The 71,879-nt window shown below is 42.6% G+C and overlaps 4 protein-coding genes and 1 long non-coding RNA gene across 7 annotated transcripts; 3 read left to right on the top strand and 2 right to left on the bottom strand.

The window, feature by feature from the left end:
* The first annotated feature begins 19,617 nt into the window (after positions 1–19,617).
* LOC115565411 (uncharacterized) lies at positions 19,618–20,002 on the top strand. The gene has a single exon (XM_030390566.2). It carries the CDS (start codon positions 19,714–19,716, stop codon positions 19,933–19,935), a length of 222 nt encoding a protein of 73 aa, XP_030246426.1. The 5' UTR covers positions 19,618–19,713; the 3' UTR covers positions 19,936–20,002.
* Positions 20,003–24,520: 4,518 nt separating this feature from the next.
* Positions 24,521–28,007, bottom strand: rumpel (solute carrier family member rumpel). Its single transcript, XM_030390222.2, has 5 exons — positions 27,539–28,007; positions 26,234–26,393; positions 26,097–26,162; positions 24,951–26,041; positions 24,521–24,891 (listed from the first exon to the last, which is right to left on the bottom strand). The coding sequence occupies exons 1-5, from the start codon at positions 27,775–27,777 to the stop codon at positions 24,630–24,632; spliced, it is 1,818 nt and encodes a 605-aa protein (XP_030246082.1). The 5' UTR covers positions 27,778–28,007; the 3' UTR covers positions 24,521–24,629.
* A 3,728-nt stretch (positions 28,008–31,735) lies between these two features.
* On the bottom strand, positions 31,736–32,363 carry LOC149090661 (uncharacterized). Its single transcript, XR_016197447.1, has 4 exons — positions 32,345–32,363; positions 32,176–32,300; positions 32,027–32,116; positions 31,736–31,955 (listed from the first exon to the last, which is right to left on the bottom strand). It is a non-coding gene; the product is annotated as an uncharacterized LOC149090661 (long non-coding RNA).
* Positions 32,364–35,838: 3,475 nt separating this feature from the next.
* LOC115565194 (uncharacterized) lies at positions 35,839–36,410 on the top strand. 2 transcript variants are annotated; one of them, XM_089263994.1, is made up of 3 exons: positions 35,839–35,896; positions 35,958–36,059; positions 36,124–36,410. In XM_089263994.1, exons 2-3 carry the CDS (start codon positions 35,982–35,984, stop codon positions 36,337–36,339), a joined length of 294 nt encoding a protein of 97 aa, XP_089120120.1. In that variant the 5' UTR covers positions 35,839–35,896; positions 35,958–35,981; the 3' UTR covers positions 36,340–36,410. The 2 variants fall into 2 exon arrangements, with proteins under 2 accessions (XP_089120120.1, XP_089120121.1); XM_089263995.1 differs by having other exon boundaries at positions 35,852–35,893.
* Positions 36,411–48,185: 11,775 nt separating this feature from the next.
* LOC115565009 (protein phosphatase PTC7 homolog) lies at positions 48,186–49,817 on the top strand. Of its 2 annotated transcripts, XM_089264395.1 has the most exons (2): positions 48,186–48,414; positions 48,533–49,817. In XM_089264395.1, the coding sequence occupies exons 1-2, from the start codon at positions 48,291–48,293 to the stop codon at positions 49,561–49,563; spliced, it is 1,155 nt and encodes a 384-aa protein (XP_089120521.1). In that variant the 5' UTR covers positions 48,186–48,290; the 3' UTR covers positions 49,564–49,817. The 2 variants fall into 2 exon arrangements, with proteins under 2 accessions (XP_089120521.1, XP_089120522.1); XM_089264396.1 differs by having other exon boundaries at positions 48,187–49,817.
* The last annotated feature ends 22,062 nt before the right edge of the window (positions 49,818–71,879 follow it).

Consider the following 71,879-nt stretch of genomic DNA (forward strand, 5'->3'; position numbering starts at 1 on the left):
TGCTGCTTGGCTTTGCCTTGTTGTCCTGTCGTCCTGTTGTTTAGCTCGCCCGTTGTCCTGTTGTTCTATTGTACCTGCTCTTCCGCTTCTTCTGCTTGTCCTGCCATCTGTCGTTCTGCTTTGCTCACGCACTTTTTGGCATCCTGGCGCTGCGGCAATTAATGCACCAACTGAGACGCGCTCCACTCGAGTGTGTTTGCGAGTCATTGAAAACAAATTAGTGTCGATGAAGTCAAAAGGTTCAACTCACCGACTGGCCACTGCCAGTGCGTGCCAAAGGAGTGAAGGCTCGGCAAGCCCAAAGTCAAAGTCTATTAAGTTCTCTTGCACGGATTCTTTGATCTTTTTCTAGAGTTTGCTTAAGAAACGGGGAGAGTGGTGGCGTGGGAGGGTGAGGGAGAAAGAGAGAGAGAGAGTTGAGCATTGCATATTTGCCTTTCTTTTCTTACAACCATTGAACATGGGATGTATTCCCTGAGATCTTTGCCTTTCTTCTATAACTCATCTGTAGATCAACAGCAGCTTAACATACTCTTAACAGAGTGAGCAACATTTTGTTGCTAGCTTCGTTCCGCTTTGCTTCTGTTCCATGCCTCACTCTATCTGTGTCTCTCCCTCTCTCTCTCTCTCTCCCTTGCGCTGTCTAACTGTGACTTGAGCGCTGAACGGTGAACAGAAACGTCAACCAATTTCAAGTCACAATGACACCGAGAGGCGACATTGGCGCTGGACCCTGCAAATGGCAAGAAATCAACGTCAGCTCAGCAGCAGCAACAGCAACAGCAACAGCAGAGCGAAGCAGAAGCCATATAATCTGAGCTGATGGACTTGCAGATACGCTAGGAATCATCAAGAAGTTGAGCTTATATATGTATATGCATTCAATTGAAGCCTGCAACATTTTTCCTGGAGGAGACTATTGAAATATTGACTTTAGATTGAAAAATTGTTCAGAAATAAAAAAAATGTATAAAAAAAATAAAAATAAAATAAAATACAAAACAAATACAAAATAAATATATATAAAAAATATATGTGTAAACAAATTTTAAAAATATATTTAAATATGTAAAGCAAAAATATGTATAAGTTAAACATTAAAAAAAAAGCTTTAAATATATATTTTTTTAATCAAAATTTCTTTATTAGCCATACATCTATCCGCCTTAATTTTTATTTTATTTCATTTTTTTTTAACAAAAATAACTTAGATATAAAAGCTGCTTTTTAAATCTCTCAAAATGCAAAAAAAAAAAAAAAATAAAATAAAATTATTAAAATAAAATAATTGGGCTTACATTTCTCATATATAATATTTGCGATCAATTCCTTCGCTTCTTATGAAGATGTCAAACAATTAAGAAAGTTTTTGAATATATTGGCTTAAGCACGCTTAGGCCAGGGCCTATGCTAGTCTCTCGCTCAGCTCCACTTTTTACAGGGTATTCAAATAGAATGAAGCCAAACGAAACGCAGCTGGAAAAAGAATTAAATCAAGAACTCATTAAGGCGCCGGATGCAATCACACTTTGCGCCATTCAACTAGCCACTCGCTCTCCGCCTCTCTCCCGCTCGCACGCACACACGCTGCTTCGGTATCATCCTCCTCCGCCCTCTCACTCTCTCTCTCTCTCTCTCACACACACACACACACAGAGGCAATATCGCGCGGCTGTATATAAAAATGGCGTCAACACACAGTGGGAATGTCGCCGTTGCAGTTGCTCTCTGCATCGCTGTCGCCGTTTGCGTCGCTGTCGCTGTCGCCGTCTGCGTCGCTGTCGCCGTCGCCGTTTGCCGCAAAAGTGCGCACAATTATTCATTAACTTTGCACCGGAAAAGCAGAGAAATTAAAAACTGCCAACGCCAGGATAAATAGGGACAAAGTGCAGAAATTAAAAATATGAGAAATAGTACAGGGCAAAAAAAAAAAGAAATACTACTACAACAACAAGAAGAACAACACACAAAACAAATGGGGAAAAAACGCGGCGAAAAGAGGAAGAGAGAGAGAGAGCGAAAAAAACACAAGTAAAGTAATGCAGAAGAGGAAGAGCGCGAGCGCGGAGACTCTGGCCGAGCTGAAAGCTGAGAGTAGCCATGGCAAATGCTTAAATAACGGCACCCAGCAGAGGGCGGAGGGCGGCCGGTGGAGGGCGAGTGTGGGGCTCACAACTAATAAAACAAAAGTCAAAAGTCCTTAAGCGCAATGAAGAAGCTAAAAATGCAACGCTGCAGCAGCAGCAGCAGGAACAGGAGCAGGAGGAGGCGGAGGCGGCGGCAGCAGCAGCAGGAGCAGGAGCAGCGGCGACAGCTTAAACTACAAAAAGAGCGCGACACTAAGTGAGCAGGGCCCGGTCTGGGGGCTGGGGCTCGGAGAGGCGTGGCTGTGCTGCTAGGATGTTGGGCACGGAAAAAGGGTTAAGGCTGATGAGCTGATGCTGATGCTGATGCTGCTGACGCTGTCGACCCGCAGTCGGCGTAATGAGCGCGCCCGCCGCTGCGGGCAACCATAAAAATCTCATACAAACCCCGAAACCCCTGCTCCAGCCGCCGCTGCTGCTGCCGCCTCCTCCTACTCCCCCTCCTGTCACAGCTAGCTGGGCACGCCATTTGACTGCCCCGGCCAGCATTTGGCGCAGTGCAGCCATCGCGCGACGCCTGAAAGCATGCAGCACTTATTGTTTTATTCGCCAACGAGCAAGGCGATGCAGGAGACGTGCAGCAGGAGGCGGCAGATGGGTGGCGGCAAGCTGCAGGCAGGCGGAGAAGCTGGTGACGACGGCAGCATATCCGCTCCACGTCACTTGTGATAATTGCGTGCAGCCGGTAGCGGGTAGTAGCCGGAGCCCATCTACCTAACCCCCGGCCTAGCCTAACCAGCCACGGCAGCAATTCTAAGAAACGCAAAATCTGGCGACGCCAACGCCAACGCCAACGCCGACGCCGACGCCTAGCCCAGCCAAGCCAAGCCAAGCCAAGTGACACATGCAAAAAGGCGCAACCCGAAGCCCTTAGACGGCCTCCTCAACCAACTGTGAAGCCTTTGTGCATATCGCGAACCGGATCAGCGCCAGCGACAACTACCAAACGAGGCTAAAACAAAAAGGCCAAAATAAAAGAAGAGCTGGCGGGCCCAAAGGGCGCACACAACACAAAATTTTTTTATTTTTATACATATATTTATAGAAAAAGAGAAAGAGAGAGAGAGAGAGAGAGAAATTCTGCAGCAGAGAAATGCGAAATAAAAATTCATAATTACGTTTACGCCGGTAATTAAAAATTATTGTAATACACGCAATGGGCAGCGGGGTCACGCCCACGCTCACGCCCACACCGCCCCCTCATGTGGCTGGGCCATGCACAATCGAGAACGGCTCCAAGTCCGGGGCAGCTGCCACAGCGGTCGGCTGCACAAATCACGGAAGCCGCCACAGAAAAAGTTCCAAAAGCCAAAATAAAAAAAAAAAATTAAATAAAATACATATATATATGTATAGAAAAAAATGAAATAAGGGATGTGAGAATGCAAGGATGCGTCTGGTAGACGACAGCAGCGGTAATTACATGATAAAAACTATTTAAGTGGTTGCCAGATACGGCAAAGCCGAGAGCGGACCACAGGCCGAATCAGCGACTGGACGAGCGCCATTCGAGATGCAAATGCAGGCGACAACGGAAGACGCTGCCCCCAGCTGACAGAGCAGTCCAGCCGATGTGTGAAGATGGATAGCGAGAGAGAGAGAGTGGAGAATTTGATATTCAAAAAGAGGCGCATGTAAGCGAAACTCTAGCTGTAATTAACAGGCGTCGCATGGCCAAAGCTTGCGCTATTTAAGTATCATTGGAAGACTCCAAGGCAGAGCCAAAGGGGGGCAGCCCTTGAGTCTTCCACGCTACGGCTTGGCAGTTGGACTTCTGTTGGAGCTGGTTGTCCAGCAAGAAGATGAAAATGTCTCAGCTGTGGTAGACATGTAGATCCTTTGCGATAAGCCTGCGCCTCAACAAATGAGTTCTTGAACATGTTTGCTAATGCTGATCTGCAGAGAAGAGTAGAGAATATATACATGAATATCAGAAAGAAAGAACTTCTTTGACACTCAACGCTCAGATTAACCTGTTAGATATCGTAAAAGATTCAGCTTCAGATACATAAAGACTTCACTGCTTCAGCCATACGAGAATGAATAAATAAATAATTCATTCTTTTGAGTGCAGACAGCAGAAAATTCGTGAGTTCTCGGAAAGTGAACTATACTGGGTTGTCTATATTCGACATACCCATCGGGCAAGCCTAGATCTCTTGACAGAGACGTGCACAATACGCCGTATAGGCTTAAGGCGATCATTCGAGAGAAGTCATATTCTGTATGTATGGAATTTATGTACATATATAGATTGCATATGATATATAAGATAACATATAATTTTATATGTATTTAACTATAATATAATTAATTCTTTATTTTACATTTTATCAAATAAAAATATGTGAAAAATAAATCAATTAGAAATAGACAACAGAGTTAAGAGGAAGTTTTGATATATAGCATACGTATTGCGTAACTTCCAAATATATTTCCCAACTTGAGTTTGAGTTTGGCTTAAAAGCAGCTCAAAGAGATTAATTTACACTCGTAATGTTTTCATATATATTATATGTTATCATATACAATCTATATGGCAAGAGTTGACTCTGTCAATAATTTTGTATTTCAATCTGAGAGGCTTGCTCTACATAACGATTGCTATAATATAACTATTATAGCTGACTGAGCTATGATTATTTCATATACACTCAGCTATACCTTATTAACATTGATCTATCTTCCTAGACGAAGATGCTTCTCTTACGTATGCCTGCATCATTATACATATAGCTGTACTTTCACATTATCTACCCATTACTCGTGTCATTCCACACTCCACCCCACACCACCCCACGCCTTGCACCTTCCTGCGCGCGCTTAATCTGCGCTTTTATCAATACAATTAAAATTTTTAATCAAAATAATTAAATCATATTCCATTGATGGCACAGGCGATTACACAAAAGCGATGGCGCCGACAATGACGTCGCGTCGGTGTTGTCGTGCGTCAACTCATCAAAGTGAAAATTCAAAGGCCACGCCCCCATCGACATAGGCATCGGCATTGGCATCGGCATCGGCGGGCACTTAAATTACGCACACATCGTTAAACGCGCGTTTGCAAATTGAACAATATTTGAAAAATTACAACAAAAAACACAGCCAAGCCACACTGAAGCCACCCACCCACCACAGCACAGCCACCCATATGGAGTGCAGAAGAAGAAGAAAAAAATTGCGAAATTTTTTATTAATGTTGCCGACGGCCAAAAGCCGCGCAGCTCGTTAGCAACTTAAGCTGAGACGACGACGACGACGGCGACGACGGCGACGGCGAACAAAAGGCAAACGTCAATGCGCCGTCGAATTGGCAACATATTTGCGAACAGCACGACGCGCGAATGCCACCCGCTGCCCCACCGAGCAGCTGCCACCACCCGCAGCCCGCGGCATATGCGCGAAAAAAACAGAAGAGGAAGAAGAAGCAGAAGCAGAGGAAGAGCTGAACAACAACAAAAAAATTGCTAGCCTAGCACGGCAACGGCATGTGAAGCATCCTCCGCCTCCTGCTGCCTCCTGCGCATTGCTGCAGAGGCTAGCAATGCCGGCCGCGCTCCACCCAACCACCCAAACCACCCAAACACCGCCTGTTCGCGAGCCTTGCCGCGTGTTTGATTACCACGCGCGGTTACACGCAAAACAACGCAATTTTCGGCATGCATGCCGCCAGTCGCAGCACCACACCACCAAGGCGAAACCATCGACTGAGGTCAGAGGGGAGAGTCGATGGGTCGACGGGTCGGCGGGTCGGCGGGTCGATGGCTCGGGCGGGCGGCTGTTCAATACGGGGTACGCGCTCGAGCCGCAAGAAAAATCGCACAAAATCCCACTTGACAGGCGTAGTTAGCGGGCATCAGCATCAAATGCAAATATCAGTCATGTTGCCAGAGCGGCGAGGGTTGCTCAAGCAATGAGCGAGCCAATGTGTGAGGGGGGAGATGAACGGGGCACTAGATGATGCAGTAGTTGTACTTATAGAACATATATATATAGAGATATTAGAAATTTGTATATCTATATGTACATGAGTCTTCTTCTATATCCAAGTCTAATAAAGTTTCATGAATTAACTGAGGAAAGTGGAAAATGCGTGGGAAATTGTAGAGAAAGTAGCGCAAATTATCTAAAAAATTTGTAGAGCTCCGCGATATTGAAGTTCGTATCAACAACCTGTGCTAAATGCTTAGACAACTCTGTGTCCTACATGGGTAGTACGAAATGCTGATTAGATCTGTGGGCCATGTTAGCACTCTGTAAGGCACACTAACAGCTGTTACCTTACTCTACATTCATTGCCTCAACTCTTGCGCCACACAAACTTTCGTTGCAGCCCCCGGCCAAGTGGGTCTTCAGCATCTTTTGATATATTGAACAGTGGCGACTGGCGGGCCGTCGACTGCGGTTAATGGCTTATTTAAAATTGTGGCGCGGCGCATTTTGAGAAATTGGCAAAACTGGCTTCGGCTGGAAATTGATACGTGGCAATCAGTGCGACAATTCCCCAAGCCGAACCCGAAGCCCAGGCCCGAGCGAAGCGAGCCTTAAATCATAATCAGTAAAATGGAAAAAATATAAATAATGAAAATTACGCCGGAGCCGAAGAGCTGCAAAAATTGAATGTAGAGCGAGCGTCAGCGGAGGGTTGGCAAAAAAAAAAAATTAAAAAACGGAGCAGTAAAAAAAAAATTTGCATAATTCTTGGGTGGTTCGAGTGATTTATATGTGAGTGGGTGGAGCGCAATGTTGTGAATCAACAGGATGATTACGCCGAGCTAAGCAACGAGAGAGGGCAATAGAGAGCGAGAGAGGGAGAGCGAGAGATTGTGGCCGAGTGAGTGAGAGAGATGAACGAAAAACCGAAATGAAATTAATCTAATAAGGCAACATTGTCGTCGTCGTCGTCCTGTTGTTATCCTTGGCAAGTGGGCCACAAAGTTTGTTAGCTTCCCATTGACTGAAGGCTGTTGTTGTTGTTGTTGCTGTTGGGCCCAAGTCAATTTTACAAACCATTGATGCAGAAGATCAAACTTCCGCAAATGTTGTTAATGAAATATTAATGCGAAAAGGATATGCAATTGACAATTGTCTCGCTCCATCTCGGGCAGCGCCGTCGCGCCGCCATCTGCTTCGGTTGTTGGGCTTAAGAGACAAAGCCGCTCATTTGCATAGAGCCAAGGAATCACAAATGGCCACGGGAATCGCTCTAAATTAAATTGCAATCTCAACTCGACAGAGATAATATGAACAAAAAAGAAAACACTCACACACACACACAAACACACACACAGAACTGAAAAATGAAAAATTCTAAAACAAAAAAGTGAAAACTTTCGCCAAGCCAAAATATAATCACAGCCATTAATCATGGCGCGCCACTTTCTCTATGCAGCTTCAATTGACATTTTCCATTTGCCAGCTTCCAGCGTCTTATGTAAATTTCTCCCCTCCCACCTTTACCGCACACAGAGAGAGAGAGAGAGAGAGCGGCACGTATTGGCTGCACTTAAAAGCATTGATAAATCATAACCACAATGCCCCGCACAGATTTATTGCGGCGCGAGAAAAATGGCGAGCAGCCACCGCCGCGAAAAGGGCCGCAGCCTTCAATGGACCCCAAAAAGGGTCAGGCCCAAAGGCATTCGATTTGCATTTCAACTGATTGCAGCAGCCAAAGCGAAGAATACTCAACTAATTTTAACGAGTATTGGCTGAGATGCCTTAAATTACTGTTAAGACACTTTTATATATGTCATGGCCATGGCTTTGCTTGAATCCTATAAAGAGGAATCTACTGTGAGAGTCTGCTGGCAAGACTCTGTTCTTAGACTGTGATATTAGCGTATTCTGTTAGACTCTGCTGATGACATTTTCTGTTAGTCTCTGCTCTTAGATTACGCTGTTAAACTGTGCTGTTAAGAGGCTCTGCTGTTAGACTATACGCGTATAACCGCGGTTAGGCTCTGCTGTTAGGCTCTACTGTTAAGCTCTGCTGTTTGAGTGCAGCGTTAGCATTTTCTGTTAGTCTCTGCTGTTGGACTGTGCTGTTAAGCTCTACAGCCAGGCTCTGCTGTTAGGCTCAACTGTTAAGCTCGACTGTCATGCACTGCTGTTCGGCTCTGCAGTTAGAGTGCAGTGTTAGTATCTGTTGTTAGCATTTTCTGTTAGACTATGCTGTTGAACTAAGCTGTTAGACTTTACTGCTAGGCTCTGCTGTTAGGCCCTGCATTTGTGTTCTGCTGCAAGACTGCATCGCATCTGCTGTTAGCTTATTTTCTTAGACTCTTCTGCTGAATAGAAAAAAAATAAATAAAATAATAGTGAATAAACTAAACATATTTTCAAATAATAAGAATGCAATCGTTGTGTAAATCATATTCGCTCATCAGCTCTCTCTTACTAACTCACGCTCTCTCGCCCTCTCTCTCTCTTTCACTCTCACGCGCATTATTTGCCCATCAGAAGTATGCAAAACTATTCTGATTGCACGAATTGCTATTACATAATATTAGGCTCGCGTCGTAATAGCAAATGGATTGATTTGATCTAATGAATAAGTGTTTATTAAGCACGATAGCTGTCTGACTTGCCTTGCCTTGCCTAGGCTTGGCTTGGCTTGGCTTTACAGGCGTGCGGTTGGCAGCAACCGCAGATATTTTGGTATCAGGATTCTCGGGCGCTTAAAGTGCGTCGGGCGTCGATTGCAAGTGTCTTGCTGTTGCAGCGTGAGGGTGTGTTAAGTAAACTGTCAATATTTGATGTATGTTAACACCCAGCGCCTACACACACACACAGAGACTCACAAGGACGACCTCGAAGCCCAGAGCCAGAATGTCAGAGCCCCTGCCTGGCTGGCATGTCAACAAATATTTTCGTTGATGACGTCGTCGTGTCGATGTCGTCTGGAGTGCCGCCGCCTGTTAGCTGCCTTGTTAAACCGATTTGCCATATTTTTGCATGTGTATCTAGCCGCATGCACCATTTGGTAGCCAAATGCCAAAAGGCAGCCACAAACGCACACACACAGCAGGCAGGCTGCCAACAAGGATACAAGCTGGTAATCAAGCATGGGCAGAGAGACCGAGAGACTGGGAGACAGGGAGACAGAGACAGACAGCCGCACACTGAGCACACTGAGGAGACCCGCTCCACCCAGTCGACCCGGCAGACATGTCGTCTGCAACGTTTCAACTGTATTCAATATGTCAAATCGTGTCGATAACGCTCAAACAAGCCCCGGCTCGATGCATTGAAGGATTCCTGGCAGTCCTGGCACTCCTGGCCGCCATTTGCGGTTGCACCTTGGCATGCCAGCTGCATCAACAATCAAAGAGAGAGTGTGAGAGAGAGAGAGTGGGAGTGAGAGAGAGGGAGGCAGTCAGGCAATTGGTTAAAGCCATTGGTAAACAACGTGCCTGCGCCGCAAACTTAATTAATCAATTTCAAATCAATTACCACAAATTTGTTACCAATATGCAAAGACATGAATCAGAGGCCAGGCTCCTACTCAGGCCCCGACTTGAACCAAGATAAGACCTCTGGGGGCCGGCGGCGCATAAACAAATCTTAGCTGTCAAAAGTGCTCAAAGCCATTGTGCTAATCTCGATGTGGGTGGCAATGAGCGGCAGGGGCTGAGTGGTTCGGTGGGTGGTGCAGCAACAGCTACGGCTCTAACGGCATTCAATAAATCACTAAACACTTGAATGACGCTGCCAATGCAACTTGCAACACATTGCAGACACTTGCAGCCAGGCAGAGGGCGGGGGCGGGTGCGGGTGCGGTAGCGGGGTGTGACTGCCAGTGCGACTGAGACGGGGGGATTAACATGCAAACGACAGAAACACGCACGCACATAGAGAGACACACACAGCCGGGCGGAAGCGGGCAGCGACCGGATGCAATGGTAAAGGATGCAGTTGCCGTTGCCATTGCCATTGCCATTGCCGTTTGCTTGGCCTCGTCCTCTGGCTGGGCCAGGGCTCATAATTCAAAATTGAAATTGCAACAATCAATTGCAACAACATGCAACAAATCGTTTGCTGCCTCACAGCCTAATCACTGCACGTTAGTTCAACAGCCAGCGGAAGCCCGGCAAAAGGATGCGAATCTGCAACTGAATCAGAATCGAAATGTGCTTGTGAATGTGAATGTGAATGTGAATGCCACACAACCACATACGCATATACATATGTGGGCTAACATATAAATCTCTCGGTCGAAACACTTCAAATGTGTTCAGAGTTCGATTGTTCAGTTAATTTAAGATAATTTCTCAAGCAAGTCCGAGCGAGTTTCTGATTAACGGGCCTAGCCATAGGTGAGACTGATTGATTTATTGACGGAATAGTGTTTAAGTGCGAGATAAGAACGTTGAATTCAACCGACTTCAACTTAATTTTGAATAACCTAAAAAGCCTTGAAGAAGTTGGCAAAGCAAAGAACTGAGACTGAATATCAAAAAATATCAAATATGAGAAAATTGAGAAATAAATTTGTGTTTATAGGAGACATTTATGCATAAGTAAATTTATAAATTAAATTTAAATAGCAACAATCATATCATTATAATCATATTTCTCAAATTTATATCAGAATGAAAACAATTTATAAGAGTGCAAATTATTAATGGCAAATATTAATTTATTTATTTAATTTACAATATATGGCATGCAATACAATTATATGATTACAAATAAATAAAATGAATCATAATTACTAATAAAAATTATTAATTTATTTATTTAATTTAAAATATAATATTATATACTATGATATGAACATAAATAAATAAATTAAGTCATAAATAATATTTTATTATAAGATAAAGATAAGATTATTACATTAACAGTTAAATTTATATAATATCATTAATCACTTTTATTCAATTAATAAAATTAATCCATTTTATTTAACAAGAGATTAATTTTATTATTTAGATTTTGTTTTTTATATTGTTTTATTTTATTATATAAAATAATAAACGACAAATTTTTAATTAAATAATTATAAATAGTTTTATTTATTTAACTGAAAATTTAATTCTGGTATACAAAAATATAGTAATTCATAATAACTACTAGAAAAAAAAATTATTTTGCTTATTATTAATTATTTAATTCAGAATAAATTAGATAAACATATAAAAAATTATATTTCTATATATATAAAATATATATATTATAAATAATATTAATAAAATCTACATAAAAAGTTAAATATATAAAAATTATATCTAATAAATAAATAAATAATAAAAATAATAAAAATAAATAAATAATAATAATAACTCATAAAATTATCGGAAAATTCCCAAACTGCTTGAATGACCATTTTATGATCATACAATGCAATTAATAGTCTACCCTGATTCCATGCGAATTACTATAGGCCACAGATTCTTTATTATTCCATGAGTTTGTCTAATACTAAGTAAGATGATGGCTTAAATATTCGGCCAAGTTGTGCGAAAATTGCAATTTAATGGAGTGCACTCCGATGCATTCGCTTCGGTGGAGAAACTCAAATGCGAGCTCTCTGCAGTATTTGATGTGATTATGAAATTTCGACTGCGGATGCCCTGTAGTTAGTCTTTGTTTTGATGTTGCTCAAAAATCATGTGAAATTAAATTGACCAATTAGCCCCTCAGACTGGGGCTGGCATCAACTGCTGCAACTGCTGCAACTGCTGCTACTCCTGCTACTCCTGCTACAATTCCTTTGACAAAGTTCATATTAGGCTAGGGCAATGCATATACATATTTTGCATGGAATGATGGGTGGCTGGGCCAAATGAAGCGTTGGGTGTAATTAGTGCAGCTTACGAGCCACCTGGCTGGCTCGACTCCACTCGCCGACTGGCCTGGCTGGCCTGCTAATCTGTGATTTTCCAAATTGTTTCACAAGTGTCATAAATCAATGAAATACCAATAAGTCGTTGTTGTTGTTGTTGTTGCTGTTGCTGCTGCTGCAATTGTTGGAAAATGCTAATTTCGCAAAAGGATATGCCCATGCATAAATGGCATTCGAGCAGCATTCAGCAGACGACAGCAGCCGAAGAGCCAGAAGACATTTGCTCGATGCCAGAAGGAGAAGCTGCAAGGGAGAGAGAGAGAGAGAGAGAGAGAGAGGGAGGAGTTGTTGCAGCCAGAAGGCAGTTGGAGACACGAGACAAACATATTTCATGCAGTCTCAATTGGAATTCTAAATCAATCAGATTGAGACGATGGCCAGCCCATCTCTCTACGTCCGTCCGTCCGTTTGTCCAATTGTGTGCTGGCCAAAGCTGGCCAAACAGCAACACCAACAAGAACAACAACCTCTTGACCCCATCTGTCTGTGCATTAAGTAAGACACAAATCATAATCGTATGCGTGTGCAATGGGAACTGCTAACTGGCAACTGGCAACTGGCAGGACGATGCTGGCAGGACGATGCTCACTGGCGTGTTAGAATATGCAAAATTTCAAATATGAATTGAACTGATATATTAATGGCCACTTGGGCCACCTCACACAGGCCACTCACAAGCTGGGGCTGGGGTCGGGGCAGGGGCAGGGGCATCACTGTAGCCAGTCAGCAAAAGCAGCTGCAGCTTCCGGCGCCAGTGAAAGCACTCAGGGCTCGGCACTTGGGCTCCAGACTGTGCCGCAGAGTCGGCATTGGAATCATATACCGCATAGAAATCGGAGGAGGAGGCGGATGCGAAGCAGCTGGAGTTGGAGTCGCTGATGGAGATGGCCATGGAGATGGAGATGGAGATGGAGATGGAGACGAAGTCGGCGTTGGCATTTATAAATCAAAATGTTGGGCTAACAAACCTTAGAAGGCCCAAGGACATGCCTGCTGCAATGTTATATCGAACTGTGTGTGTGTGTGTGTGTGTGTAAGAGTGTGTGTGTGCGTAATTGCCAGGAGCTGTAGCTTTAGCTGCACTCTGTTGCTGTTGTTGCTCTGTTGCTGTTGTTGTTGTTGCTGTTGTTCTTGCGCCTTAGTAGCAAAGCGTTGCAGCAACTTATCTCTTGCCTAGCCATATAAATAATGACAAGCACGACGACAAATAATAATGCACAGGCACACACACTCACACACTCACACTCACACACACACACATGCATACACGCACAGGACATGCAATACAATAGGCCTATAGGAAGCAACAAAGAACGATTTCTGAGCGGCTGTGCATGACTGCAGAATACACTGAGTGAGTTATCTAAAGGAATTGAGTTTAGCATATGACTATCGATACTTCTAATAGTTGTATTCGGATCGTAAAGAGAGCCTTGGAGAGCTCTGAGAGTCTTAGTTCTATAACTAAGCCAAAGCTTTGGCAAAGCTATTGATGTAAGATTAAGGGTAGCATATATAAGAATAAATGAGAGTTAATATAAAGAGTAGAAAAATACTATCCTATAGATTCCCATCTCGCTTTAGCTCGAACTCCTCAGCTAAATCAATTCAGATCTTCAGTGAAAATGCTGATTTAATGGGATTAGACTTACCTCTCAACAGTCTCTCCTATACATTTGTATACCTATAAGAGTAAAGGCTGCACATATATAGAAGAATTTATGCTTCTATCTTCAACTCTCTGCAGTTCCACAATGAAATCAATTTTCCAAACGCTCAAGAAAAGTCTTATCAATAACTATATAGTATAGATCTCCTTATCAAATGAAATGTGCTTTCTTCAGTCTCTTTAATCTTTCTTATCTAACCAGTAATGCTCTCTGCAGTCTCTTCAATACTCGCACACAAAAACCAATATACCCCAGCTGAGCACCCAGTCTAGGGCATTCGAAGACCTACGTCAAAGCGAGCAGGCAGCGTTCATCTATGCATGTGTACGTGTGTGTGTGTGTGTGTGTGTGTGTGTGTGTGTGCATAATATGAAAATTTATGTGCGGAAAGGATTGAAAATAAATTTATGAATTATATTGGTTAGAAAATTGCATCTACTCAAGGATATCCTTAATGTTTATAGGATATGCATGCGTTTTACTGCCGGTGTGCGCCATTGTCTGCTGGCTGCAGGCGGGCAGCTCAGGGGAGGGCTGTCAGGTACTCTATGTATGTATGTGTGTGTGGCCGCACTAGCTGGGCATTGGGCCAATGCACTTGTATCTGTTTCATGCGACAATGTCCGTCGCTGAATTTATTGTGTATTTGATTTGCATTGTGCGTGGCGACATTTGACAGGAGTTGGCGCAAGGATGCGGCCAGCTGACAGCCAAGTATAAGTATATATAGCTGCCGGCAGCACAGTCTATACATGTTTCTTCTTTTCTTTTTTGTTGTTGTTGTATTTGTTTGCTTGTCATCTTATTAGCGATAAGAGCAACAATTTGCCCTCTAAGTGCTTTCCAACAACAGCCAAAAATGTTGTCAAACACAAGAACAAAAAAAAAAAAATCAAAATCAAAATCAGAAAAGTCGCGCTGGAGCTTTGAGTGACTGTCGTCGACCTGTCGTTGCTTATCATAAAAATCCAATAAATGCTGCTGCCACTACATACACACACACACACACACACACACAGACAGAGTTTCATATTTATTTGAAATGTTGTCTGCTGGCTTGGCCTTTTACGATTTGGTATTGCTTCACCCTCCATCATCGTCATCTTTGGTTGTAGTTTACGACTTTTCCTTTTCGATGTGTTGCTTACTCTCCCCCTCTCCCTCTCTCTCTCTCTCCACCTCTTCCTCCCACTCTGCTTGTACGATATCCTGTGGCAAATCTGTCAAAGTTTTGTTACATGACACTTGCCCAACCATCCGCATATGCCACACAATCAAATCATACACTGCAAAAAAAAGGTGTGTGGATATGTGTTGGAATACCTTGGGCAAGATTGTTGCCATCTCTGTCTATTCATCTATTCATTTTAATCAACACCCATAAGAATTTACTTCCCCGACTTGAATTTTGCTCAGTGTATTCACACACCTTCTCAGGCAGCTCGTATAAAGAAATCGCAATAAAAGATGCTCGACACGTTTATGTTCATCCATCCCTCGGCCCGAGCATAAGGCACACATCAAACATCATCATCAGGCGTCACAGTGGATCAAATGGCCGACAAGCCCAAGCAGCTCTCGCTGGCTTAAAGCCTCTGGCAAATGACTGCGCTGACTCCGGCCACATTTCATTAGTTTGGCATTACACATTACATAGATCATTATTGATGGCGCTAGCTTTTAGAGCACTTACTTATGCATAGACTGTTTAGAGTGGATCGAAGCAGCGGCAAACTCTCGGCATTGAGAATGAATGCTAGGTACTACTTGCTATTGACTAGATAAGAGACTATATAAATGACTAAAACAAGCAACTAAAAGCAGTGGCTACCCCACTATTTACCCATTCAATGCTTCAATGGAAGCCCGAAGAAAAATGTATTCTATTTTTCTATTTTTCTTCTATTTTTCAGGCAGCCAGAAGGAGCTAAAAAAAATTATTGAACCTCAATTACAATCTCTTCTAGAGAGTTTGGTAACTTGGATAACTGCAACAAAACTCTATAGAATAGATTGTAGGGAGATTGGATAGTGGAGCAAAACTGCCTTGAAGAGATTATAGATGAGTTTCAGGGATTTTGTATTCAAGTTTGTTAAGATCAATTTGATGTGCATCATATTAGATTCAGCACAAAATAAATCTCCTCTGGCCTCATATATATCAAATAATTTTGCCAAATATCTTATTCAAATGCCAAAAATCAATATAAATAGTTTATATAACTAATCTTTTCTAGACCTTAAGGATTCCGAGGCGCATTGCTGTCGCAAGCACTCCTCCTCCTCCGATGACATCTGTGCGCCATGAGGGCTGTCCATAAGGGCACAGTCGAATAGTGATGAGAGCTCCTAGGAGTCTATGCAATATGGGCAACAAAATCGAAGTGTGAAGCTAGATGGCAAAGTCCATTTGAAGTGTATGTGTGGTGGCTCGACGAGAAGCTCTTCAGCTTGTAGCCAATTCACTTCTTTGGCTCATCTCAACATCGCTCTATTCTTTCAGTTTTATATAGGGATATACCTAGAGTTTTTTCCGTGTTTTCTTCGGCATTTACGGCATTGTCGCAGCGAGTGCGAAGCACTGGACCATAGCCAAACTCAAAGTCAATATCATAATCAAGTGCAAAAACGAATGTAAAGCTAAATCGTTTCAGCAAGAGATGGCTCCACTGCACATGATAATTGTGTCGCACGTCGCAGGGGCGTGAATAAACACAGTCACAACTGAATTAGTTTTACATAAAAACAAATGCACTCACACACACTCACACACGCACTCTCATATACACTCGTAGCTCGTCAGCTCAATTAGGTTTTAATGCGGGCATCTAATTGCGGCGCTCGCTGCAATTACGTTTGCCACTGCAAAGCCGCGCTCCATATAAGCGCCAGCCTCGACACAGATCGCCACCACTGGCTGAACGAATCGCAGCTGCCAACATGCGTCTCCATCTGCTCGTAGCCCTGGCGCTGACCCTGCTGGCCCTGACCCTGGTAAGTGCAGTGGCGATCCACTCTCCAGCCATATTCATTGACCGCTTCGATTCGCCCACAGCAATCGGCCACAGCTCGAGTGGCGTCCTCTCAGGATGCAGTGCAGCATCAGCGCTCGAGCACGGCGGCCGGCTTGGCTGGCGTTCCGTCCGGACAGCCGCCACAGCACGGTGGCCCGCCGCCGCCGCCACGCACCACCACAGCCGCCAGCTCGGGCTGAGCTCGGCGCTGACCCAGACCATTGACCCGGAGGACTACGAAAACCACATAAAAACAAATCTAACTCTCTTAACCTCGCACTGTATTGTATATATGTCACACTTTAATAAATCGAATGTAGCGAAAAGCAAGCGAAACTGTGTTTCATCTGTGATGCCGGCTCAGAGCTAATGGAGCTGGTCAAGACATCCTGACTCAACATGATTGAAGTTCAAGCCAAGCATTATTCATTTGAGCTTAATTGGCTGCTAGTCTCTAGGAGTATGTAAAAGAGCTCTGAAATATTCGCAGAAATATTGCCAGTAAATTAAAATAAATATTTAACATACCTTTGGCCAGTTACAAATCGAAAAAGCCCAATTTGGTTGATTTTAACATTTTATTATCATTAAAATCAATATATATATATATATCTTAATTTTCTGAATCAGAAACAGAAAGAAAGAAAAATTAACAAGAAAGAAAGCTCTAGTCGAGACTGCTCGACTACGAGATCCCCTGAACCCTACAAGCAACTGATATTTCAATAATAATTAGCAAACACACACACACACACACGCATACAAACAAACACACGCATGCGCTGTAGTGTTGGCAATATTATGAGAACTTATTTGTTGAATAATTTAATTTCTAGACGTACGATCGTAATGAAACTTGCAGAACGTAATCATGATGTTAAAATGTATGTGTATATCAAAGAACAAGTCTCTAGTATTTGATATACGACTTTTACAAAGATGAGGGTGGGTGGGTGGATTTAGGGGTGGGGGGGTAAATTTTAACAAAAACCGAAATTGTATAAAATACATCTTTATATACATTTTAAATTTGGAGACTCTAGCTTGAAAGATGTAGGAGATATAATTATTTAAATGATCTTCGATAAGGTTTTTTAACGATAAAAAAAGTATCGGAATGAGTTATCGTTTTTTAGTGATAAACTCGATATGCGCGTGATATATACGGACATTTTAAAAAAAGTTGAAGTCTCTAGCTCTTATATCTTCTGAAATCGACGCGTTCATACATACGGACGGACGGACGGACGGACGGACGGACGGACAGACAGACGGACAGGGCCAAATCGACTCAGCTTGTCGCCCTGATCAAAAATATATATACTTTGTGGGGTCTGCCACGCCTCCTTCTGCCTGTTACATACTTTTAACAAAACCATTATACCCTGATTTCCCATTTTCAATGGGTTCAGGGTATAAAAATAAAATTTAAAAAAATATATCAATATTCAAAATATTCAACTGAATCTAAAGAAAATATTATATTTTTAATTTATACCATTAATTTTCATTTTTTTTAAGGAAAATAAATTTTGCTTTAGCAATAATTATTTATTTGAGTATATTAAGAGTCTCAAGCAAACCTAAAATGAATTAAACTAAATTAATTGAGCCAGACTTATATCAAAACGCATGATTTGATTTTATATAAAAATTGATGTGTAATAATTATTTTTGATTTTAATCATATAAATTAATTTTAATAATTATCAAATAATTTTATTTTTTATTTATTTTTTTTTAATATCTCAAAGAATAATTTTTATTTTTCATATTTTTCAATAATATTTATATTCGTTAAGGTCCCTGATCGAAACTTAATATCATCAGATCCTGCATATTTGCATTTATTGATATACGCATATATTCTATATTTTTATAAAAATATTCTCCAGGATTTTTGAGCATCGAACAATGGAAAATCTAAACGAATGTGAGCTCAAATGTCTTACTTAAAGTTAAAAGTTAAACAAAATCAATCAAAATCAAAATCAAAACAAGTCAATATCAATGCTTAGAAAAAAGTTTCTTGACTCACAGAACAGAAATTACCTTTCACATTTTTTGTGAAAGAAAAATATGCGTAAAAAAAGATTTAAATAAAAATAATAGTAATAAATAAATAAAATTTAAAAATTCCTAAAACCAACTTCACTCTAAAGCAAACTTAAAACAAATGACTAAACCGATTCAGACAGCCACAAATCAAAGTTGAATTTCGTCACATAGTACAACTCGTATGCCCATTGATGCAATTTCGATTCACGTGAAATGGTTGCAATTAAAAGCTGATGCACCATTAATCTGGTCTTGTTTTTTATGAATGTAAAAAGCTGGTAACGCCCCAGGAGCACCCGATAGTAATTGCAAATAATAAACTGTGAGATGCAAATCTAGACACACATAATGCATACGAATGCATCTAAGGCCGAAGGCTGCCGGCTTGCGTGGCTGGGGAATTTACCGCAAATGACATCATTGAGCCCCATCTTGATAGTCGTAATGGCAGTTTGTAATAAATGGGCTTATCGTCACTTGCATTCACGACGATTTACGAGCGGAACTCGCGGCATTCAAAGATAACAAAGAGTTCAGATCGGGAGAGAAGAGAGATATGTGTGAGATGATTATGATATGGTATTTAGTATTTATATATATATATAGAATATTTTATATTATATATTCATGTATAGTATGTATTCATATTCGAATTGGCATATGCTAAAATGAATTCAGCTAAAGCCTCGTCCAATGCATTCATTCACTATATATCATCATTGCTCATTATTTATCTAAGCACCTGGCTATATCATATGAATGAAACTAAACGCAGCTGCAGCTGCTATAAAAACTTTATTATTTACACACACACACATACACATACATACATATATAGAGTTGCCAATAATTGTTGAATTCCGCAACGAAGACAACTATAAATCATCGCCGAGTGCCAAGTGCAGCCCACAGTTGTAGTTCGACAGCAAGTTGAGTGGTTCTCAGTGGTTCAGTGGTGCAGCTAACATAGACAGATGCGCAGCTATTTCAACATATTTCGCCTGCTGCTCCTGCTGCTGCTCCTCCTCTGCCTCGTGGGGCAGCTGCGTGCGGCGCCTGTGGGCGAGCATGTCGATCATGCCGGCTGCATACGTGTGACGATCATTAAACGCCCGTTGACCACGCCTACAACCACAACAACAACAACGACAACAACAACCGCCGCTACAACTGGGCCCGCAGTGCCACCTGGCTAAGGCAAAATGTTGACTCTGTGTGTGTGTTTTTGTTTGAAATAAAGTGAAAATCGTTGCATACTTTTAAGCGACAGCTAATAAGCGAGTGTTTCAATTCCAATCGTTTCGCTGGTGCTGCCCACCAGCCTGACACATCTAATTAATCACTCATTATATATGAATGCCTGACTAAACGAAGTTTTGTGCCCATTCCAATCGCTGACGAAATGTGCGAACGGGTCGCATTCAGCGTCGCTGATTTGAGCCGACTCCACTATTCACATTACTGCAGAGACTGGCGCTGCTGCTGCTGCTGTTGCTTCCCCAGGGCAATGTTAATTGGATGATGGCAAATGCAAAGGCAAAGGCGAACCGCACAATGCACAAACAAGCTGCCAAATATAATTAAATATTTTATCGCATAAAAGTGTAGGAAAAGTGCCAAAATGAAACGACAACAAGAAAATGAGCAGCCGGCATGCGTTGGCCTGACCACTTTGCATACTTGTGGGCGATGCTAGCAGGGGCAGCGACAGGGGCAGCGACAGGGGCAAAGGATTAAGGAGAGAATGGTAGTCTCTGTGTAGCCGGGGCTCAGGTGGAGAGGCCGTTCTCCTAATATTGTTAGACCTGACATTGTTGTCGTTTTACATAGTGTCTGTGTGTGTGTGTGTGTGTGTGTGTGTGTGTGCTTAACACATGTTCCACAAACAATACGCCCGCAGCTCAGTTGGCCCGTTTCGCCAACCTCTCGCCACCTGACCCCGAATACAAATTTCCATTGCCCCCAGTTGCATTTCTTTGGTCTTTAGGTTTTTCAGATGAAATCTTTTTTGGCCTGCAGTTGCGCCAGCAACAACAACAACAACAACAGCAGCAGCAGCAACAAGGCTAACGTTCCATTGTTCGGACAGGGCCCGAGCAGAATATGTTTTTGTTGTTTTTTTTTTACTCTGTTTTTTCGACAATTTCCATATGAATTTTAATTATAATTTTTCTATGTTCATTTTCATGAAAACAATCAAAAATGACTTTTGTGCCGCAGCAACAGCAACAGCAGTCGCTTCAAACGCCCCCAACCTGGTCCGTTAGGCGGTGTTTGGCTTGGCTTAGAATTGGCTGAGCAAGAGGGCGAGAGAGAGAGAGAGATAGAGAGGGATAGAGGCTGACAAAGAGGAGTAGAGTGAGCGCTTGGGTGGAGACCCACTGCAAATTGTCACTGGCATTTATAGCCGGCAGGGCAGCCTAGTCAACAGCTGCACTAGTGTGCGAGCATTTTGTTTGAAGTTGAAATTTGCTACTCTTCCAATGCGCTACAATGAGACGAGTCGCTCGATGGCATTTAAGAGAGTAGAGCCCCAAAAACGAGTGCCACAAATCAATGCAATGAGTAGAGCATAGTAACGAGAAGGCATTAGATGAGTGTAACAAAGTAACCGAATAAGAGAGTGATACGAATGTATGATAGTACGAAACAATATGACGAGTACACCAAATCAAAGAGTAATATGAAGTAATGGGAATACGAGGAGTAAGGTGGAGTAAGAGTACAGTAAAGGTAGAGCAAAAAGAGCCAGAGCAAGCAACGAGTAGAGTGTGGAACAAAATAACGAGTGGAGCTTGAGTACGGGTATATCAAAGTATCGAGTAGAAGTAGAAAAGGAATAGAACAGAGTAACGATTAAATTAAGGCAAGCTTATACGAAGGTAATAAATATAGAAAACAATTAGGAGTGAAGAGAGTAGCGAGTAAAACCCAATTACGGATACAATCTACTAGATTGAAACAGCCTGAATTAGAAAAATTTCTATTGAAGATTCATTAGATTATAAATGCTTGACAGAAGCTTTATAAGCTTAACGCTCTCTAATGATGAGAGATGAGAAAGGTAAAGGTAACGAATTAAAGGAAAAGAGTTGAGTGTATGTATATATTTTTGTTTTATTTAAACTATTTTTAAATGATCACGAATAATTCAATCTGTTTAAAATTCAATTATTCTAAGTTCATATAATTTGATTCGTTTTAATATGTTCTCTTTCAATAAACTGATGCAAGCTCTAATAAATTTATTAAATTAAATTCATTAAATATTTATTTATTCATTCATTTATTTATTTGTTTATTTATAAATTTATCTATTTATTTACTTATTTTTTTATTCATTCATTTATTTTATTTTATATTATTTTCTTTTTTTTTTCAATATTGCACATAGATATCATCAAACTCTACTAAATTTATTATTATTATTATATATCACCATTCCCAAGTTCCAGTGTTGCAAAACACAGCCAGCAGCTAATAAGCTTCTGCATTTGAAAAAAGAGCAACAAAATAAAGGCACAGAAATTATATGCCAACATAAAAAGTAACACAAAAGCAAACAGCGACATAAACAAGTTAACTGAGCAGCTTTGTGCCTGTTGTTGTACCTGTTGTTGTTTCTATTGTAGTTGTTGCTGCTGCTGCTGCTGCTGGTGCTGTTATTGGTGACGGCGTATGGCAGGCACGTTAGCGAGGCAGCTTCCGTTTCCGTCGTGGCCAAAAAACAATCCACCCATATGACAACTGCCGCTGTCACCGGGCTCTGCCACTGGATCTGGCCATGCATGCCGCAGCCGTAGCTTTGAATGCGCCGCAAGGTGGCGCACATGTGCCATGTCTGTTTTTGAGATTTGCACCTGGGCAGCCAGCCCCAAAAACCCCGCCCACTGGCCGCAGTCCCTAGCCCAGTCCCGATCCCTTCACACCACCCTTCCCACCCCACATACCTCCGGCCAGGGTGTCCATAACGTACCGTTGTCATTATGCATTCTGATGACATTTTCGCCGCTGTCTTTTGTGCGAGCTTATTTTAGCAGCGGCTAATTAAGAGCCAGCCAACTAGCAATGGAAATTCTATACAGCATATTAGTGTACCAGTTGGATTGAGCGGGCTGCCTGGGCTGGGTATACCCCCAAGCGACTGAAAGGAAGCCAGAGAATCCTTTTGTGTAAGTCCATGCAGACGGTAGATGGCAGCATGTTCAATCTCAGTTTTCAACGGAATGAGTTAACTAGCAGAGAGAGACAGAGACAAAGAGAGAGAGAGAGAGACAAAGAGAGAGAGAGAGAGAGTGTACTTCTTTTGTTATACTTATGTATTTTGTATATTTACCAATAAACAAAGGTATTGATGGAAGTTCACAATTTGAGAATGCTACTTTTAATATATATTTCATTTAAATCTTTAAAATGTATTTTATTTTATTTGTTTTCCTGTTTTTATTTATTTATATTATATATAGTATATATGTATATTAAGCATAGGCATACGCATAGACAGAGGTATACGAATAGGTATAAGTATGGGTATGGGTATGGGTATGGGTATGGGTATAGGCATAGGTATAGGGGTATAGGCATAGGTATAGGGGTATAGGCATTGGTATAGGGGTATAGGCATAGGTATAGGGGTATAGGCATAGGTATAGGGGTATAGGCATAGGTATAGGGGTATAGGCATAGGTATAGGGGTATAGGCATAGGTATAGGGGTATAGGCATAGGTATTGGGGTATAGGCATAGGTATAGGGGTATAAAGGTATAGGGGTATAGGGGTATAGGGGTATAGGGGTATAGGGGTATAGGGTATAGGGGTATAGGGTATAGGGGTATAGGGGTATAGGGGTATAGGGGTATAGGGGTATAGGGGTATAGTATAGGGTATAGGGTAGGGTATAGGGGTATAGGGGTATAGGGGTATAGGGGTATAGGGGTATAGGGGTATAGGGGTATAGGGGTATAGGGGTATAGGGGTATAGGGGTATAGGTATAGGTATAATTATGTATAGGCATAGGCATAGGCACAGGCAAAGGCAAAGACATAGGTATAGGTGTGGGTATGGGTATGGGTATATATAGGTATTCATTCTCTTCTTTAGGAGTATTTACTCGCTCTCTCTCTCTCTCTCTCTCATTGCCATAGATTTAAGTTGTGATTCTTCTCGAATGATCTCCAGCTATAGCTTTTACGGTTAACTCCATAATTTGACCGTCTGACGTCTATGTTCTGCTATAGTTTGTATAGATTTCGGCTGGCGGCTGTTTGTTGCTGTCCGGCTGAAAACTAATTTCGCAAACATTTGTCAGCTCATTAACAATTCAATTTGCTGCATAAACGACCTAAACATACAAATAAACAGACGAGCAGAGACAAAGACTTGAGGCGTGGCAGGGCCAAGGGGCTGCCAGTGGCTGCTAATAAGTAGTAGCCGTAGACTTGCCACGCACACCCACTCCCACACACACACACACGCACACACACACACGTGCTCATAAGCACATGAAATACAGTAAATATTCAATTAGCAAACCCTTTGCCGGCCACAGCCCAAACCCGAGTCATGAGCCACAATTTCAGTTGTATTTTTTACTTTATTTGCAGTTTTTTTTTTTTGGCTATTTGCTTAGTAGTTTGCTTTGATTTGGCAAAGGTTTAGGTGGAGGCTCAGATCCCGTTTGCAGTTCCAGTTGCTGTTCCAGCTCATCATCACTGCGGGCCTTTTTCTAATTACACAAAAAAGCTGCTGCTTTGAACCCGTTCGCAGGAGACGGCACAAAGACCAAATAATTATGAATTGTATTTTATTTAATTTTAAATATTTACTAAGCTACCAAAGGAACATTTCGGCCGGCAGACGGTGGCGGTCGCAACGGCTCGGCCACCGCCTCACGCTGCCGTCTCCTGCACCGCCTTGAGCTTGGTCCGTTTCGCCAGCTTCTGCGCCGGCAGCTGCGTGCGCCGACTGCGACGCCGCTCCAGCCAGCGCCGCACGAACGGCGTCAGCAGGCGGGTGTCCAGGGCGTCGAGGTCCGTTTCGCGCAGCAGCAGGCTCGTCACGAGCGCCACGACGATGGTCAGCAGTGCCCCGAAGAGCGTGAAGTACAGGTACGAGATTCGATACAGATGGAAGGGCGCGTCCGAGGCGGCGCTGCAAGGCGAGTTGAGTTGATGGGCGAATGAATGCGAAATGAAAGTGTTGGGGCTCACCTGATGGCGCCATCTAGCGGCAGGCTGCTGAACGCACGCCGCTCGCCCGCAAAGGTGTAATTGCAGCCCAGCGTGGAGTAGGGCTTGCGCTGATAGACCAAGTCGCCCGTGACCAGATCGTGCTGTGCCTTAATGCACATCCAGGCCATGACCACGAGCGAGCTGACGCCGCCGAGCAGGGCGCCCTTCGAGTTGACCCAGGGCAGCAGCACGCCCGACGTGAAGATGCCCAGCAGCGGCCCGTTGGCCACGGAGGTGAGCGTGATCGTCAGCTGGAGCACAGCGCCCAGCTTCTCCACGATGAACACCAGGGCGACAAAGATCACGCCGAAGACGACGACGACGCTGCGCATGACAAACGCCGTCTGCGTCTCGGTCAGCGGCTCGTGCCGAAAGGTCTTCACGAAGTCCTCCAGGACGACGGCCGACAGTGAATTGAGGCCGGTGGAGAGCGAGGAGAGCGCCGCGCTGAAAACCCCGGCCACAAAGATGCCCGGCAGGCCCGGGTAGGTGCCGAGCGTCTCCATGACCAGCAGCGGCAGCAGCTGATCGTTGCGCTGCGCCAGCTTCGTCTCCAGCGGATCGCAGTCCGCATAGGTCGCATAGATGAGCAGGCCCGTGTACCCGCAGATGGCCAGAAAAGCCAGCACTCCGCCGATGAACGTCCAGATGGCGATGCGCGCATGCCGCAGCGTCGGCAGCGACAGATAGCGCTGAATCATATTCTGACTGATCGCATTCGACTTCAGCCAGTGGGCCACGCCCCCCAGCACCAGGGAGTAGAAGGTGTAGCGCTCGCTGAGATCGAATGTAAAGTTGGGCGACTCGACGCGCGCTGTTTGCTTGGCGCGCTGCCAGACCACGCCCGGTCCCCCGATGTCCATGGTGCCCTTGATCAGCACCAGCGCCATGGCCCCGAACATGATCAGCGTCTGCACCACATCGGTCCACACGACGGCCTTCAGTCCGCCAATGCAGGTGTAGAAGATGCACACGACGCACACGCAGGGCGTCACGATGTGGATGTTGACACCGGTTGCCTGGTTGAAGGCTATCGCCGGCACATAGATCACAATGGGCAGCCACAGGAGCTGCGAGATCGTAGAGTTAGCAGGGAGCACTAGGAAGGGAATCACTAACACTTACCGAAGCCATGATAAACATAATCGAGCCAAAGAGTCGCAGGCTGCGATTGTAGCGCTGCTCCAGGTACTACATAAAACAGGAGAAACCCCAACACTCTTCAGTCTCATCTTGATCAAATGTGAGTGCTAAGAACTTACCTTGTAGGTGGATATCAGATTGAGCTCATGGAAAACTGGCAAGAATATGTAGAACATGCAGAGGCCCATGAGCACCAGGGAGCCCATGATGTACAGATACTGGGCACCGTACAGGTATACCTCGGTGGGTGTGCCCAGCAGAGTGATGCCCGAAATAAAGCTGGCGAGCATGGAACGAAAGAGAGACAGAGACAGCGCTATTAGACTAATTGACGAGAATCAACTTCGTAGACCTCTCGCTTGACCTTCAGTCGGACGCGTTTCCGTCGAGAGCCGAAAAAACGATAGACTCAAAAGAAAAACCTCTTTTGGGGAGATCAAAGAGCGTTTTATGCAATTTAATTAGCAGCGACACTGTTCGCTGTCGCCAGCGACATACGGGCATACGTCTACAGTCGTTGCTCTTCCACGAGTCCACTTATGACACAATTTGATTTGCTGCGTTGATGGGCAGCGTGCACACAGTTCACACAGTTCACAGTTCCAGCTGTAACTAGCTCTAAGTGGAACAATCCCTCAGCTCAGCCCAGCTGGAATTGAGCGCCATGGAGGCCCTAGAACTAGCCTATTATAATAGCTACTATTGTGATAAGCTTAACCTAGGAAATAGTGTGCAGAAGAGAGCTCAAGTCTGCCTTGGGTTCAAATAATTCTTTATGCTTTTTATTGTGAGAGTATTCGAACTGCAATGTAAGATTTGCCAAATTTTGATTATTCAAATTTCAAATTTTGATTATTCAGCTTTCAACAGCTAGAAAACCAATTCGATTCGAGAAATAAAAGTGATAAAAAGGTGTTATTTAATAATCTGCAAGTGATTCACATCGAAAGATCATTGTACAATATAATGAAATTTTCCTAGCTTAGCAAAACATTTGAAATTTTGAGTCTATAGCTTGTAAAACAAAAGTTAATCTTCCGAACGTGAAATTAGTTTATAATATATATGATCGAGAAGAATTTCTACTCTTCAGGATATCTTATACCGTTCATAGGGAAATCTGTGAAAGTCAGAAACATTCTTAGCTCTGTACTCAAAGCTTAATTTTGATTGAACAAGAGTAAATCTTTCGATCATTTGATGATCAAGCGATATATTTAATGATCTGGCATTATATTTGTGCTCTACGCTACCAGTAAACAAAGATCGAATAATGGGAAATTTAGGAAGATGTGAGGCACTATGAACTCTCTACTAAATTCTGATTAAACAGCAGTTCATCTTCCTATCATTAGTTTGAATGCTGGCTATCTTCAATCGTAGGTTCCGATTCACAAGAAGAATTTAATTAAAATTATACTCACCTCGAGATAAGCGACATGGTGATGGGAAAGATTTTCATTTTCCTGCCGCCCACCAAGTAGGAGGCGGCACTGCTGGCCGCCTCCTCGGCGCCGGTGGCCTTCAGCTGGCGCGACTCGCGGCGCAGCTGCAGGCAGAAGTGGATGCCGATGACGGCGCAGATGGCCAGCATGAGGCAGAAGACCACGTAGTCCGGCCAGCCGAAGCTCTGCAGGCTGATGCGCAGCTCGTCCACATGCATCTTGCAGCACAATAATCACAGCTACAATCAGATAGATCTCTGGCTATATCGATAGAACTATCGAATCAGCTGTTGTTGTTGCACACACAGGAAAAAAAAAAACGTGAAGAGGCGAAACGCAACGAGTCGAATCAAAAGAAATGCCACCGCACAGTTGGACGCATGAAGACTGACTGAGAGATCGCACATGCGGCACATCCCCGGATTGAGTTGGTCTTGGTCTTCGGGTCTGGTCTGGCACAGCTGAGCGAACGGACGGGCAGCTTAAGCTGAGCGCGCTGCCTGTTAAATGCTCATGATTCTGATTCACAATCTGATTCAGATTCAGATTTAGATTTGCTCTAACAGTCGCGGACTTCGGTTGCCAGCTGCGAGCAGCGAACTTGTCGCGCTCGTTACTGTTGTTGAGGCAGCTATTACTATAAATGATATAATGGCAATTCGTCTACTATACATGAATACCCTGTGCACGCAGTGTGCGCCAAGTGGGTAGGTTTCTATGAACTATATGAACTATATTTATGTGCAATCTTGTTTAAAATAGAACGTGAAATGCTTAAGTAGTGCTAACATTCCTTAAGTAACCCAAGACTTCGTTTCATTTACAGGGTATTGTTTGGTTGATCAGTTACAGTTACAGCTTGTGGCGAGAACAGCTGACACTTGAAGCTTATCAAATCACCCGCCCGCCCATTGGCTTCAGGTCGCAATTGGCCCCAAGTCGGCGTCAATTGCATCTCACGAGCGGAACCATAGATCATTCTCATCCTCAAAGGCTGGCAGACATTGTCTTTGGGGTTGTGGGTCGGTGTCTGAATGGATTGTGGGGTGCCAAATGCGTAGGAATCGCTGGCGTAAACTAACTTGATTAGATTTAGCGCGCAAATTGAGCTCAGTAATTGGCGCGAGTGCGGCCAATGTGGGCCGACGCACGAGCGAGACGGAGCCACAGAATGTGCCAGATTTAGAATTCATAATTTGCCAGTGAGACACAGATATAAATACACACATATGTACATATACATATATATATACAAATATACGTATATTTACACACATGTGCAGTCATCTATATACTTTGTTTTAGTCGCTAGCTTTGGAGTCAATTTGACGAAATTGCCTTGGTTATTTTCAGATTAACTGCGATCTCAATAAAAGAATCTGCGCCAATCTCAGAACTTGACCTTATTGTAAACGATGCACACAAACTGCACTTGAGTAAGACACATACATTATTTTCAATTATTATTTGGGTTTTTTTTTATGAAAATTACTTTTATGGGTAAACCAAAAAAAAAAAAAAATGAAAGAAAAAATTATTTCTATTTTGTGTAAATTTTTGGTTGCTGCAGGTCAGCTAAACTTTGGTCTTTGGTCTATAGCGAAAGCTTGTTCAGATACTCCAGTATAGCCGAGCTGTCGGTGTCCAACTCCAAATCGTTCTCCACATCCCCAGCATTGACGTCCGCTGCAAAAGGAGTGCCCAGAGTTAATACGGTTAGCCCGGTAAGTAGGCCTTCTTGGCCAGACTCACCGCCGCCAGCAAAGCCGCCGTTCATGGCCAGCACCGAGGTGGCCAGCTCCTTGAGCGTGCGCTCCAGTTCGCCCAGCTGCTCCAAGTCACTGACGGAGGGAGCTGCCCGGGCTGAGGCGCTAAGGCACAGCAGCAGCAGCAGCGCGAAGCCAATAGAAGAGATCCAGGTCGCAGCCATTGGGTTGGTAGACAGAGAGTTTTGAGCATCATCAGCATGTGTCCAGGCTTTTATAGATCGAACTGACTAATCGAGACGATTTTCTGCTCAATTTACAGCAAATGCTTCCGCGAGCAGCAAATGAGCTGTGACTCTGATGGAAGATATGTGGAATTAAAATCTATGAATGTGCGTGTAATATTTGTATATGTTAATATACATAGATATGTTTTGTTTATAAATGCTAAATATAATACGACTTTAGGTACAGCCCGTTGAGCCTAAGATTGTTCAACAAGATTAGAAATTAGAGACTGAGCCGAAAAAATCTATATTCAAATGCTAGACAAGCCAAAGAGTATGACAGTGCATACCCTTTAATACCCAGTATTTTCTACTCCATATACAAGCAAAGTTTTACAGGGTATTTGTCGTTCTCAAGTAAAGTAGCGAAAGAGCATTTCTATCGGTCATAGCTAAAATATCACAGGGTATTTGCCAGTCTCAACTAATTTATAATTGATTAATTTTCATTCAGCTGAAAATTTGCACATATGGTCACCCTAAGCGCAGTATTTGGCTACCCAGCCCGCGGATATGCTACAAATATGAGAGAGAGTGAGATAGAGAGAGAGAGAGAGAGGGAGAGATAGACTCTGTCGCGATGCAGTTTTGGTCGAATTGCTTATGTCTGAAATTGTTTTAGCATTTCACTGTCTGTCATGTTCTATACTTAACGTTTGCAATGCGTTTTCAGTTTTTTATTTATTTTTTATTTTTTTTTTTTTTTTGCTATTTTTACAGCAGCAGCTGCGACTGCAAAAAGCGTCTGCACTTTGCTGCCAATCGAGGCATAAAATGAGCAGCAAGTGCCACTACAGCACACGGCAGTGTGACAGAGAGGGCCATAGACCGTGCATAGGGAAAGAGAGCGAATTATAGCAAAAAGGTGCAAACACACACATACAAACACCCACATACATTCAGGTAAGCTCAGACTTTTATCAGAATCAAAAATTCCATATGACGCATGCTGAAGCTTTGAAATGAGTGTTACGATTCATACGAATCATGATAGGGTAAGCAATTTGTTGGGAAAAACCGATCTATGTGGCAAAATAAAAATATTTGAATTATATTTGTAATTCAATGTAATTAATGAAAGTTATATTTGATGCGAATAAATAACAAATTATTATTTTTTTTTTTTTTATTATTATTTATTATATTTTTATCATTTTTACAGAATACATTTTTTATTCTTTTTATTTTTTAATTATCATTTTTTAAAAGAGAAAGTAAATTAAATTATATTTAATATTTTTATACATATTCTTATTATTGTTTTAATATTTTGTTTATCAATTTTCAAAAATAAAAAAATAAATATTTATAATATATATTTTCATTATTATTTTTTGTTTTTTATTTAATAAATTTATTTCTAGCCAATTTTTTGTATTATATTTGTTTTATAATAATTTTTGCTCTGGCTTTTACATACATACATATTCTTGCATGGATCGCTACCCTGAATTTCACATTTTTATATTTCTATTTCTATTTAAGCTATCTCATTCCCGCAAGATCTTATATATGAATGCAATACATTTAAATTTCCTTTCTCTGATCGTTTATTGTAGCGCTCTCTTTGGGTCGCCTATCGCCCGACCTAAGCTCGATTTGAACATCATTTTAATTTTTTTTTTCTTCTATTTTTTATATCACAGCCTGAATAATTTTCTTTTTATACATATTTTTGCTAGGTACTAAAACGGCAGCAGCGAATTAATTAATTCCAGTGCAGCGATTTTTCAAGAAATACCCCCTTTTATACACATATACACACTCGGCGTTTGTGAGTGTGTGTGTGTGTGTGTGCGTGTATGCGTCTGTGCACTTAAAACGCTTCTGCAGGTGTTGTGATATTATTTGGAATTATGTTGGAATTTTTCTAGCGCTGCGCCCTTGCTGAAATGCTCTGAATATTATTTGCATTTTAATTTTGTTTCATGTTTCATATGTCTCTTAATCTACACACACACATGCACACCTTCAGCTGCTTTGAGTTGTTGTTTATAGCTAACTTTACAGTTGAGAAAGCATTGCTAAAGTGGTTTTAATTAGTTGCCCTAACGGGTTTTCGGCCCGGCCTTCTGCGGTTCAGGAATCGCGCTAGCGAGCGCAATTACAAAATGATTGCAGGCCGATTCCCAACATCCGCGAGCCCCATTATTTCAGCTCTAAGCAAATATACACGAAACGCCTGTATGCTGGCAAGTATCTAAAATATATTTCTTTACAAGGCAAACTGGACGTACAATTGGTAAGGTTTTACATGGTCACATATATCGGTAGAGCATGGGCTCGACTAAGGGAAGGTCTTCATGCTTTCGTCAAGTCCCCTGCGGCGGGCGGGGCCGCTGTCGTCGGCTGGTTGTTGTTATTACCAATTGAGCAGATGGCATCGATTTGATCCAACAATTTCTGAAAGTAGAAATACCCATCAGACAGTTGGCAAATACTCCGCGCAAAAATCATCGATTTCGATAACATACATCGGTAGCGAGTTTACAGGGGATCGCCGTCAATATGTTCGCACCGCAGATTAATGCGGCTTTGGACTTCAGATCTTCAATTGTACAGAGCTGCAAATAAGGAAACTATAGTTAATTCTGTTCTGGAACTGAACTGGTTCTGCACGTACGGCACTGGCTCTTGGCGTCATCTGCGCTAGACAGATCAAGGCCACAGCCAAGGCGACTAAGCTGATTGAACTTTTGCAATAATGCATTATTTTTTTTAAGTATTGTCTTCTTCAGGTTATGGAATCTGAACTGAAACTTGAAATGAGCCCCACGCTTTTATATATTCACCCTGGACAGCTGTGGAGCAGTAAAAGTTATTGAAATCGTGAAAAGAGGCGATACCCTTAGATAAGAGCACGACATAGCAAAAGTCGTGCCGCTAGTGTAAATGCGTGATGGGGATATTATCTAGTCTAGTGTAATTAGTAACGTTTTTTCTAGCAGCTTTGAAAAGTTAATTAAAATCCAAAATTGGTAAATTGATTAAAAACCATAGAATATTTCGAAGTCAACTACGGCACGTCTAGAAAAATCTTGTTGATTAAGAAAACTTGCCAATGGGCCAAGGCTGAGCTCTATGATACTAGATGCAAGGTATAGTAAAAGGTTCTCAGTTTAAATTGATTTGAAATTGGCAAAGCGAAGCTTTGATCAGCCATGTATCTGAGTGAATCATTGAAGAGGTGGTAGATTGTATTTACCAATACCAAATATAACTTTTCAAGCCCAGAAGAAATGATATCTTATATCGATTTTAATCGATATGAACCGAATTTATTTTGTATACCAGTATAAAGAAGTAGTTAATCTAGTATTGAAATACCATAGATATTCACATCTAGCAGGTATCCAAATAATTTGTAGATGATGCAGTTCAGTTCAGTTGTTGCCAGATCGTTACAAAAATACAAGGAATATGATTTAAAAGAAACCAACTATTTCCTGCAGCTGCTCGGGCATGAAACTACTAAAGTCTTTGTGTGTGTGTGTGTGCATGTGTTTAAGTGTATTAGTCATTGGCTACTTGTCATATGCAAATTCAGGAGCGCACGCCTCTAGTGTGCCCATTTTGCTGTCATGTGTGTGTGTGTGAGTGTGTGTGTGTGTGAAGGCAAACGACAGTCATCTCGGGCCCATTTACAATAATATTTATCAAGTGCGGCACACACCCAGATAGGGCTAGGGGCCGTCATACATTAGGCGGCTAGCCGGGACGCGCCATCGTCATTGTCATCATCATCATCATTAGCATTATCATTATGATGAGGCGAGCCTATGCGTGGCCTCTAATTACATCGCATTGTCATAACAGAATTGAGCGCATTTGACACGCAATTGGAGCTCACCGTTGCTCCTCACGATGACACGTGAGAAATGACAGCCAGTAGGTGGGAAATTGATGGGTGGGCGGGCCTGAGTCCGACTGCTACCTGACAGTTGGCTAGTTGCAAGGGACATCAACATGTGCTCGAACTGAATATGGAAATGAAAATTAAAATGAAAATGAAAAGGCAAATGGAAGTGGAAGTGGAAATGGAAATGGAAATACAACTGGAAATGTTTAGTGACAGGGCGAGTGGGAGCAGAGTCAGAGGACTGACTGTTGCATCAGTCACCACCAACCTGACCCACTCGACATTGGCTAAGTAGATAAGAATTAATTGTTCAATGGCACGCATTGCACTTAATACTTTGAATACTCCTCCTGTTACGCACATACATACATATGTATGTGTATGCTAAGCCAAGAGCTAATTGTTGTTGCTGTTGCGTTGCTTTTGACTTATGCCCCGTCACTTGGCCCACGCACCTTTTGGGCGGCGGTTAATCGGATAAAATTCATAATTATCGTTATTACTGTCATTTTTTCTAATGACACGCGGCACACAAATTGCGTGTACTTTTCTATTAAGATGACCTATCAAACGCACTTTGACTTCAGCCCAACCGTTGCGTTACAGTCTCGTTGATTTCTCGGCTTGTTTGTTTTTCTGTTCTGCCCAATACCCTAAGCTAAGAGAGTTGTATGCATTATTTAAAGTGGAATGTACAAAAGAATTTTGCATAGATATACATATGTATATAGGCATAGAGATACCCGAGTACAATGACTGTACGATGTGCTCGACTTGAGTGCAATGAAGTGAACCTTTTAAAGGGGCACATGGATATAAATTTAATGGTATAATAATGCAAATATCTAAGCCTCTTTAATGAATACCAAACTAATCTATACAACTACAGATCTACTATGGGGTTGGCCTTAATTTTTCCACAAATTTTGCCCTTCATCTCGTGCATTTTACTTTGAAAACTTTACATTTTCGTTTCACTCCAATATGATAATATATAATATATACAAATTTTTTTCCTTGGGTATTCCGAATTCCTTAATGAACATAAAAACTATATATGTACATATGTACATACATATATAGATATGTATATGAATGTAGTTGTACTGCTGACTTCATATCAATTTCATCCCCTACAAATGTTTAGCTAAAATTTACTCTAATACAAATTTATTCAAATTAATTTGTTAGGGCATTCAGTATTCGTTTAGACAATTTCTAATTCTTTCATTATGTTGACTTTTTTACATTACTTGCCCATATTTTCTTCTAATACAGCCCATACTCAAACACCGCCTCCTCCTCCTCCCACTCCTACTCCATTTATATGGAGCGCACGCGTAAATTATGTAATTAAAATTCCGCACCTTAATTCAGGCAATTTATTACATGAGCTTTTGACTAATTGGATAACGATCTTTAACTATGTTTACTAAATACATGAGAGAGATACATCATGGACCCAGCCTATCGCTACCATATGGATGAGTTCATAGCCGGCCGCGATTGCATTTGCTGATAAGCCCAAAATTAATTGAATTTTTAGGTGTGTGGGCGATTCGCGTGCCCTGACGAGGGCAATAACTAACGGCTGGTCGGGGGTGGTAGGGGGTCAGAGATAGTATATTATATACGCTAATAAATGGGCCTGTAAGTGCGTTTACAAGTCACTAACTACAGTTAGTCTGATCGAAAGTTGGCATCTAAATAGAGCAAAGCAGGTCAACTCTATTCCAGAGAGTAAGCTGAGAAACAGTTGAATACTAAACAATCACAACTGCAATGTAAATGGCTTGGAATTTCACAATTTTCATTGATTGTAAAACTCTCATTACTTTGATTGATTAGTCACAATTTCGCTGAATCGCTTTGATTTTGCTATAGGAGTTCCGGTACACGCTCAACGCGTGCATTGCCATTCGCGTTCGCATCCCGGACCCGTTCCAGTTCCGGTTCTGCTCTGCGTTCTGGTTAATAATTTTCGCATGCATTAATACAAAAATTGAAAGCCAAACGCCAAAAGCCAAAGCTTAACCAGTCAGAACAGTTGAATAAACAAACAAATTAAAAAAAAAAAAAAAGGAAAATTAAAACATTTTCATGATGTGGATCGAAAATACATATGTTTAAGCGGGGTGCGCGGCTCAGGCAGTTGGAGGCAATTAAAAACAGCAACAAAATGCCCACATTCGCAAAAGCTAAGCTCCATTGGGGGTTGGGGTGGGGCAGCGAATGACGCACCGCGCTATAAATAGACCAAGTGCGATAGGGTCAGCTCCAGCTTTTCGGTATGCGGTGCACGTGTAGCCAAACGCCAGGTGCTAGCGCCATGAGAGGGCGGTAAGTAGGGGGATCTCACTCCCCACCTCCACTGTCTCGCTCTCTCTCTCTCTCTCACGCCCGCTCTCTGTGCTTGTTTGGGTCCGACAGTTGGACGTATGACGAGCTGAGGCCAGTCGCGTTTCGCTGGTCAACGTAAAATGTTGTGAGCCAATACATTTTTATTTTTTGCGATTTTTTATTGTTATTGCGCATTGTTGTTGTAGTCGTATTTGTTATTGCTGCTGTTGATGGCCTCCCAATGCACAAGGCTGTGGCTGCGGCTGCTCGTCGCACTACTTCTGCTATCACTCCTCGCCAGCCATCAGGTAAGTCAGCCCGTGGAGCTGAAGCCCCCGATGAGCCAACTGAACCATTTCGATAATTGTCTAGTCGCATGCCCTGGAGTTCATGGATGTGGATGAGTCAGAGTCATTGGGCCATGGCACCGAAGATGACCCCGATGACTCCGCGGAGCTGCCCCCGATTCTGCATAACTACTCGAAGGACACCATCGCCAATTTCAATCCACGCAAGGCGGACGCGCACTTTCGCACGCTCTGGGAGCGAGTGCCGCAGCAGAAGCAGGAGGTGATCAAGCGCAAATAGCCAATGCAATACTCATGAGGACGGATAAGAGATCAAAATATCTAAACTAATTATATTATATGTGTTATGTGTATATGTTGAGCATTGCAAATTTGTTATCGTATGTAAGCTGAGATCCAAGTCATCTCTTGGTTTATTTCATTCATTTATTACATTTGCTCAATCTATTGTGACCTATGCCACACCACATGGCATGGGATGGTGAAAGCGCATCAGTTGGATGCATACTCAGAGTATCCAATTGAACACAGTGAATATTTCTTTGAGTAGCTCATCAGCTGCTACCTTATATGATGTGCTCATCTATAGATTACCAAATCCGTATTATATAAATAAATCCGTATTTCATATTCCGAATAATTGTTATAACATACAACTACTATCACATACTCGTATATACTTATATTTACATATAATTCTAAATTCTTAAATATCATTTATATGTGTCTAGATCTAAAAAGATGTAGAAACTGTATTACTTATATAGAAACTGTATTACAAGCAATTGGCTACAAAAATATTTTTTAAGCAAATTTATACCATCTTAACTCTATGATAGTCTTATATTATTATTTTTGTTAATGAGTTTCAAGATTATTTCTAAGAAAAAATCGACTATATATATAAAATCATAGCATATCAAACTATTAAAAATCTTAACGCTTGAATATATTGATTTCTAAATATAAAGATGAAGATAAGTAAATATGTATAAATATTATATATTGATAAAATATAAAATATAAAATATAAAACATAAAATATAAAATGTAATATATAAAATATAAAATATAAAATATGAAATATAAAATATAAAATATAAAATATAAGATATAAAATATAAAATATAAAATATGAAATATGAAATATGAAATATGAAATATAAAATATAAAATATAAAATATAAAATATAAAATATAAAATATAAATATAAAATATAAAATATAAAATATGAAATATAAAATATAAAATATAAAATATAAGATATAAAATATAAAATATAAAATATAAAATATAAAATATAAGATATAAAATATAAGATATAAAATATAAAATATAAAATATAAAATATAAAATATAAGATATAAAATATAAAATATAAAATATAAAATATAAAATATGAAATATAAAATATAAAATATAAAATATAAAATATAAAATATAAGATATAAATATAAATATAAATATAAAATATAAAATATAAGATATAAATATAAGATATAAAATATAAATATAAAATATAAAATATAAAATATAAAATATAAAATATAAAATATAAATAATAAATATATATAAAACATAAAATATAAATAAAAAATATAAAATATACATTATAAAATATTAAAAGTTTCTATACAAAGTTGATAGATAATATATAACATAATAAATATATTTTTTTGTACATTACATATGTATTAATCTCTAATTATATCAAACACCTAGAAGGCTGTGCAACACTTTAAAAAATCCCCAAGATGTGGCTACGCTCACCCCCAAGATGTGCCTTTAAAAGCATATTTATGGCCTAAATGTGACTGCCTGCTGCTTGCCACCGATTGCGTGGTATAAAAAAGGGTCGCACTTCATGAAGAAACCACAACAACAGCAACAGCAACAACAACAACTGCCGAGTGGCGCTCAGATTGGTAGAAGAAGCAGCAGCAGCAGCAGCTGAGGCGAGTGCAGTGCGATCTGGGGACGCAACAAGGCCAAGACGTATGGGTCACTTCTAGTCCAACCCGCGCCCAGCTAGTTCTTCGTGAAAAAAAAGAAAAGTTCACAAAAAAAAGCGAGTAAAACTTTTTTATTTGCATTTTGCTTTAAGCGGCGGCAACAAAAATTCAGCAGAGGAAGAGGAAAAAAAGCACATAGACCAATGGTGTTTATTCCCATTTCTTTTCCTATTTTTCTACTTTTTTGTTTCAACAATTTTTTCTGTTTTTTTTTTTTTTTTTTTTTTTTTGCTTTGTTTCTTCTTTGTTTTGTAGAAAAATGCACAAGTTTTATGCTTCTATAAAAGTTTTTGTGGCGAAAACTTTGCACTTGTCTTGTAGCCGCCGAAAGGGTTTTACAATGATGCGCTACAAGCGATCCGCCCGCCCACGCAGTCGACCCTTGGATAGGCATGCCGGGTCACTTTATATGCTTCGTCGGTGGGGGCGGTGGGGGCGGTAGTCGTGAGAGAGACAGAACGGGGCAGCGGCTAGTTATTGGTGTAGAAGAAAAGTTTTAGGCGCGAGCCACGCACCTTAAAACCAAGCCAAGACCCTCCCAGCTCAGCCAATCCCAGCCCCAACGTCAATCCCATCCCCGGCCTAACCCGAGCGGACGAGTGTGACACTGAGCAAGTCACTTAGTTAAGCCCGGAGACGATGTCGGTCATTATGCGACCCCGAATAGCTGCTATGCATTATCATTATCATTAAAATAAATTATTAGAGAAACTCGGACGTTGGGCGTGGCAACTACGTAGAACTAAACGCATTTTGCACGTTTTCTCTGCGCAAATTTTTTACACGATTTTTACAACTTTTTTCGGCGCTTTCAGCTAAGTACACAAAAGCTTTTGCTGGACAGTGCACACAGTGGACGGTGGGGCGGGTGGAGTGTTTTGGGAGCGTTGGGAGGGGGTGGTGGTTTGCTGGCTCTTTGGTCGTCAGAGAGATAAAAAGTCAAGTTTGAGGCGTTGCGAGTTAGACGCAGCAGCATTTAGTTCGGGGCGCAAAAAGGTTTGCAAGAAATAACTTTGCATACTTTTAGGCGGCGCATGTTAAATACTAAATGCAAGTCCCCAACAAAAGACAATGTGTATGTGGTGGGGGGCGGGCGTAAGGTTGTGGAACAGGCCTGCATGCGGAACACCACGTAATTTCTCAAGCTGCCATAGCCTGACCACGTAAAGCATAAAATATTTGCCAGCGACTCCAATGCTGATGACCAGAGAAAGATAGAGAGAGAGACAGAGAGAGAGTGAGAGAGAGGCGCACTGAGGTATGGAAAGGGAGAGTGAGGAGTCCAAGAAAAGTATGTCTAAGAAGTTGCCAAACAAGTTGCAGCCGCAGCCTGTGCGACGCAGCTCATTTGAATACATGGCAACAACTTTGACCACGCATTAGTTACACAACAACATAAAAGCACAACACGAAGTTCGGTTGAGCAAGGGTTGGATGGGGGTTGGGATTGGGGTTGGGGTTGCGATGCGATGCCTCTCTCAAGTCCAAGTCCAAGTCAAGTCAAGTCAAGTTCTCTTGTCGCTGGCAACCGAATGACCTGCCACATCCTTCGGCCTGGCCGGCACATGCAATTTGTAAACCAAAGCGCATAATTTACAATGAACATTTTGGTCGGTCTAACGGTCTAACGGTGCTTAAAGCTGACCGCGCCACAGACTGCCGGCAGAACTTGGGACTTCAACTTAGTCTCGGTTGCCTGCTCCGGCTCCCGCCTTCTGCCTCTCGCAATGAAATGCCTCCACCAGGACATTGATATGACACTCGGCGCTGCGGCTGCATCTCCTCTGCTCAGCTCGGACGTGGATCAAGAACGTGACTCAGTATCTATTGAAATATTCACGTTTATATACGTCAGATTTGATGCGAGATAACAAAATTTAGGCTTGATTTAGCAAATTGAATAGTGAGCTCCAACAAGCTAAGAGTAAAAATAAATGTTCTCGTTAGACATATAATATAAAAATAAATAAAAAAATAAGAAACATAGTCAATATTTCTAAGCCTATATTCACATTCTCTCTCTTGCAGGCTATATGGAGAATAACTTGAAATAGATTTCAGCAAAATATTATTATATTAAATCATTGGGAAAATGTTTACTTTATCATGTATTATCGTGACTGTGCGTGTTAAGATATAAATTATAATATGTTATTCTTATTATTATTATTATCAAGCATTGATGTTGTATAGAATTAGAATCTAATCATAAAAAAAAAAAAAAAAAAAAAAAAAAACAATTATTTAAATGTAAAGTATGTATATACATGTCTTTATATTTTATTCATCTAAAGCGTTTGGTATACATTCATTATTTAAGGGGTTCATCTAGCAGCCTTCCAATAGAGATATATTACTTCTTTCTGCTAGAGTGATTGATATTTATTTATTTGTATTCAAATATTCTAACATAATTATAAATGAAAATTGAGTCAGGCCTTGAAGTATTTTTATTATTATTTATGTCTTATTGTTCAATAAATAAAATTAATACATGTTAGTTAAGTAGTTTGAAGAATACGTACATATGTAATCAGATTCATTTTCTAGGTAAATCAGCTTAATGAATGAGAGATCCCTACAATCAAGCATTTATTGAAGACTGGAATAGATTCACTATTTTAAGAATATTTTCTATACATAATCACATATCCCTCTCTGGAGCTAGTACCTTCCTCTCCCCCGCCCGCAGCAATTGCAATAGACTTCGAGTAATTTGGATGGCTACAAGTAGAGGCAAGCGGGCAATACATTAAGCCAGCAGTTACAAGCAGAGCGCCAGCCACGAGATGCAGTCGAGTGGCTGGTGGTTATAAGACGCTGCGGCTGGTCGCACAGCGAGCGTCGAGGGTTTGGGCAAATAACTTGTAGGAAATTAAGTTTGTTAGTAATTAGAACACCACTAAGGACACCTGAGCGTCCTTCTGTCTGCCCCGGCAAATTTATATGACAGGCAGCTACGGTGCAGCAGCAGCAGTACACACACAACAATTAAATCCAAAGCTCGTCGCCTGCTACATGTTGGAGCTGCTCCTGCTGCTACTGCTCCTGTTGCTCCTGCTGCTACTGCTGGTCTTGTTTAGCCCGTTTGCTGTGTGCCCAGTTTCGTGGTGTCCTTTTTTTCGGCTCTTGTTCTGGCCTGTTGTTGGCTCTTTTATTTCTTTTTTTCTTCTTGTTGTGCTTAGGTATCTTCACAACCTGCAAAGTAACAAAAGTTTCAAGTCGCCTTGTCGAAAATTCCTCAAGCCGAAACTTGCCAACTTTGATGTCCAAGCATCTAGCCAGCCAGCCAGCCCCACGGCCCCAGCTACCATACGCTGGCTGTCCCGGCTAGCGCTCCGCAAAGTATGGCATGCGTTAGTGGGATAAACATTTGGGTGAGTAACTATCGCCAAGTGCATGCCTGGGCAGCGGCCAGTTGCCAGTTTCGACTGCCCTCCTTGGGCACTTGAGCAATCTGGCCAAGTGGCAAAAAGTTTCGTACCCAAGCAGCTGACCCGCGCCCACACACAGCTCGAGCTTTGCAGGTAAGTGCTCTACAGGCACAGTGGAGTCCCCGTGTTAGATTCTGTCACCCATTAATTTACTCACTCATCTCTCACTCGCCCGACTTCGGACTTCCGACTCTACATTTCAGCTAAATTCAAGCTCTATGGCAGCTAGCGAGAGGCATGCATGAGTAGGTACTTTCTTTGTTTAATTTAATTTTATTATTTAATTTTAAACATAATGTTTTTATTTTTACATTAATTAATTAACATTTATTATTTATTTATTTATTTTTTATTATTATTATTATTATTTTTTATTTAAAAATTATTTGAATGTAGATCCAAGAACACTTTATATACATATATGTTTATATATTTACTATGAGCATTGTTATAATTTTTTATTAAATTTTTGTTTTTTATTATTATTTTTCTTCACTTACTCAGCTGCAGTGAGCGAACATAGGGAGAGAGAGCCCAAGACGAGCGACATTTACACGCTCAATCAATTCTATTTCTTTATATAAAATAGATTTTAATCGTCTGCAAATAAATGTACTCTCTGAATTTCCTGAAAAAAGCTCAGAGGGCAACCGATCGATGCTTTTTCAACAAGTTCATTCGCGTTCGACCAGAGACAGTTTTGTTGTGCTTTTGCCTTGCCGAAAGTCTTTTGAGTATGTATTGGTGAGTGAGCGATGCTGTGTTCTCTAAGCACATCAGTTGCATACCTGAATTGAGTGGGAGCATGAGCATGTGAGTGTGAAGACCGTTTGCATTGGCTTATTGAGTCTCACTCTGCGATCGTCAATCGAAGCTCTCCCTAAACGGTGCTCAATAAATAAAAGAGAAGAAGGGAGAGCGAGTGAGCATGACTTTATTCAGTTGACTGAGCGCAACAGAGTGTAAGGAATCAAAGAGTCAACTGCTATGCTATATTTCACATTTAAAGTGACTTTTGTATGTAAATTTGTATGTGTGTATATGTGTGTATCTTGCTGTGTAAGTGGACATGTGGATTGATTAAGCATAATAAAATATGAAAGTGATTCAGAGTCAACCGATTTCATGGCAGTCCAGAGGTTATATTCTCCTTAGCTTTTACCCAGTTTAGATCACTTTGTAGTTTAACTGCGCTGATAGCCTCGACACCTGTTTGAGGCCGTGACGCTCAATGAGATCTGCAATTGTAGTTATTGATATTGAAAATTATCGTGAGAGTCAAAATGCCATATCCTATGAGAACACTTGTCTACCATTGTCCATGGGAGCTCATCACAAATGAATAGATATGTATATAAATAAAGATGCATATAAAACTGACTGAACTTTGTGAATCTCAGGTCAATCGAGACTCTAACTTTTCAGAAAACAAAAATAGTATCATATATGTATGTTACATGTACATATATAAAATCGAGTTAATTAGTTAAAATCAAAGCGAATGCCCCACTCCAAGACTCTTTGCTTTAATGAACTCATACTAAGCCATAAATTAGCATCTCAGCTATATGAGATTTCAGCAACTGATGCAACCCCCTTGCCATCTTCTATTCAGACTCTTAACCTTAAAGAGCCCATAAATCGTGCCATAAATCAACCTCAAAATTCACAAACTCCCAGCCAGCCCAGATCTTAAAGTTATGCGAACAGCAAAACTATTGCGTGTAAACTTAAACTCTTAAGTTGCAAACACTTTCACTGTATTAACACCAAATTAATTTTGTCTTAAAATTCTGGCAGGCACACGCATATACACATGTCTCCACGTCTGCTATCTGTGCGTGTGTGTGTGTGTTTGTTTGTCTGTAAGGACAACGATTGAATTTTAAACAAGAAGGACAAATGCCGGCAATCAAGTGAAGTCATGTTAAAAGAGCAGCAAAATGAAGTCCCTGGCTCCGGCTCCAGCTCCAGCTCTGGCTCTGGCTCTGGCTCAGCATTGTAACAATAATCAATATGCAGCAGTCAATAAAGGCAGCCCAAGGAGTCCGCACGGTCCTTGCCAAGGAGCAACAATTACAGACGCCGGATAGCAGAGAGCGGGAGAGCGGGAGAGGTGCGGCGTGGGCGAGGGAGCTGGAGCTGGAGGTGGAGGGCATGGCCCCATAGTTTTGCTGTGCGTCGGTTAAATGATGTGTAATCGTCTTATGTGCACTTGAATGCCTTTTGGCTTCTAATATGGGCAGCGAGGCGACAGACAACATTGGCGACAAGGACCTGCCAGAATGGACAAGGACACAAGCGCCGGCCAGAGCCAGAGCTAGAGAGAGAGGGAGGGCGAGTCGGGCCAAAGGCGGCCCAAGTAACCAATTCGCACACACAAAAGAAAACTTTGCCATAGGCTGACCTCAAAATGCACAACGAACGGCGGACCGGCGGACTGTGTGGACCCAAGGACCTACCAGGGCACAGGACGCCCGGCAAACTTTAATTTACAATCAATTCAGGCGTGAATAATAAACCACAAGAAACCAAACAGAGCCCGGGCACTGGCCAAAGACAACGCACAAGTGAAAGTGTTGCCAACTAGCTGCAGTTTAAACTGCTTAGCTGTGTGTGTATGCGTGTGTGTGCGTATGTATATGCTCTGAAATTTAGTTACAACACAACACCAAAAGTTTTCGAGCAAGTTTCCAAACAAACAAAGCATAGAACCTGGCCCGTTGCCACTGAATGCGAGTAGTGAAACCCCCCCAGACCCCAGCATAGACTCCGGACCCAATACCCAGCTCCCCAACCCGCGCAGACCGAACCGCAACACTTCCGCCTCCATTCAGCATTTCAAGTTGAACGTCAAGTGTCTTGTCCGGCCGAGTCCCTGGCGACGTTTGCGTCTGGCTCCCTGTGCCGGGCTATCAATATTGTTTTCCTATTAAATTGATCATTGGTCAGCAACAATTGTGGCTGGACGTCCAGTTAGCCCGCCCCGCCCCGCCCCGCACCCCACCACAGCTGCCTTTGTTCGGCCTTTGTCCGTGGCTCTGTTGAGTGGCAGCCCAAGGGAGCAGCCAGTGCGTCCGGCTGCCCATTGCTATGCATTAATTGTACGAATCTAATGAAATTAATTGAAATGCTTGGCTGATCAGGCAACGTTCAACCCGAGGGGGGGCCAGAGGGGGAAGGTGCAAGTGGCCAGTTGGTCAGGAGAGGTTGTCTCTCAAACATTAATCAATTAGAGCATCAAACATGGAACTCGTAGCCTATCAATATTAGAATTCTAGTTCAGTTCGATCTGTATATATGTAGCTTCACCCTAGCTTCATTTCTTTCTCTTTCTTTTCCATCCAGTTGTCTATATCACTCTCTCACTCTCACTCTCTCCCTTTCATTTCAAATGGATTCCAGTGCAATTTGATCTGTATATTGTTTCTCTTTAGTTCCCATTGCTGCCTCTTTCATTTCCATCAAATTGTCCGTATCATTCTCTCACTCTCTAACTGCTCGCTGCTTCTCTTTCCTACTAGGACTCTGGTGCCCTCTGATCGCCATATATAGTTCCCTCTAATTTTAATTCCCATCTCTTTCGTTTCCTCTCAGTTGACTGTATATATATATATATCTCTCTCCTTCTTTCATTTCAAATGGACTCATGCCATCATCATAATATGATATTATTCCATCAATCTATGGTTTCTTTCTAGCTTCAATTCGTGCAGCTCTATTTGTCGCCTTGCTTCTCACTCAGTCTTTCCGCTCTCCATCTGCAAATGTTGACATGGGCATCAATCAGCAAATAGCATAGAATTCCTATCAGCCCCCCCCCACACACACACACACCCACACATATACACATACAGATATGTATATGCACGCACATACACATGCAAATATATAAGCATAAGCAGCCACTGCATTAATTCATAACGCATCTGCCTCAGCACCCGCGCCTCCCCCCACGCCCCCAACTGGCCATTCTTATAGACAGCCCCGCTCAAGTGGCAGCCAAATTCAACTCAATTATGCACAATTACAGACACAAACAGGCCAAGTGGCCGTGTGGTGGCTGGAGGCTCGCATGCATGCGCCAAGCGGGCCCCCATTTAATAGCCAAACGACCTTAATAGGAGCCTGAGGCAACTTAACTGCGCGTTACAATGACAGCCGCAGCAGCCGTCGCAGCAGCAGCAGCGGCAGCAGCAGCCGTTGGCAGTGCTCCTAGTGGCGCCTCCTGCAACGAATTCTTTTCCCTTTTTTTCGGGGCTTTATATTGGAGGGAGGGGCAGCGAGGGAGGGACAGTGTGTGTGTGTGGCTTGTAAGGTGGGGCAGCAAACAAATGCAGTTGCATTCAGACGGTGCGGCACTTGGCTGGCGCTTAAATTGCATGCATAGCTCATTGCTTGGCACTCGACGTGGCTGAAGTGCAGCTGTAAAATGCAGCGCGGGCGAGGGCGGGTACAGGGGGGGAGGCGGTCCGTGGTGCCTGCTGTCAAAATGGCATTGAATTGCTTAAATACTTTTGGTAATGCGGCAGAGGAGTCGTTGGCTTAATGGCTGGCTGGCCGGCAGGAGACGGGAGACGGGAGGCAGGCGACCAGCCAGCGAGGCAGAGGCAGAGGCAGCGTCGCTTTTTTGGTTGCCATGCGGCATGTGCCCCAAAATGAAGCAACATATGCCAATGGCAGGCCATGAATAAACGGCCTGTGCAACTGCACGAATGAATGAGTGAACGAACGAACGAGCGAGCGGGCGGGCGAGGGGGCGAGCGAGCGATATGAAGTGCAATCAATGCAAAAATGTTTTCAAGTACACAGCCAGGCATCCAGGCGAGGCAGGCAGCGATGCAGGCAGCGTTCAGATGCACCCGCTGCACCAGATGCAGCGCAACTAGAGATAGCTACGAGTGTGTGTGCGTTTGTGTGTGTGTGTGTATTGAGGCACGTCGGTGTGAAAGGATTATTCACACACTATTGATTTCAAATTGAGTTGACTTCAAATCCGTCTGAATTGACAGGCAGTCAGCTGAGGCAAGGCAACACATGGCAACGGCTTCAGCTATAGCTTCCAGCCATATCTCTGTCTCTGTGTGTGTGTGTGTGTGTGAATCCGGAAGTTGACTAATGAATTTAATTTGCAGTGGGTGTTGAAGCAAATAGAGCGACAAACAGATACACATGCCAGCCAACTAACCAGCCAGCCAGCCAGGCAGACGAACAGACATGAAGACGGAGCTTCCAGCCAGACAGACAGACATCCAGAGGACTCACCGACTCACCGACTGACTGACTGATTGACTGATTGACTGTCAGATTCGAGTGGCTGTCTGCGCTGTGCTGTGCGTAAGTAGGCAACTGTTTTTGTTTGGCCAACACTGTGCATGGCAGCTGAGGCCATATGGCGTCAGTCCCAGCACGCCTGCCTGATGCCATTAAAAGTCTTTAAATCGATTAAATAGCATTGCGATATTCGATATTTCATCCAATGTAGAATATTTGAATTTAGAAATTCGTTTGAAAATTTGCTAGTGTGTGTGAATATTTATGTGAATTTATTTATTTATATGTACATAGATATATATTTTGGTATGTTTGGGGTTCGCTCACTGGTGTCCCTCAGTTTGCAGGCTGTTGAAGCGCGAGGGAAATTGAAATATATGTATAATATATAATAATATAGAAAATCTAGTGTATTAATCTACGTCCAAAGAAAGGCGTGGCAAGTTTAAAGGGTATCTATGTCTTATAAGTGCTTCGGTCTAGCAGATTTATTAGGGCAGATTCCCTATTTAATCTTTTGCCAACATAGACTAAACTATTTTTGACACCATTGGGGAGTATTATGAAGTCAATAACACCCAACTGCAACAATCTTAGTAAGACTCTCTGTCAATTAGTTTATCTAATAAAAATCTGCATTTACATATATTCCAATTTAAAATAATTTTTGCCTTGGCCCAGACTAAAATAAAAAAAAAATAATAATAATAAAAAAAAAAAATAAAAATTAATTTGTAACTTTTTTTTTTTTTAATACTTAGTACGATTTTATTGAATTTATTATTATTTTTTTATATTTTTTATTTCACTCTCTACATGTATGCATTACAGAAAAGCTATAAATTATTTTTGCAGCTTCTACTTGTGAAGCTGAATAAAAACATAGAATCAATGTCTCAATTGAAGCCAAAATATTTGCTTAAATTGCATATGCACTTGATGCAGCATATTTAAATATTTCGTTAGATTTTATTCGATTTTATATATTTTTTATTTTATGTTCAAAGTGTTGCCCATTGAGCATGCTATGAATTTAATTGACAGAATGAATGTTAATGTGTGAAACATGTAATATATGTAATGTAATATCAATAAATACCTTTTTCTAGTGGAATATGGAGTAGCTCAATCGCAAGCTGCTCTCTCACTCACAAGCCTAAGCTTAGCTCGATCTGAAGCTCTGTTTTCAGTGGATCTTCTTCGTTCACTCTCACTTTGTAATATTCAGAAAAAGACTTCAGAAATGCTTAGACACTTTCGCTTGAGCTCTACTCATATTCAGAGTTGTCAAAGTTGTGTGATGTATGTCACGTGGCAATCTGAATCTGACAGCATTGAAAACGCTTCACAAACTGAAAGTGGAAAATGATTCACAATTCAACTCCGCGCCCGGATAAGCTGCGGCTTGCCCACATTCGTGTGCGGATCTCGTGGGCTGTTTGAGGATCCTTTTGAGTAGGCGTCGCCTGGCTGCGCTGCCACATCTGTCCATGTGGCGAATGGGGATGGGATGTCAGTTAGTTTTACTTCGGCATTTGTTAGTTACACACACACAACAAACATTGTAAATCCTTTTAATAATTTTGTTTTTTTCGTGTGTCTGGTTTTTCGTATTTATGTGTCGCCTCTACTAGGTAAATATCTATTCGCAACAAGACAATATATTCGTACACATACATACATATATCCACATACGAAGTCGTTGTTTCATTGTTGATCGTCGACTTGTGAGAAACATGAATGAATACTTAGATAATGCCAGGCGCAGCATTCAGCGGGCGATGAACAGCAGCTACCACTCCCTATCGACGGTGGCCAGCACGGCCGGTGGCCTGGCCGCCACCGGCGGGATCCAACTAATAGGCCGCCTGCTGGGCCTGAAGGCCCAGGTCTCAACGGAGTCAATGGCCGGCCTGCAAACGACGTCAAGCTCGGATCTGGGCTCGCCGTCAACGGGGGCGTTCGATGAGCAGCAAAGGCGACTGATCAGCGTGGTATGCGGGTTTCCCAAGGACATCGTCATGTATCCCGATTATGTGAAGGGGCAGTTCGGCGAGGATGCCTGGTTCAAGACCTCCACCTCGAAGGCGGATACGCTGGGCGTGGCCGACGGCGTCGGCGGCTGGCGTGTATATGGCATCGATCCGGGCCTGTTCAGCCGCTTCCTGATGCGCTCCTGCGAGCGCCTGGCCCACACCGCGGACTTTGAGTCGACGCGCCCCGAGCTGCTGCTCGCCCGCGCCTACTGCAATCTGCTGGAGCAGAAGCAGCCCATCCTGGGCAGCTCCACCGCCTGTGTGCTGACGCTGCACCGCGAGAGCGGCACCCTCTACGCGGCGAACATCGGAGACAGCGGCCTGCTGGTCATACGCAACGGGGCCGTGGTCTGCCGCTCCGAGGAGCAGCAGCATCACTTCAATACGCCGTACCAGCTGGCCGTGCCGCCCCCTGGACAGGGGCTCAACGTGCTGACCGATGGGCCCGAGTGCGCCGCCCTCCTGGAGTTCGACATGCAGCCGGGCGATCTACTGCTGCTGGCCACAGACGGTGTCTACGACAATGTGTCCGAGGAGCTGCTGCTGCAGGTGCTCAGCCATGCGGCCGGCGTCACAGATCCCATCAAGCTGCAGACGTACGCCAATTCGGTGGCCCTGATGGCCCGCTCGCTCAGCTTCAATCCCCACCACGAGTCGCCGTTCACCCAGAATGCCAGGCGCCACAACATCGATGCGCCTGGCGGCAAGCCGGACGACGTAACCGTCATCCTGGCCAGCGTTGTTTAACTGGCCAGCTTGATTGGGATGCTGGCTCTGATGCAATGCACTTTGTGATACTGCAGTAACTATCTCATTAAAAGGAATGCCGGAATGCCCCACAGTCACGCCCACCACTCATCAATCCCATCTGTGTGCACTCACTGGCAGCTGTGCACAGCTCCAAGCTATTCCTGTTCAGCTGTGGGCAATTGCCAGTGAATGCTCTGGACTCATGCACACACCAGGAGACGGGATTGTCTACAGCACAGCAAAAACAAAAACCCCCCCAAAAAAATACGTTCCAATCGGCATAGATATCTCTCTCTCTCAATATATATATGTAGATAAATATGTATATTTAGGGCATAGTTAGAGTTAGTTCAATCTTCGAAATTCGGCATTCCATGTTGATCTAGCTCGCAGGCATCAGATGCCCCACTCGAACTGACGCCATTGGCCAAACGAAACCCTCGCCCCTGCATGCCCAAGTCCACCCGCCTGAGCCTTAGACCTTCTTGACACATTCAAATGCAAAATTAAGTCGAGTGTTTTTTTTTTTTATCTTCTGGCATAAGGATATTAAACTTTACCTTTGCGCTAGAAAAGTGTCTTCATTTGTTTTTATAGGGAATTGCTGCGATTCCATTTTAAGCCAATCGACACAGATCTGACTATCCCATCACAAGACTGAAAATTTAATGCAAATTTAAGTAAACTCTTTAAAATATCGAAATGAGTTTGGATCTTTCTTTTGTTGTTTTCGTTTTCTTTGTTTTTCCCGGAGTACTTAACGAGTTTTTCGATTCCAGGCATAGAGAGTTGGGGGGGCAGCCTCCATTATGCGACTCGCTGCTGGCCATCTTCACCCATCCTGGCCCGGTCAGATAACATTCCACATACTAGACGCATCCAGGTTGTTGTCGCTGTCGCTGTTGCTGTTGCTGTTGCTGTTGCTGTCGGCTTAATTGAAAAATGTTGCCTGCTGCATGTCAACATTTTGATTTCCAATATGTTGTCTGCCACATGTATCCAGGGGCTGCTCGCATTATAAATGGGGGCGCGCCCTGTGCAAAATTTGGCTTAAAATTTCACACGTTTGCCCGCGACATATGTCGCCCCGGTCAGAGCTAGCGTTGGCGTTGGCCTATGGCTCGGTTTAACCACTTCCGCATGGGGCACCGGCCGTCAAATGCAGAGCGAAGGCCCGCACCTCTGCCCACTGCCTACTGTCGCCTGCTGGCCCACACCCCAACGACATTTACCGTTAGCATATCAATAACACACGCTGCGCCACAGACCGGACTCATAAAATATGGCAACGGCAACAGCAACAGTGGCAACAGTCGGTCGCTCGTCAACTTCCACGGGCCATGTGAAACGTGACGCGTGATGCCAGCCAGCAACGCCTTGCTGCCACACACATTCACACACACACACACACACACACACACACACACACACACACACACACACATCCTCTAGGTGTGCCGCGACCCGTTTGATTTTGCATTTCATGCAAATTTTTGGTAGCGACCGTCGACGATGACAAGGCGCACTACAGCGGACAGTAGATTAGGGTAGAGGCGGGTAGAGGCAGGCGCGCAACTCTGTCGCATCATCGGAAATGAATCATTTGCTTCGTTTGTCGGCATCCGCTTGGCGCTTATTTCCGTTGCGTCGCTCATTTTTGGTCTAAACCAGCGCCAGCCAAACAACCAAACGACCAAACGGCCAAACGGCCAACCGGCGAATCATCCAACCAGCCAACCAGGCAACCAGCCGACCAACTGGTCGAGAGCACGGCCTGACATGTGTGCGCGGCACGCTTCCGTGACAGAACATGGAACCAAGATGGGGGCTCACACACAGGTAACATTTTTACACCGTTGCCTTTGACACCTGTCGTTGTGCGACAACGGCCTCGAAGAGTGCGAGTCGAGAGACTGGAAAACGGCGTTGTAGGAAACGTGATATAGAGCGGAGTGTTGGACAGGCGACTGCATTAACTAATTAGTAGTGCCTAAAATGTAATATGTACTATTAGACTAGTTTTTAGTATATTGTATGATTAAGAGAATTGATTTAACAATAAATTTGTATATAATGTAAGAGAGTGCGTAAGATATATGGGATCTGTCTGTAGAGATTAGGGCTCAGATTTGCCATGTCTCTCTCTCTCTCTCGCTCTATCTCTCTTTACTTCTTACTCTTTCTGCTTACGTCTATCACTCTTTTGACTTATTATCCTCAATTCATGAGATCAACAATTCTCATTAATTCATAGCAATTCTCTGGCTAGTATTGGAGACTTGAGATTTATCCCAAAACGAATATCTTGTGAGTTCAGCTAAGTGTGATCTTTCTCTCTATCTCTCTTGCACTCTCGTTCTCTAGTTCTCTCTCTCTCTTTCTCTATCTCCCCTTCTCTTTCAATCTCTCTCACATTCCCTCTCTATCTATTTCTCTCTCACTATCCTCTATCTCGCTCTCTCTCGATCTATCTCTCCTCTATTTATCTCTTCACTCCGTACTCCTTGCACTATTTCGTTCTCTCTCTCTCTCTCTCTCTCTCTCTCTCTCTCTCTGACTTTTTCTCAGTTATACCTCCTTCTCTACCTTCTCTAACTATACTTCCAACTTGAGATTTTATTAAAACAAAATTATTCTCTCCGACATAGAACTTTTCTCTACAATTTTTGGGTTTTCTTCTGCTTTTTGTTGGGTCTTGGATATCTGGACTGGAGACAGTGGCCCGCATATTAGTGGCCTTTTGCTTATCCATCCATTTAAACTTCTTTCCGCCAGCCCATCCATCAGCTCATCCTTTTATCTATCCGTCCGTCCGTCTGTCTGTCCGTCCGTTCGGTAGTCCGCTCATCCATGCGTTTGTCCACACTCATTTGAGTCCCGCATAAATCAATTGCACTTGTCATCAACTCAATTAATTTTTGGCAAACAAAGTGCAGTAAATCAATTGCTTTGGCAGCTCGGCTCGTTGACCATGCCCAGGCGCCCGGGCAGTGGGCCAGGCACGGGTTACGGCACGAGGGTCAACGTGGCCAGAATGTCCTTTTACTGTTGCGCTCCCATTTTTGGATATACATATATATATATTTTTTTTCCTCCTGTTTCTGCTTGCCTCCCCCCGCCCCTTTTCGACGTTTGTCATTGGCATTTTTTGTCACTCGGCGCAGTTTTTGCTGTTTTATTTGTGCGTTGCATTCAGTTTCTGTCCTCATCGGACAGCGGACTACGGCCGACTACGGACTGCCTGCCGACTACCAACTGTCGACTGCCGACTGCCGACTACGGACTGTCGACTGTCCATTTTATGAGCCGCCGCCCCATGCATGTTGACACTGTATCAAATGGGGTTAAAAAGTGATTAAAGTAGGTTTGGCAAATGTCAACAATGTTTATACCGTGGCCATTGCCCGGGTTCGACTGCGGGCTCGCAGCGAGCAGCTGGAATGGTTTGGTTGGGCGGGGGGGTTCATCTGGTGGCGGGGGGGCTTAGGCGAGCAACTGTCGTGCGAGTGCTCTTGACGTTTCGGTATGCAGACCAGCTGGTTCGCTGGACCCAGCCCAGCCCAGCCCACCTCAGGCCTCTGCCGCACTTCATGTCAGCTGCCCACCTTCAGTCAGTCGTTCGTTTGGCTGCTCGATTCGATTTGCAATTTTTTACATCATATCGCTGCCCTTCAGCGGCCCTCCATTACAGCCATTGATACAGGCGAACAAACCACGACCGAATCCACATGAACCCACCCATCCGTCCGACGTTCAGTCGCGTCCATAGACAGCGTTAAATTATGCAACTTTTTCTTTCTTTTGCCATGCGAAAATTGAATTTATGCATTTGCGCTCCTGGCCGACATGTTTTTCATATCCGCACTTCGCAAGGGCCCCGGCACGGTGACAGGATCTGCATCTGACACATCCAGCGTTCCCCTGGCTGTGTGCCAGATATGTTAAATAAAACCAATCGGCATTGATATTTGCAAAATATTTACTTAGCTAAGGTGAAGGCTGAACCATGTTTAATCAGCGGTAAATTCCTGTTTGATTGGGACTTGTACCGAGGAATCCTTGTCTGAAAGATCCTTGTCCGAATGGTACTTATGCAAGGGATCCTTGTCTGAAAGATCCTTGTCCGAGTGGTACTTATGCGAGGGAACTTTATGCGAGGGATCCTTGTGCGAGGGATTCCTGCCCGAAGGATCCTTGTGCGAGGGATCCTTTTCTGAGGGATCTCTGTCCCAGAGATCCTTGTGAGAGGGATTCGACTTTTCACAAATTCAATATCATAAATATATAACTTAAGAATTAAAATACCTCTAGATAATCAGATATTCAACTTCATCAACCTTCAATTTAACTCTTTTCTTATACATCAATTTATCAATTTATTCGATACTCAACTGATTCTAGTTTATGCTCAAGTTAGTGTCTAATCTCAGCCTCTACTCAAGGGGCGGGACAATCGTCTGATGCTCACTGCATAATTACATGGCTCGCATGCACAGAATCCCTGTTGAGAATTCAAATTTGGAATCCAAATTTTGTTTGTGTGACATGAAAATCATGTCCGGGCTGGTCGACGATGGGTAATTTCTATGCAGCCTTTGTCTTCGACTCCGATTCCGAGCCAGAGGGTTCGGGCGATTTATTATCAACGAAATACTCTTAAAATTGTTGCGTAACTTCCAAATGCAACTGCAACTGCAGCCAGCTAGCCAACAGACAGCAGAGTAAACAAGCCCAAAAGATTGTACGTGTGTGTGTGTGTGTGTGTATGGGGGTCGCATATATCTATATATAAATTACACACCCACATGTATAAATTACCTTTTGATAAATCTCAGTCATCTCTCTTTCTCGCTCGTTCTCAATCTGAAAGCCAAGTAGTCAAAATGCAGAAACATATAGAAAAATGTGCAGTCATGGAATGGAAGAGCAGGAGGCGGACATGAAGGCAGGGCAAGGGTAAGAGCAAGAGAGTGGGCGATGGGCGTGGCAGCACTGTAAGCTGTGTTTGTATAACTGTGCTATGCACACACTGTCGCACTTGAGAAATCTTTTCGAACGTAAATCAATCCGTGCAGCTACATCATCGTCCGACCAAAACTACGACTGCGACGCTTTTCCGGCTGAGAGCCTGGCCAGAAACTACACCAATTGCTTTTCTTGATTGTTTTGGTTGTTGTTACTGCTGCTGCTGCTGCTGCTGCTGCTGCTGCGGCTGCTGCTGCGGCTGTGCCTGGCCACATATCGAAATGTAAATTCAAGTTTCAGTTGAAATACTCGTAAGCCCCGCAGCCGTTGCTCAGAGCTGGCCAGCCGGACCCGGCAGTCGCCCACTTGCGGAGAGCTATGACAAAAACGAAGCTCTACAAAAGCGATAACGACACTCATCATCAACCAAAGTCGGATTTGCTAGCTGCCTGGCCCAAACTAACTCTGCCTGCTTCGCTCTTGGTATCTCACTCTCTCTCTCTCTCTCTCACTCTCACTCTCTCTCTCTCTCTGTCTTGCGTATGCATTTCAAAAACGCAATTTTTGGTCCTTTTGGCCAGAAGTTGCATTGCATTGCGTTGAACAATTTCGTTTACTTTGACCCCGGACTCTGGACTAAAAAGATGACCAAGAGTTTGCCACGTTTTGAGCCGTTCTGCCGACTCCTGCTGCTCAGCAATGGCCCTGGCTGCAGCTCTAGCTCCTACTTCTACTTCTACTCCTGCTCCAGCTCCAGCTCCAGCTCCTGCTTACGTTCTAGTTCCCTCTCTGCTCGGCTGCTGTGTATTTTCCGTTTTCGTTTACGCATCGTTTGAAATTTCTATGAATTGTAGATGAAATCGGGCCAGCCCGTGGTCCAGCTAAGACTCATGTGTTACACTGTGTGGCAGATATACCAACTGCTATGTGTGTGTGTGTGTGTGTGTGCGTGTGTGTGTCTGCCTCCTCTTATGACACCTAACCCAGTGCCCTGATCCCGCAACCCCTGGAGTCAGCGGAGTGCATTTCACTTGCAGCGCCCCCAGAGCGTGCGACAGTGCATTTGGTGAGCTCTAACTTGACGATTCTGTTGCGGCACCAGCGACACCAGCAGTAGCGACAACAACAACAACAAATTGAAAATGCCACCACACCACAAGGAGCACTTCAAATCCCAGGGCACAGAACAAGGCAAAACACAAAAACAGAAACAGAAAAAAAAGAAGAATAAAAACCTTGCAGTTGGCCCGTTGCGTAAGGATTACAATGAGAGAGTGAATGCAGCTGCCGGGCTGGGGCCAATCTTTCATGACGAAACAAATATCCTCATAATTCAACAGGAAAATTGCCTGGACTGGCAATGGACAACGGACGGCTCCTCCATAGGCCTATGCCAGAGGCTCCACTCCACTGCAGATGGGTCAGGAGAAGGGGCAGCGGGAGGGTGAGATTGGGGTGAGATTGTGCCTTTGCCTTCTGCTGCCGGCGACATCGTTTGTTACTCCTGTTGGAAGTGTGCATGTGTGTGCCTGTGCGTGCGTGTGTGTTCCTGTGCGGCATTTGCTTTTGTTGGTTTTCGGTGATTTGCTTTGTCAGTGACAAAAATAATAACAGCCAGCCGCCGGCAATGGGGCCCAAGTCATGTGCCTCGGCTGCCCCGGCTCCATATGTCAAGGACCAGCCACAGCCATTGTCTAGGTACGTACGCCCCTCTCCCACTGCCACTCCCACTCGTATGCGTATGCGTGGGCTGTTGGCCATTTTTAATTACCACAATTTGAATTGCTTAAATAACTATTTGGATAACAATCAGTTGTATGCCTGGTGCAACATCAAAGCCAAGCCGCCTCGCCTCTGACATGGCCTTAAGTCCTCTCTCTCTCTCTATCTCTCTCTCCCACCCGCTCTGGGGATTAACTGAGTCGTATGCTCAGTGCCGTGCGATTAGTTTCTATTTGACTAATGAACTTGGCCCCCGAGGCACTTGCCCACCGTTCACGTTGGCCATAACTGGCCCGACGGCTGCTCAGACTCAGCTCGACTTGCAGAGAGCCCCATTGATAAGCACAACTATTCTATAGCATCGGCATCGTAGTACTCCGATTGCTGCCTGATGGTGTTATATAAATGTAAATCTCTTATAGAAGTCTTGCCTGCCTTCAAGTCTGTTCGTCTGGCCAACCCATGCCCCCTCGATGGGGCATTCCTTCGACTCGTAAACCTGCCAAGTCTTACGGCTTTGCTGCAAATACGAACAATAAACATTTCGTGTAGTTCTAACTTTTTTCTTTGCATTCATTCAAATGCGGCCTAAACAAACTTTGGGGCAGGCGACTCAGCCCGTCGTGGGCCACGTCGTCTCGCTCGTTTGTCTCATAAATAATCAACCAATTATTTTGCTGTCAATTTCAACACGGCCGGCGAAAACGCAATGCCAACGCCTACCCAGGCTGCAGGCGGGCCAACGAGCTGGCGACGTGCCGAGCCGGGCCGGGCAGGACATGCAACCCGCTGGGCTGGATGTCTTCGTCTTCGTCCTTGCCTTTGTCTTTCCCTTTTTCCGCGGCCAGCGTCTGCGACTGTGCGGACACGCAACACGGCGCAGCGGCGCAATAAATTTTGGCTGCAGCGCCAAAAAATCCAAGCCAATGCACATACAAAAGGACCGCGACTATGAACTCCTTGGACTTGGAGTCGGTGTTGGAGTCACAGTTGGAGTCCGAGTTGAAGTTGGAGTCGGAGTCTGTTGAGTTTGTCCAAGGAATTTGCCAAAGATCCGTTACCGTAAATGGCAGCCGTGGCAGTTGTTGCAGTGGCATGACTCGGCGAAAGAAGTAAAACAGCGGCAAGCACTTAAAGCCTTCCCCTGTCTGAGTAAGTGTGTGTGTGTGTGCATGAAATCTCTCTCATGCCACGATTCAATTTCACGGCCGTATATCATTGCGTTTTCAGTTACACTGCTCAGCAATGCACCGTGGAACCAGAGGCGGAATACAAAAGCAAAAGTGAGTGATAGTGCGGCAGGAGCTAAAGCAGATTTTCGTCAGGATGCTCAATGGATATGATAATACAATAATGCTAATAATAAGAAAAATAATAAATAAAAAAAAAAAAAATAATTGTTAAAAAAAAAAAAAAAAAAAAAAAAAAACTTCCAATAATTGTCCAGAATGATATAATATTTATTTAATGCCTCTCTGAAAAAAAAAAAAACAAAATTTAAAAAAAAAATACCAAAATAAAATATGATGTCTAATATTTTAATATTTCAATGATAAATCAAATAAATATATTAAAAATATAACCAAAATTGTATTTAATATTTTAATTTTTAATATATATAGTTAGTTTATGTAGTTATTATATATAGTTATTATTCAATCATTTTTTATATATCTAAAATACATCGCAGCTGTTATGCGTCATGCTATAACTGTAAAGTTAATATACAGAGCCCACTGTGCCAGGCCCATTGAGTTGTTGCCTCTATATTTTTCAAATATTTCTTCTTCTTTTTCCTTGTGTTTTTCTTTGCACGCAGCGCACGCACCGGGCGGAAGTCCTTTAGCAGATTATCTGCACAGGCAAGTCGAAGGAGAGGCGGCTCGCATAGATTTGTAATTGAAGGGCGTGTTCGCTGCTTGCCCCTCATCGATGCGCCGAAACACGGAGCCACTTGACTGTGACTGTGACTGTGACTGCGACGGTGGCTTGTCTATGTATTTATGTCTCTGTGTGTGTGTGTGTGTTGTCGGAAAACGGAAGGGGCCATTAAGTGATGCCAATGATTAACAACGGAAGTATAGATTTCGAGCACGGCGCTCGGCAAACTATGGCTAATCGATGGGCAGCCCGGGCCTAATGGCATTTGGCCATAAATCAAAGCGTCTCTCAATTGTGTGGCAGGGCTTAAAGTTGACTTGCACGCCAAGCTCAAAGCGAGAGAGAGAGAGAGAGAGATAGGGACAGGGAGATATAGTGGGATAGACAAGAAGAGCTTAATTATGCGCTGATCAGTGAATCTTTCGAGAGCCATACCAACATACGACTTGTCTCTCTCTCTCTCTCTCTTTCTCTTTCTCTCTCTGTAACACAACGTCTCGACTTTGAAATATTTGCGTTGTTTGCATAGTCGGAGCTGGGGGCATTTGAAATGTTTGCCAACTGGCAATGAAATAAAACAATAAACGTAAATAACTTTCAATTGAATAGTTTTGTGGTGGCAAATTTACGTTCGCCATGACGCCAAAATGGCCCGCAAAGCCAAGGCCCAAGGCCCAAGGCCCAGGCCCAGGCCGCTGCCGATGCTGGCGATGAGGCAACCAAAAGGCTGCCGTTCCACTCATAAAATTGGGCATACCCAGAGCCGGGCCAGAGGACAATGGCGCGCCATTAGCAGCGTCCCCATGCATGTCACATTTTTGCAATAGTCCCACTATGCGCGCGCTCTCTCCCTCTCTCTCTCTTCATGTGTATCCCTTTCTTTTGCTCTGTATAAGTTGATTGTAATTTTGTAATTTTCCGAGTTTATTATCTGTCAACATTATCACACACACATGCACACACACACACACACATGCAGAGAGAGGGAGAGAGAGAGAGAGCGCTACATTTATACGAGCTACTGTGCAGCAGTTAAGCACGCAACCCCAATCCCCCCTCCTTCTCCCTATCCGCACTCGCATCCCCATACCATCCCCGCGCCGCTCCCCTTTCATTCGGTGCCCATTGGCTGGACCCATGGACCGTAGCCGGGCATAAAATGTTTTGCTGCCGCCATCGCTCTTATCTTGTCTCGCATAAAACGCAACAACACCAAATAAACTCATCGAATTTCTGTTGTTAATTGAAATAAAACTATTTTAAGTGTGTGCCCCAGCTCCCAGCCCCAACTCCCCCTTCCATGCCAACCCAAAGAATTGCCCAAAATGCGACAACGACAAATTTCGTAAATGGGCAACATTACGCGTAAATGTTATTAAATAAATGTTACTCGCATGCGGCTTTAAAATTGTTCCTCCTAATCGCAATCTTGGCAATCAACTTGAGTTCATCCCGTGTGTGTGTGTGTGTGTGTGTGTGTGTGTGTGTGTGTGTGTGTGTGTGTGTGTGTGTGTGTGTGTGTGTGTGTTTGTGTGCGTGTGCTTCCAAAAGGATGCCAAGTTTATTGTCTATGCATTCAAGTAATTAAAGTAGCTAGATAATGAAGACGCTTAAATATCAATAGCCATGACAGACATTTCCATTGATTTTTTAGTGAATGTAAAGATTTATAATAATTTATATTTATATTATATTTATAATCAAATATTCAGTAGATTATCCATACCTAATTCTTAAATGATTTAGTTAAACTCAACTTAAACTTATCTCAAAGCAACTAAAAAATCAGTTCATCTGTTCTATATAAAGTAGAATAGCATAGTTACTCTCGGTGTCTACCTCTCTGAGAAAGAACTCAGTTGGATTGCATTGCTTCTTCAGCAACTTCCTCCGAGATCGCAATCGTTGCGTTTCTAGTTTCGCTCTCGAAACGATGTCTCCTGCTTGAGCATGATTATGATCATTTGATTTCGTGAACAGAGCATAGGGAATCAAATGGTCAACTTTCATTTGCAAGCAAGCAATGCATCTATCCATGCATTTATATAGAATAGCAATCATTAAGTGAGGTTTACGTACATGTCGAAATCACACCGCAAGCAGTCAAAAAATTAGTTAGTTGATTTATCATAAAAAGCATCAATTTTACAAATTTTATTTATTAGAAGCCTCTGCAACTATTTTTAATTGATTTTGGAATTTTAATGTGTATAAAATGTTTTAAAAATATTTTGAAAATAAGTGGTATAAAATTTTCTTTCGTTTTGTTAAACATTTACTACTGCTGCTTAAATTTTGTCTCGATAATTTGTACGCTTAAATTTGAAATAGCGATGAATCGAAATAACTTATTTATCCTTTAAAAATATTCGTACTTGATAGTTCTGGATAATTTGAATTTCTGGATAAATAAAAAAACGGAACCCCTTGCCATTTCGAATTATCGGGACTCGACTATATTTATTTATTTAATTAATTTAGGTATTATAGATACGCAGAGCTATTTTAGATACTGGTCAAAAAAAAAATTGTGAAGCAGTCTATATACTTGAACAGTTAAGAAAGTGAACAATATATATGTATATATAAATCTTTAGCTTCTGCATCTAAACATTGATTACAACGAACGCTGGAGTCTTTGGCTGAAGAATCTTTGCTCTTTCAGTAATTACTGAATGCTCCACCAGTTGATCAATCGTCAAAGAGCTTTACTTTTGCTAAACTCGCCCATCTAAAGTTTCAGGAAGAGCCCTTTGGGCGCACTGTCGATCAAGTGTCTAAGCAGAGCCAAGTCTATTTGTATATGCAACTGGGTCTGCTGCCTCGCCACAGAGCAGAGCAGCTAGCCGGAGTTTTGGCATACTAAGTACGCAAGAAGAAGAGCAAATAAACAAAGTGAAGTGTAAAAGAAACGAGAGAGCAGAAGAAAAGAGCAACAGACACATACTACACGAAACTCATAAAAATGCTTTGTGGTTGGCATTTTTTATTGTGCAGCTCGACGAGCTTTTTGCGCTAACCTCGTCATCAGATTTAAGAACCCTAACCAAAACCCCAAGCACAACTCGCTCTCACTCTGTCTCTGACTGACGTGTCTCTCTCTCTCTCTCTATCGCACTCTATGCATCTCTGTCTCGCCCTCAACAGACACATACGCTGTACTTTAACATTTATATATATTTTTTTTGTATTTTGTTTTCAGTTTTTTTCATTTTTTTGTTTTTGGTTTTTTTGTTGTGTAAACTTTACAAAGCATTAACACCTCATGGATGGGAACGACGAGGACGCGCGCTAAGCAGACAAAGTGGAACTCTGATTGTGGCAGGGGGCCGTGGGCTGTGGGCGTTGCTGTTGGCTGAACAATGGATTGCCCGAGTCACACCAACGAGGGGCACAGAGTGCACAAAGCAAAGCAGAAATCAAGTTAAAAGCTACGAAAAGAACTCGAAAACTCAAATATCGTATGTCACGTGACAGCGCACACCATACAACAGTTGCAGCCAATGGCCGGCAGGTGGCGCACGTAGCCGGCGTAAAAGGAATAAAGCGCAGCAACAACAATTTGCCCATCTACTTTGTAAGTTGAGTAACTTTCAGCACAACTTGCAGCACACACTTAACTTGCTCTCATTTAGATGTCACTTTCAAGTGGACCCATTCCCATTCCCATTCCCATTCCCAGTACCCCCACTCAGTGCTCTGGCTGGCCCAGCTCAAGCGGCTGTCAAACTTCATTCGATTAAATTAAAACATGCGCGAATCGCCCATCAACTTTTGCCGGCAGTCTGACAAATTTCATAGGCAATGCCTAATTGTTGCAAATTATCAATTCAAATCACGTTAAAAGTCTTCGGCTTCACATTTCACTTCAGAAACAAGACTTCGTGGGGAGTTCGTGGGGGCGGCTCGAGCCCTGCGGAAGAACAACAAAAAAATTATCATGCAGCACGCTTAAATGGCTTTTCAATTAGATTATGTCATTCAAGGCAATGACAAGCCACGCCCTGCAGCCGTATCAATTTCTGTTAAGGCAAAAAGAAAATAATAATACCCTACGCTCTCCGCAAAGCGAAAATAAAAACCCAACACAAACAACTTGAGTTCATTAATTTTCTCTGTGAGGCGCAACAATTAACACGAAACCGAACCGAACTGAGCCAAGAGAGGTGGAACGGCGGTTGGAGCGGGGCGGAGGGGGAGGGTGCGGCAAAGAGAGCAGGGCAAAGCTGCCAAACGAACGACCGAACGACCGAAAAAAAAAAGAAACAATATTAAACAATATGCCCAACTGGCAGCTCAGAGTCAGCCCCGCCTTCTGCCCCATAAACGTGACGCTGCTAATTAAGTTGACGCATTTGCTGGCTGGCTGACTGGCTCGCTCGCTATTTCGCTTTGGTCCTGCTCCTTGGCGTCACGGAGCAGCAGAAGGAGGAGGAGGAGGAGGAGGAGGAGGAGGAGGAGGAGGAGGAGGCGGCTGCGGCTGCAAGGCGTTGCTGTCTTGCGGTAAGCTTAGGAAATTTGCATGGTTGATTTGGTGTTAAGTTCGCGCTGTGCGTAAGACGCTGCCGAAATTCCCAAGAACGAGCAGCAGCGGCAACAGGTGGGCACAGCTGAAGAGGAGAACTGCCTGATGACAATTCCCAGAAAATGTCAAATGCGAAACGAAAACCATTCGAATCGATTGAAATACAATCAAGTGGGCGCAAGCTTCTGTAATCAAATGCTTAAGCAGCGCAGAGACTAAGACAAGAGAGACTAACAGAAGAGAGAAGAGCAGAGATAAACATACTCAAACACACTCATATGCATATAAGATTAAGAGTATGTAATAGAAGACCAGGCTGTACTTGCTCAACTTATAGGCATTTCCAGTTCAAATGGGGTAAAGTTTGCGAAATTGTCTTAGACTTAATATATACTAAATATTATCAATACTAAGCAAACATAACATATTTAATAATATAAACTATGAAGACCATATCCAGCTAAAAGTACTCGAAATGTAGCCTGTTTAAGACACCTTCAGCTGGACTTGAAATTTGATTTTCAAGTAATTCAAAGTACAGAATGTGTGGAAGTAGTCAAAGACTTCGAGTCAATGGGATCACTTGCAGGGCTGTCCCTATTCGATGCGCCCATCTGGCAGCCCTACAAGGTTGCCCATATTCGACGAACTCATGTTTTTTCTTTTAAAATCAAAGTGAAATACAATTTTCGTTATGTTGACGATAATAATTATATTATTTAATGCAGGTAGATTTGTTGGCATAGCACCACTTGAGCATGATATCTCTCAAGTGGCCAGCTTGAGCCTGTAGATATGAGGTTGCCAGATGGTTGCGTCGAGTACGAACAGCCCTGTATGTATTTAAGATCAATTGCAATTGCGATAACCGAAAACTTGATTCACATCGAGCTTTTTGAGCTGACTGCAATTACAGTTTAATATTTAATACTGCATAGTTTTTATAATTGATTAAAATTTATTACAATATTATATAGTATAAATATGATTATTCACATTAAAATAAAAGCTGGCAGCTGTTTAACGACATGCTTCTACATTCTATGATAATCATGGCCATATATAAATATATATATATAAAATTAATATTTTAATGCTCAACCTAGCTTAATTTTTTAATTTAAAAAATAACCTCATAATAATAAAAATAATAATAACAAAAGTGAAGCCACATCTAAGCCCTTAAGTACTGCTTCCCTCAACTGGCTTCAACTGGTTTCACTGAGCCGTGCCCAATGCATAAACATAATTTTCAAAACAAGTAAAAGAGAAAAAATAAAAAAAAACTTTCCGTTTTTTTTCCCCTGGCTAACACAAGCTGAGCAAACTTTTTGGTGGGTATAAATAACAATTGTTGATTGGAGCACTTGAGGCTCAGCGATTGATTCTTTAATGCCAGCTCAATGGCGATTTACGAGCCGGCTCGTTACAATAATAGATTTGCTCTGCCTCAGCGCGCTGACAAACAGGAGAGCCATCAGCCGTGCAGCCGAGCCACTGAGCCACTGAACCACAACAGGCTGCTCGACGAAAACAATAACACAACAAACACGAGCGCAGGACTCGAGTGGCAGGCCAAAGAGCCAAACAGCGAAAAATATGCAAGGAGCACAGAGCCAGAAAAGTGGAAGAAAAGGAGGAGAAAAACAGCAAAAATGAAATAAAAATTTATTGAAAATGCGTGCGAAAAGCACTTGAGCATTTTCACAGCCGCCGCCGATGTGAAGTGGCTTTTGGTCCTTTGGCCTCTGCCCCTGCCGCTGCCTTGGGTGCTGTGTGGAAGGATGCGTTCGCTTTGAATTTTGCGCCTTTTGTTTGCCACGCTACCGATCGCCTTTTCTTTCTTTCTTTTTTTTTTTTGAAGTTTGAGCAACACATCAAACGCCTATGGGCGTGGGCGTGCCGCACACACACACACACACACCCTCACTTGTGTGCATGAGCACTCGAGTTGCGGCTCGAGCCCTGACCCAAGTCCTGGCTGTGTGCGTTCAGCTCAGCAGCTTTGATTTCTTTTGCTTTTTGCGCATATAATTAGTTTAGTCAGAAGTTGACTTGTGGCAAGCGTCTTCGAGTTGGCTCAACTTGTAGGCAGCTGCTTGGCTTGTTTTTTCGCTCTACGCTCTCTCTCTCTCTCTCTCTCTCTTTTGCTCCTTCTATCTCTATCTCTCTCTTTCTCTTTTCTTTTGTTTTGCAACACGCGTCCAGCAATGTGTTGCATACGAAACGGAGCACAGATAACTGCAGCTCTCTCACTCTCCCACTCTCCCTCTCTCTCTCTCTCTGCCTCTCTCTGTGAAAAGTTTATCAAATGTTGCGTATGACGCCTGCCCGCGCCACCTACTCCTAACGGTTCCTGGCATCTGCCGACGCCTTCTTGTTTTTTCAACTGTCATTTTGACAGCTGCTTGGTTGCTGTTGCTATTCCTGTTGCCGTTGCCGTTGCAAGGCTGCAAGCACAGACATGTAACACCTTTTGCTTGGGCCAAAAGTTGTTTTTTTTTCTTCCTTTTTTTTAGCCTGCCAACTTGACTGACTGCATGTTAAAGAAGCAGCCGCAATTGCAGGGCTACGGTAAAAGAAGATGACATCAGTTGTTAACTTGACGTGCCAGCTCACACACTCACACACACACACACACACCTGCAGGCCATAAGCTAGCCAGCTGGCTAAGAAAGCGGGCGGAGGAAGCGCTGAGCATATGCAGAAGATAAAGCGCCAGAATCCGGCTGTATATGCAGCTGTCAAAGACCAGCCGCCAAGTTGTGCTGCAGTTTAAAAGTTGCAAAATTACAGTAATATAGACAGAGAAAAAATAAAAGCACTAGAGAGGGAGAGAGCCAGAGAGAGAGAGAGAGAGAGAGAGAGAGAGAGAGAATGTGTCAGAGTTGGCAGGATGTGCGAAAAGGAGCAGGAAACGAGCAGAAACTTAGCGCCAGGCAGCAAGACTAAGGTAAGTGCCCAACTTTACAGAAGACACTCAGTTCAGCTAGTGTGAGTGCTCCGGTCGGGTGTGCACGACTCGCAGATGCTGTATAAGTAAATACTGCCAGTGCTTTCTATGCAAACATTTCAAATGACGCCAACAATAAACAATTAAAAACTAGATCTCTATAGGTTTGCTAATTTAAACACACATAAATATTGCTGCAAAAAATTTTTGATTTTGATATTCCATGACTTTGGGCTCAGTTATTAATTTTTTTTTATTAATTTTATTTTTATTTATTTTATTTTACTTATGTATTCATTTTATTTTATTTATTTTTTTATTATTGTATTTATTCTATTTTTATTTTTGTATTTATTTTATTTTAATTTATTTTTTATTTGTTTTTCATTTTATTTATTTCAATATTTTTCAATATATATTATTATATTATTATATTATTTTTTTCAATATATATTAAAGATTTTTTATACATTTGGGAAAATTCAGTAGATGGAATAGGAACAATTTTAACATAGCAGAAAAGACAAAAGTGTATTACATAATTAATTATTAATAAACAGAAGGAAACCTAATTCGCACAAAAAAATGCTCTTTTTATTATTTTTATTGAATTTTACGACTAGATACATTTTTTAATTTCAAATTTTAGATTTTGAAAATACCCACAAATAAATATAAATTATAGTAGCATATCTATATATAATAAAAACAAGTTAATTAATTAATAAAAATTCATTTTAAAAGTCGTTTTGACTTGTGAAGCTGAAGAATAACATTCGGCTTCAATTTTGTCAAACTCTCTGTAAAGTATCAAAATATATTTGAATTGAAACAATATCAAGTATTTTAGCTCAGAAAACTTCAATAAATCTCAGACTCAGACTCAGATGCAAAACTACTAAATTTTGGTATAATCTAAGTAAATTGATGTTTCTTTATGGCTGTAACATCTGATTACGAACGAACATTTCAAAAGTAATGCGAGCTGCAAGTGATTTAAAATTTGACGAGCATCGCAATTCTGAAATCTATGCTTGCAATACATGCAAGAATAACAAATTCTTTTCTTATAGATACTGACATCAAGAGAGACTTTTCACATTAGAGCCGTAGTCCAAGATGTGTTCTTCAGAGCAATAAAAGTTGTGTGTTGTCTCTATCAAGAAGAAGCGTATTGAATTCTAAGTAATTCCCATGCTCTTATCCAATCATTGATCAAACCAAAATCGCATGTTAGGTATCTGTGCTTCGAGCCACACTCGAATAGAGCTTAATCTGTTGGCTAAGCCACATCAGAGGGCAGCAAATTGGCTCATGAATATTCGATAAATAACAATAAAAGTGTTATTAAAAAGTTTTGCGGCCAAGCAACCGAAAATGACTTAACATTTTTATCGTGTCAATAAATAAACAAGAGCCGATGAAAATTTAAGACCGAGTGCAACATCAAAGGGCGCACGCCGGAGCGGAACCGTAAAGCGGAAGTAGCTCAACAATTTTCAACACGTTTGTCGGTTGCTTGTTCTTGTAGCTGTTGTTGCTGTGGTTGCTCGTGTGTGCGTATGTGTGTGTGTGTATGTTGCTTTTTTTATCACACTCACTCACACCGTAAGGCAACGGGCCACACACACACCGAAAATCATAAAATTTTAACGAACCTATTGAAAGTTTACACATTGCCGCTTGATTTCACCGGGCTGCAGGAAGCTTGCGCCCGGGCTGGGCGCTACGACCGGGCGTGGGCGTGGGCGAGGGCGTGGGTGTGGGCCAGGACGTGGCCAAGGCGAACGTGTGAAAAGCGCCATCGAACGGCAAAGATTTTCACACTTGGAACATTAAGGAAATTTATGAACACACACACACGCACACACACACATGCAAACATGCAGAGAGACGGCACGACGCACATGTTTCATGCATGCGCCGAAAAGTGTGCTACAGGAAAATTAAACTTACCTATGTAAACAAGACAAGAAATGGTCTGCATGTGTGCCTGTGTGTGTGTGTGTGTGTGCGAGTGTTTGAGTGTGTGTGTGGGCGGAAGTTATGTTCAAACTTAATTTAAGGTTCAATAGCGTAACCAAAGAAAACCGCAAAAACTTTGGCTGCCTGAAGAAAACGACAGCCAGCTGGCAGCATGAGGGGGGCGGGCGGTGGCGTAGTGCTTGGACTTTTGGCAGGACGAACGAGTTTTGTGTAACATAAAATCTTGTGGTTTATTAGATTTTAATAATTCACACGATTCCAGGCAGCTAGCTGTGTGCGTCTGTGTGTGTGTGTGTGTGTGTGTGTCAGGGTCTGTAGATACCTGAAGAAGACGCATGACAGTCGAGTCGAGTCGAGTCGAGTCGACTCGAAGTTCAAACTGAAGCTGGAGCTACTTGGAAGACGCGTGCATTTGAAGTCAACAAAAAACTAACTTTTATCTGTTGTCTCCCTCTCCGCTCCACACTGTCCGTCATATGTGTGTGTGTGTGCAACACTTTGGCTCTGGCTTCCACTTCCGACCGAAAAAAGCACCCGAAGGTGTGTTTGCTTTAACAACAACAACAACGACAAATTTGTGGCATATCAGCGGCATGTTGCGTGGCTTGTTGCAAGAAATGTGTGGCCAGGTGGCATGTGCTAGCAATGAGGAGAGAGCTGCCTGCTGCCTGCTGGCTGCAGGTTTTCGGATAGCGTGGATTAAGTGCGCGCATACGCCAAGAAATACCACTAAAGGGAATTGATTTGCTCAGACGATGCGTTGTCGTCGACAAAATACGAGCTAACCGGGGGACTTTGCGTGAGCCAGTTGACACTGACACTTAAATATTTGATTGAGCTTGTAAAGCAGCTTGGCATTTAGCTAGTTCAACAAAGTTGACTAAATAATCATTTGGCTTTCCACATTGCGCAGGCCAAATGAGCTCGCAAAACTATTTTAATTGTTCGACAAAGCTAATGAGCTTTTAGCTTAACTTGATAATTGACACAAGTATGACAGCTAGTGCCGTTAGCGAAAGTTCTATGAGCTATGAGGAATTGACATTTGGCATTCGACATCATTTTTTATATTATTGACTCGATAACGAGCTTCTATCGATATGTGAAGCTGTTCAAAGCGAACACAATGCAGGTGAATAAGCTTTAATGTGCTTTCGGGTGAGCTTTTATCAATTTGTGAAGCTGCTCAAACTGAACTCATGAGCTTTCAGATATTTCTTTTAGATTAATACTCCAACAACTCAGCTTTCATTATATTATCAAAGTATTAAAACTTGTGTGGAATTACTTACATTTAAATGAGCTTTAATGAGCTTTGAGCTGTATTAAAGCTTCTAGAAATGCTCGCAAATGCATATTAAAGAATATATGCCTCACTTTTCGTATCGATATGTGATATCAAAGACTTCTTAAATAGCCAAATTGATTATTTAAATTTAGCTATCAGCTTTTACACACTGTCTTATGAGCGTATTCACCTGTACATTAGCTTGGACTGTAACCGTCGCCAGCCCCTCATATTTATGGCTGCCTGCAAAGCGTTTGCCCTCCACTTGGTTTAAGGTCCATAACAGTGCATCATCCAGCTATTTAACGATATAAACTGCTCGAGTCGCAGCATCGAAATGGGGAGCATCAAGACGCAGAGCTTCAACTTGAACGGCAGTTAGTTCGACTAGAGCTCAAAGCTCGGGCTCCATAAATTTCTGTTGCACGCCGGCTGAAAGTATGCGCTGCTCTGCTGAGGAACTTTTCGCCAGCCCAGGCACAAAAAACGAGAGAAGAAAAAAAAAAACAGTGGACGAAGAAGCTGAGCAAGAAAAGTAAATCAGTGAAAAATGTGCAGCTTATGATCAAGTGTTCCCACAAGAATTGCAAACTTTCTGCCATTCTGAAGAGTTTTTGTATCTCATCTTTTGTGCTGTTCGTTTTCTTGCCTTTGTTGTCTCGCTGGATGTCCTTTGGTGTCCTGTGCAGTGCAGACCGTCCTGTCGAAGGCATCATCGAAGTTATGTGCTGCACTGGCCCCCAAAGGTTATGCAGCAAAAAGTTTGCATAGCTGCGGCAGCAGCAACGACAATCGGTTGACAACATTGACCTTAGACCGAGGGCCGTACCAGCTCGCCTCCATGTCCTGCAGGCATAAGTGCATAAATAGTTCATAAACTATTTTTCAACAAAGTTGTCCGCCAGCTGCCTGCTGCCAGCTGCTTGCTGCCTGCCTCCTGCTACTGGCTATTGGCTACCAGTTGGTGGTTGCTCTGGAGCTGCTTGAGCTGGGGGGCTAATTGCATTTTACACCAATTAATTTGCTTAGTCGCAAAGCAAATAAATCGCAGGCAAACAAAAAATGAAAAAAAAAATGGAATAATACAAGAAAAATAAATTCAATGCGCAATAACGAAAAGCAAACAAACAGAACAGTCAAGGGCAGGCTGTAACCCTCCAGTCGCAAATCAATTTGAATTTCAAATTAACATAAAGAGCTCAGCCCATGTGGGCCAGAGTGTGGGCCACCACAACTACAAGAGTCGAAGGAAATGTTGGGTAACTCGCAAGATTTGCGACTTTCGCTGTCCACGCAGTGGGAGAGAGGGAGAGAGAGAGAGAGGGCTGCCTTTTGTGTATTATACAAATGCAATGGCCACTGCTGGCACTGCTGGGGCATCAAATGTCGTGCCCCACACTGCACGCTTGCTGTCAGCTACACGAAATGCGAAATGTGAGCAAACAAAAAGCATTGCATACTTCTCGGCGGCAGTCGAAATACAAATTGAATTTTCTACTTAAAGACAATGGCTGGCAAATTTTTAAGCAGAGCTCAGACCGTGAGGTGTGAGGGAACGAGAGAGAGTGACACTGAGAGTGAGAGTGAGAGTCGAAGTCGAAGTTGGAGTTGGAGTGAGAGTGTCTGAGCGGGCAGCTTGGTTTGGCTTGCTGTCTTTGTCGTCGTCTCTTGTTTTGGCGAAAAATGAAAATATTAATTCCCAGCGGGTTATTTGCGTTCCTTGGAACGGATGCTGGACCGCTGCAGTCAATGCCGATGCGAGCTAACGGTAAACCGAAAGGTGAGCGCCGTTCACCATGCTCAACTCACAATAGACAATGGATGTGAGCTGCACAGACGCCCTGCAGACACTCACGTTGCGACACGGACGATTGCCTAACGATCGAGCTATAGAGAAGCAGAGAGTGAAAGAGAAAGAAATAGAGAGAGGGAGAGAGAGAGGCACAGAAAGTCTCAGAGTCTGACAAACGTTAGAGTGTAAGCTGTTCGATTTTCACATGCCCTTCTAATGCGATGCTCATAAAAGAATTGGGGACATAATTGTATAACAGTAGAACAGTAACACAGTTAAATATTAGATCATTAGAAATGATAACGAGTATACAAGATCATCAGCGTAGCCGATTGGCAACAGATCAGTGAAACAGAAGAAAATGCATCAAGTAAAGCAGTATAACAAACAGTATAACATATAGCAAATACAGTATCTAGCAAAAAAAAAAGTAACAGAATAGCAGCAGAGCTTCTGTTCCACTTATATGATAACCGATAGAATACTAAGGTCTAAACTAAATTTCTGTAAAAATGCTTAAGCATGTACATATATATTATACATATCATATATTGTTATAAACTGTTATACTTATACTGTTATACTGCTGTATTGCTATGCATATATTGATATAAACTGTTATACCTATACTGTTATACGTCTACATTCTTATACAGCAATGCTAAGACTGTTATACCGTCAATACACTCAGACTCTTTGCGTAGGCCATTAATTTAGTAATTCCGATTCGTATAGAAAAGAATGAGAAAAAAAAACACACTCGACTCCCTTGGTCTCTAGCTAGTCGCATTAATTTTAGAGGATTTATAGCTGAGGTCCAATCAGGGCGTCAGCGGGGGCTATTGTTCGGGCAGCGGCCGACGGGCTGTGGCAAGAGGGGACGTGTATGGCGCTCTATCTCTCAATTCAGCAAAAATTAATTTATTACATCAATATTTATGTTTCACTTAAATTATAATGCGTGAATGCAGCCAGCCCCTGTTTAAACATTTTTATGCCATTCATTTTGCGGCCTCTGCCAGAGCAAACAATGCGGGCAGCGGGTGTGTGGAGGGGTCGGCGCACAGATAGCTGGGCAGGTGGGGGAAAAGATGGGAAATTGTGACCGCAATCAGTCATAATAAATATTAAAAATAGCGCATAAACTCAAACATTGGCAACTAAACTGCTCTGCTCCAGAGCGCAATTCAGATTCCGTTCT

This window comes from Drosophila navojoa, chromosome X (genome assembly GCF_054131105.1).
Source record: "Drosophila navojoa isolate 15081-1374.11 chromosome X, UAZ_NAV_1.0, whole genome shotgun sequence".
NCBI classification, from domain to species: Eukaryota; Metazoa; Arthropoda; class Insecta; order Diptera; family Drosophilidae; genus Drosophila; species Drosophila navojoa.

Bases quoted from the DNA above. Each gene is read 5' to 3' on its own strand.
- LOC115565411 (XM_030390566.2), top strand. From the start codon at position 19,714: ATGCGCAGCTATTTCAACATATTTCGCCTGCTGCTCCTGCTGCTGCTC.
- rumpel (XM_030390222.2), bottom strand. From the start codon at position 27,777: ATGCATGTGGACGAGCTGCGCATCAGCCTGCAGAGCTTCGGCTGGCCG. The intron at 26,394-27,538 runs GTGAGTATAATT...CATGCTCGCCAG, and splicing joins ACCATGTCGCTTATCTCGAG to CTTTATTTCGGGCATCACTC. The intron at 24,892-24,950 runs GTGAGCCCCAAC...CTCGCCTTGCAG, and splicing joins CCGCTAGATGGCGCCATCAG to CGCCGCCTCGGACGCGCCCT.
- LOC115565009 (XM_089264395.1), top strand. From the start codon at position 48,291: ATGTCAGTTAGTTTTACTTCGGCATTTGTTAGTTACACACACACAACA. The intron at 48,415-48,532 runs GTAAATATCTAT...ATGAATACTTAG, and splicing joins TTATGTGTCGCCTCTACTAG to ATAATGCCAGGCGCAGCATT.
- LOC115565194 (XM_089263994.1), top strand. From the start codon at position 35,982: ATGGCCTCCCAATGCACAAGGCTGTGGCTGCGGCTGCTCGTCGCACTA. The intron at 36,060-36,123 runs GTAAGTCAGCCC...ATAATTGTCTAG, and splicing joins CACTCCTCGCCAGCCATCAG to TCGCATGCCCTGGAGTTCAT.